The 72,089-nt window shown below is 35.1% G+C and overlaps 2 protein-coding genes and 1 non-coding gene across 7 annotated transcripts; 1 reads left to right on the top strand and 2 right to left on the bottom strand.

Annotated features, from left to right (window-relative positions):
• Window positions 1-18,896: 18,896 nt before the first annotated feature.
• On the bottom strand, window positions 18,897-40,310 carry LOC107494590 (transcription initiation factor TFIID subunit 2). 5 transcript variants are annotated; one of them, XM_052262563.1, is made up of 11 exons: window positions 38,636-40,310; window positions 38,388-38,540; window positions 38,154-38,237; window positions 37,952-38,042; window positions 37,711-37,764; window positions 37,172-37,240; window positions 36,936-37,033; window positions 36,697-36,780; window positions 34,940-35,165; window positions 27,909-27,982; window positions 18,897-19,153 (listed from the first exon to the last, which is right to left on the bottom strand). In XM_052262563.1, the coding sequence occupies exons 4-11, from the start codon at window positions 38,039-38,041 to the stop codon at window positions 18,913-18,915; spliced, it is 936 nt and encodes a 311-aa protein (XP_052118523.1). In that variant the 5' UTR covers window position 38,042; window positions 38,154-38,237; window positions 38,388-38,540; window positions 38,636-40,310; the 3' UTR covers window positions 18,897-18,912. The 5 variants fall into 5 exon arrangements, 3 of the variants coding, with proteins under 3 accessions (XP_052118523.1, XP_052118525.1, XP_052118524.1); XR_008010260.1 differs by lacking the exon at window positions 18,897-19,153 and having other exon boundaries at window positions 27,914-27,982; window positions 34,940-35,030; window positions 35,119-35,165; XR_008010259.1 differs by lacking the exons at window positions 18,897-19,153; window positions 27,909-27,982 and adding an exon at window positions 34,743-34,861 and having other exon boundaries at window positions 34,940-35,030; window positions 35,119-35,165.
• Window positions 39,597-39,669, bottom strand: TRNAF-GAA (transfer RNA phenylalanine (anticodon GAA)). Its single transcript has one exon. It is a non-coding gene; the product is annotated as a tRNA-Phe (tRNA).
• A 23,583-nt stretch (window positions 40,311-63,893) lies between the features above and the next one.
• Window positions 63,894-66,495, top strand: LOC107494620 (syntaxin-22). The gene is made up of 7 exons (XM_016115662.3): window positions 63,894-64,400; window positions 64,472-64,568; window positions 64,872-65,014; window positions 65,187-65,255; window positions 65,415-65,572; window positions 65,668-65,768; window positions 66,102-66,495. Exons 1-7 carry the CDS (start codon window positions 64,228-64,230, stop codon window positions 66,165-66,167), a joined length of 807 nt encoding a protein of 268 aa, XP_015971148.1. The 5' UTR covers window positions 63,894-64,227; the 3' UTR covers window positions 66,168-66,495.
• Window positions 66,496-72,089: the final 5,594 nt, after the last annotated feature.

A 72,089-nucleotide genomic window follows, 5' to 3' on the forward strand; every position in this document is an offset into this window, starting at 1 on the left:
AAAAATTATATAATTTTTTAAGAACTAATTTTACTATTTATTCGTCATATATTCGTTGATTGCATTTTTCATATTGGGAGTTATTTGAAACCATCCAAAAAATTATGCGAGTTGTTGACCTGGAAGGGGATCTTTATCGTTTTGGTTCTATTAATTGCTTAAAATTCAAAGAGATATACATTTGGCAAAATTATAGACAAAGTGAGATCAAGATTGTCAAATTGGGATAGAAATTTGCCCTCTACAAACGATGGGTAAATTTTAGTTTATAGATTGCATTTGTATTCTCTTTATACCATGGTATTTGAAGTGATGACTATTTAAGCCAAATATAGTGATGACATTTTTTATAAAGGATAAATATAAAGGGTAACTTGTATATTTAAAGGTAATTTATTTTAATAAAATGATTGGCAACTAAAATTATACTATTATTCTGATTTTAGTTTGGTTACACTTCTATTTTATTTATTTATTTATTTATTTTTGTGACTACGCCAATTTTATTTTAATCTACATAAATCAATTAATTAAATTAAATTTATAAATGCACACATAAATCGAATTTACTCAAGTTATTGACAAATTAGAGTTTTATTTAATTTTGTTTAAATAGAAAATTAAAGAACTCTATTTAATTTTTTTATTAATATTTTTGCTCTTCTCAATTCTATGTGTATGTTAGTAAAAAATAATTGAATTCAAAGGGAAGGTTGTTCGAATTATTAAGTAAACATTTGGAAGAGAAGTTGGTGTTGAAGGAAGCGTATTTGGAGACATTGAGTAAGAGTTCAATTAGCTCAACAAATCGAGAAGTTACTTGAGTAATTAAGATCGAAGTTTTTTTGAAATCGAAGATTATTCTACAACTGTCACATGATTAGGCAAAAGAGTGGGAACAGTTACCCACATTTTCGCACATGAGGGAGTGTCATTTTAAATTGATCGGTTAAATAAATGATTATAAATACTAGAAGGTTCGAAGATACAAGAGTTGAAACTTTGCTTTAAGAATTACTCACGCACACTCATATTCCAGCGAATTTCTGAGCCTACTTCGAGTCAATTTTCTGTAGGATTCCTTTCAATTGTTTTTACTTTTTATGTATATTTTCTGCAAACTTTACTTTTCTCACAAATTTATCTTTCAAGTAACATTTAATTTTCTTGTTCAATTTTACATTTTCGTATTGTTATTTTCAAAGCGCAAAGTCCTTTGATATAATCGAAGGCGTTTTATTACTTTATTTAAATTTAATGCAAACCATTTCGATTCTAGTCATTCTTATTTTCAAAATTTTTATTTATTTGTTGTCTTTTCAGTCTTTTCCTCTAATTTTGTCTACTTCGAGGATATTTGATGTACTTCTAGAAAATTGGTACTCGCAAAAGAGGAGTTGGTTTCGCTCCCAAACCATTAAAATGGAACCACCATCAATTTGCTAAAAATTGACAAAACAGGTTCGTTATTGTGTTTTCGGAGAATCATTTGGGAATGGAATTCCCAGCTAGAGGCCTTCTAAAATTTAATTGTCTGAATTTCCGGACGATTACTCCAAAAGTTTAAGTTTCTTTTGGATTTTCACTACAATATTTTTTGGTTAAGGTAATCTTTATTCAAAGCAACGTTTAACAAAAGTTGTCTTAGATAGGCAAAGATAATATTTTTAACAAGTTGTATTTGAGTATGGTAAAGATAACAAAATTTTTGACTACCTATAAAAATAGTTGTCTTTAATATCTAAAATAACATTTACTAAATGTTGCAATATAAAAATTTTAAGACAACACTTCTAAATAAAAATACAACATTTTATAAGAATTGTCAAAAATTTTAATAAATAACATTTATAAAAGATTACCTAAAATTGTTTATAATTAATAATTTTAGAAAGAAATTTTTAATCATATTCCTTCCAATTATTTTCCCAATCAAATAACTTAAAAAAAAAACATTTATTTCACAGTTCATTTGAAATTGAAAGAGCCTTAAGCCCTAAACTACCAAGCTACTGAAGCCAATAATACACCCACGCACAAATCTTTTCTCTCCGTTCTCCACTACCAGCTCCAATAATTGACGATGCTAACGGCGACAACAACTCAACACACGGTCCGAGTCAATTTTTATTCATATTTTTGTCAGAAATTAAAGCTTGTTAAGTTTTTTAAATAAATTACTAAATTGATGATAAATAAAATTTTAAATAAATACATGTTCAATTTTTATGATGCTAGTAGGAAAATGTAAAGAATTTTCTTATTTTGCATTTACTGTTTTATGATGCTTTTGCATATTTACTTTGATTCGGAATTTTGTAGGGTTGGTATTTTTGATACAAAGACTTTTAGGACTTTAGGTTAATAGGTTATTTGTTGTTTGGTCACTACTGGTAAGTATGGTTGGACTGCAAATCTGGAGAGGATTATGAAAGCTTGGGCCTTGAGAGACAACGGCATGACTGGTTACATGTCTAACAAGAAGAATATAGAAATCAATCCTAACAATGGCATTATGAAAGAATTGACGAAGAAAACGGAAGTTGATGAAATTGGGCATTTACTTTTTTTTTTTTTTGTGTCAAAGTTCATGAAAAATTATGTTTTTTTGTTGTTGTTTAATTATGTGTGTTTTTATTTGAATTGCCAACTGTATATGTATTTAAAATTTATTTAGTTGAATTTGAAACAACTTTTTAATTTAATATATATGCAATATATTAGCTTATTAGCTTATTTTTTTTCTATCTATTAAATTTAGTTTAAATAGTTAAATTTTATTAAAGTGTGCTATATATCCTTTCAAAAAGACAATCTTAAATAAATTTAGATTAGTGTTGCTATAGATATCTAAAAAGGCAACACAGAAAAATAATCAGAAAAATTTATACAAGTGTTGCTTTAGGTATATGAAAAAGTCAGTTAAAAAATTTATACAAGTGTTGCTTTATATATTAGAAAATACAATTCATAAAAAGTGTTGCAATAAAGTAGTTTTTTATGTGTTGTGTTTGGGTCCTCTAAGACAATTCTTATATAAAGTTGTCTTTTTTTAGTAGAAAAGGCAACGTTTTTTAAATGTTACCACGAAAACGATTCTCTTTGATGCAAAAAAACGTTGCCTTAGACCAAAGATAACGGCCGTATAGCCAACCCCCAAAAAGCATTGCGTTTTGTCAAAAAGTGTTATTTTTGATCAAAGACATCTCTTTTTCTTATTATAGACAACGTTTTTAAAGAGTTGCCTCAAACCGAATTTGTTGTAGTGTTATTTTTTTAGGTACGACAATATAAAATTAATTTTTATTTATTTATAATGTTAAAAGTATTTTTTAAAATAAAAAAGATCTTTTAAAGTTTATTCTTCAGTTTCAAGATCTCATCTCATTCTTTGTTAAAAATTTTTGTTGAGAATTTTTTATGATCAATAAGTGTCAAAATAAATAATATTTTTGACGATTAATAAGTATCACAAAAAATATATTCTCAAATTTTTCTAACAAATTATTTTTGACGGCCAATATTTATCAAAATAAGATTTAAACTTTTTTTACAATTACTTATATGTCAAAAATACTATTTTTGACAAAACTTTTATTAACATATTTTAACAGTTAAAATAGTGTTAAAATTTGTTTTTTTTTTTTGACGAATTTTAATTTTTTTGACACATAATAATCCTAAAAAATAGTCTATATTGTTGTAGTGATTTTTTTAATATTTTATTTTTACTAGTAAAATTTTGTCAAATATATTAAAAAATAAAATAATTTTTTCTTAACAACTTAATAACACCCCAATAAACTCATAAATTTAATAATATAACAAAGTAACATCCATAGAATTAAGAAGCGAAAAATTATTAATAAAAAAAAATCTTTAATTTGTTATTTAAACAATAAATAAATAGAGCTCTTCAATTTGCCAATAGGTTGCACGCGTATTAGTGTATGGTGTGTGACTTAAACAAAAGCCTATCTTTTTCCCATCTCACTCGACCTAAGTAAATTCAAAGAAAGTAAATTCAATTTTCTTTTCTCTCTCAATCGTATTAAATCGAACTAAGTAAATTCGATCTATTTACTTCGATAATTTACAAGTAAATTAAAACAGTGATTCGCTTTATATGTAAATTTACATATTAAACTTAATTAATTTAATTTATATAGATTAAAATAGAACAAGCATGTAATCAAATTAAAATTAGAACAATGGTGTAATTTTAGTTGCCAACTATTTTATTGAAATAAATTATTCTATATTAAATTTATTTTGTTGAAAATATTTAAAATTTAATTATTTTGTTAATCCCTATAGTTTTGCGAAATTTTTAATTAGGTCTTTATACTTTTTTTTTCCTTTTAATTGAGTTCTTGCACTAAATTTTATTTTTAATTGGGTTCCTATATTTTTTTCTTTTTATTTGGGTCTCTACACCAAATTTTATTTTTTTAATTGGGTCCTTATATAATTAAACCAATTACTGTTAAGAGGGACCTAATTGAAAAAAAAATTTGTGCATGGACCCAATTAAAAAGACAAAAAGTATAAGAACTTAATTGAAAATTTTGTGAAACTATAAAAACCAACACAGTAATTAAACCAATATTTAAATAATTATTCAAAAACCCAAAAAAATTAGGATAAAATTTGACTTCTAGATATATATGTTTTAGAATTTTCAGCTATTTGTTTTTGAAAAAGAATCGCATAATAAAATATTTGTTATAAAATTTTTAAATTTAAAAGATGAAAAATTTCTTTTGTTACGAAAATAAGGATTAGGGTTTGAGAGAAGGAGAAGAGAGAATAGAGAGAATGATAGGTAATTCTATTATTGAAAGTATACATTAGAGAATATAAGAGGGGCTATTTATAGCCAAGAATCCAACTCTTAGCTAATGGCCCAACTCTTAGCCAAGGGTCTAACGTCTCGCTAGGACATCCACAATAAATATATTTATAACACTCTTCTTTGGATGTCCCTAATAATAATAGTAGACTAGTGCCTCGTTTAAAAAAAACTTACTAAATAAAATATAGTGAAGGAAAAAGAGTACATTGTCTTGTAATACGTTAGGTAGCTGACTCGTTAAAAACCTTACTAGGAATAACTCAAAGTGGGATAAAAATCATGGTTAAGGAAAAGAGTACAGCCCGTATTACTCTCCCGATAATTATATCACTTGATATCTCTTAGTCGATGCATTCCTATCTTGTATACTAGCTTCTCAAATGTTGAAGTAGGTAGTGCTTTAGTGAAAATATCTGTTAAATTATCATTAGAACGGATTTGTTGAACGTCTATATCACCACTTTGTTAAAGATCATGAGAGTAGAAGAGCTTTGGTGAAATGCACTTTATTCTATCTCCTTTGATGTATCCTTCTTTTAGTTAATGTATGCAAGCAGAGTTATCTTCGTGTATGACTGTTGGCATTTTTTTCACAGGTAAGTCACATATATTTTGGACATATTGGGTGATTGACCTAAGCCAAACACATTCTTAAATTGCTTCATGAATTGCTAATATTTCTACATGATTTGAGGATGTTGCAGTTAGTTTGCTTTGTTGAGTGCCAAGATATAGCTGTGCCTTCACATGTGAATAGATAACCTGTTTATGATCTGCCTTTATGTAAATAAAAAAAAACCTGCATCTGCATATCCAACTAATTGAGATATTGATTCGTTGGAGTAAAATAAACCCTTATCAACAGATCCTTAGAAATATCTCAATATATGTTTAACACCATTCTAATGTCTTCTAGTTGGATAGGAGCTAAATCTTGATAACAATTTTACTGAAAAAGCTATATCTGGTCTTGTACTGTTAGTGAGATACATTAGTGCGCCAATAGCACTAAGATAGGGTATTTCAGGACCAAGGAGCTCCTCGTTATTTTCATATGGTCAAAATGGGTCTATATTCATATCTAGTAATCTCACCACCATTACAGTACTCAATGGGTGTGTTTTGTCTATGTAAAATTTTTTCAAAAGTTTCTCAGTATAAGTTGACTGATGAATGAATATACCGTCTTTCAAGTGTTCAATTTGTAAACCAAGACAAAATTTTGTTTTACCAAGATCTTTTATTTCAAATTCTCTTTTTAAATAATCCATAGTTTTTGGAATCTCTTCAGATGATCTAATGATATTTAAATCATGAACATATACTGCAATCATAACAAATTTAGATTTAGATTTTTTTTATGAACACACATGGGCATATACGGTCATTTTTATATCCATCTTTTAAAAGTACTCACTGAGACGTTTATACCACATAATCCTCGATTGTTTTAATCCGTACAAGAATTTTTGAAGTTTTACTGAACAAAACTCTGGAGAATTATTGTATGCTTCAGACACTTTGAGTCCTTCAAGGATTTTCATATAAATTTTTTTATCAATTAAGCCGTATAAATAGGCTGTAACAACATCCATTAGGCGCATGTCAAGTTTTTCATGCACATTCAGACTAATCAGATATCTTAATGTTATTAAATCCACTACAGGATAATATGTTTCCACATAGTCAATACTGGATTTTTGTGAGAACCCTTATACTACTAATCGTGTTTTGTATCTTTTTAGTTCATTTTTCTCATTTCGTTTGCGCACAAAAATTCACTTGTATCCCTCTGGTTCTATACTTTCAGGAGTTTTGACTATAGGACTAAAAACTTCATGTTTTCTAAGTGAAGTTAATTCAGTGTGAACTACGTCTTTCTATTTTGGCCAATTATCTCTCTGTCTGTATTTTTTGAGAGATTTTGATTCATGATCCTCATTTTGCTTTACTATTTCTACAGCGATATTATAAGCAAAAATATTGTTAACAACAGTATTCTTTCGCCCCCATATTTTTTCAATAGTGACATAACTTATCGAGATCTCTTCATTTTCAGGTACTTGAATCTCTTCAGAGGTATCATCGATAGTTATGTCTTCGGATCCCCTTTGAGTATTTTCCTCCATATTGTGACTATCATAATTGATTATCTCTCTCCTTTTACGAAAATTTTTATCCTTAGAACCGATTGGTCTTCTATGCTTTAGGCATGGATTGCTTTCATTTGTACTAACAATTTGACCTTCCAAAATACTTGTTTTTATTAGTGTATTTGCAACTAGAATGTGAGATTTTGTTACTCTCTTTAGGTCAGTAAATACGTCTGGCAATTGGTTTGCAATATTTTTCATATGAATTAATCTTTGTACTTCTATTTTACATTGTCTAGTGTGAGGATCTAAATGTAATAACGACAATGTAATCCAAGTAATTTCCTTTTTCAACTACTTATTTTATCTCCCTAATTTTGAAAATTTTATTTCATCAAAGTGGCAATCAAAAAATCTTGCCTTATACCAATCGTAGTTTCAAGATATTTTATAATTGATAGGGATTTATAACCAACATATATCCCCAATCTTCTTTGGAGTTTCATCTTTGTGTGTTGTGGTGGAGTAATTAAGACAAACCGCACATCCAAATATCCTAAGATTCAAAATGTTTGGCTTCTGACCGCAAGCCAGTTGTAAAGGAGAGGATTTTAGGTAACTTGTTGGTCTTAAGCGTATGTATGCTCCCATGCTGAAATGGGTAGTTTAGTTCTCATAAGTAATGGTCTAGCTATTAACTGAAGGCATTTAATCAATAATTCTGCTAGACCATTCTGAGTGTGTACATGAGCAATAGGCTCTTCTATAGTAATTTCAATTGACACACAATAATCATTAAATGATTGTGACCTAAATTTACCAGCATTATCAAGGCATATTGCCTTTATAACATAGTCTGGAAAATGAGTTTTAATTTAATTATTTGAGCTAACAATCTCGCAAACGCCATCGTGAGGATGCATCTGTTAAAACCATGAAATATTTAAATGTAGAAGAAATAGTGATTTGATCCCAATTTTTTCTTATGATGGTCTTGTAATTAACTTTCCTTGAGAACATGCAGCATATGAGAATTCATTAAATTGGAGGATTTTATGTTCTTTTAGAGGATGACCAGATGAATTCTTGATGATTCTTTTCATCATAATTGAACTCGGATGACCTAACTAGTTATGCCAAATTGTAAATATATTTGTATTTGTAAACTTCTGATTTACTATAGCATGTAATTCCACATTGCTAATAGTGGTGTAGTACAAACCTGAAGAAAGAGCAAGTAGTTTTTCCAACACGTATTTTCTCATGATCTCATAGTTGTAATATAAAGATATTCATTGTTTTCTTCTCTTGTAGTTTCTACATGGTATCCATTTTGGCGGATATCTTTAAAACATAGCAAGTTTCTATGAGACATACTTGATAGTAGTGCATTATTTATGAAGAACTTAGTTCCTTTAGGTAATACTATAGTAGCTCTTTCGGAGCCTTCAATCATTTTTGCACTACCTGCAATCGTACTTACATTTGCTTCCTTTGTAACAAGAGAGACAAAATGTCTTTTGTCTCTAAGTATTGTATGTGTTAAAGCACTGTCAGCGAGACATACTTCTTCATTGTTGAATTTGAGCAAAGCATGAGAAATATTGGTAGCACAAATCCCCACACTTTCGTACTGTTGTACCAGAAAGTACACTGGGTCGTCCAAGTAATAGCTGAGCAAGTCAGGGTCGATCCCACGAGGATTGTGGTTTGAAGCAAGCTATGGTTATCCTGCAAGTCTTAGTCAGGCAGATTAGAAGGATTAGAATTTAACGTGTTTTAATATTGTATAAATTATTTTTTATATCAAATATTTGGATGTTAAGCAAGAATAAGGAATTAAATGGAACAAAGAAAAAAAGAGTAATTAAAACTCAGAAGTTGTGTAAACTGTGAAAAGAGCGATAGGAATATAGTTGAGGATTGGAGTTGCTTTGTCTTTCTGAATTAACTCTGCTATTATTGCTTCCGTTGCTTGTGAGTGATTTCTTCAATGACAGGCTGTATGCGATTAACACTGGTTTGAGCAACTGCCAATACTTCTCTAGATCTGAACCCCAGGTTTAGTGCGGATCCATTCTGATTGAGGGTGAAGTTCCTGCAGGCTATTCTCCTTAATGATCCTACTCAAAATGACACAGACAAGGTCGAATCTTCTGGATCAAAGAATGCTACTTATATAGATTCTAGCCTCTACCATAGAGACCCAAATCTCCCTGTACTTCAGCTAAACTGGTGTCTCGAGAAGTCCCTAATAAAGTCATGGATTAGCTGTCTGAGAGACGTATATTCAAGCTGGTAGTTCATCATTGTCTGATGAAAGATGCACTCTGAACCCATGTAAAATGTGATAACCTTATGCCAGTTCAACACATTCATATTAATGAAGAACGAATGTACATCTTAGAATTAATCGAACACGGATCGAAGAGAAACAGTGATACTTTTATTAATTTATAGGACTCAGCAGGGCTCCGCCCCTCAACCTAGGATGTTTAGAAACTCATACTGAAAGTAAAATACAACGATGAAAATGAAAATAAGGCTGAAGATCCTTAACAAATAGTGATCTTCTACTTTAAATACTAAACTAATGACTAGTAAGGGTAAAACCATCTATTTAGTGCTAAAATCTACTTCTGGGGCTCACTTGGTGAGTGTTTGGGTTGAGATAAGATGAAATCCACGTGCTTAGGCTTCTTTGGGCATTGAACTCTAATACTGGAACCTTTTTGGGCGTTGGACTCTAGCCTGAATTCCCTTTTTGGTGCTGGACGCCAGAACTGGTCAGATGGCGGGTGTTGAATGTCAGTTTTGGGCCTTCTAATCCGAAGTAAAGTATGGACTTTTATACATTGTTGGAAAGCTCTGAAAGTCAGCTTTCCATAGCCATTGAGAACGCTCCATTTAAAATTTTGTAGCTCCAAAAAAGCTCTCCCGAATGCAGGTCGGTCAGATCTGGATAATATCTGCAGTGCTTTCTTTGTCTCTGAATCAGACTGCTGCTCCAACTCCTCAATTTCAGCCAAAAAATACCTGAAATTACCAAAAAACACAAAAATTCATAGTAGAATCCAAAAATGTAAATTTAACACTAAAACCTATAAAAACTTAATAAAAACTAAATAAAAACTACTAAAAACTATATGAAAATGATGTCAAAAAGTGTATAAAATATTCGCTCATCAAATATCCATATCTTCATTTCAAAAAATAAAATATTATCATTAATGAAAAAAATCCAAAAAATATTTAAAAAGAAACTTGATATTACATTCAAAGGGAGAAAGACAATAAAAAAATTAACTAAAAATGATCTAAAATGAAAGATTTTTTTTTATTAATGTTCTTCTAAAAAGAAAATTACATCATCAAAAGAAATATCATTGCTTGGGCCACCAAAATCAAAGGTTAAGGAAATTATCAAGGTCTGCATAGATATCATTGGTGGATTTCAGATTCGTTTCAACACCATTTGCTTCAACTTCATCTCTTTGAATAGTCAAATTAGTCTCTTATTTTTGTCTTTTTTTCTTGATAGAATCTTGATATAGGTTGACAAAATGCTCAGGGGTACAACATGTACGCGACCAATGACCTTTAATCTGCATCGATAGCACAAAATTTTCACATTTTGTGAATTGTTGCTCGGAGCATGCTTTTCATGTTTATTCCATTTTTGATTGTGGGTAGGAACACTATTGTTCCATTTGTCACGCTCACGTCCATGTCCACGCCACGGTTTCGACCAATATTTTGATCGTGATTTCTTTTATGTTCACAAAATGTCGCATTCAGGAAAAGCAGTTGAGCCAGTAGGACGGATTTCATGGTTTTTCATTAATAGTTCATTATTTTGTTCTGCTAATAAGAGACAACCTATTAGATCAGAATACCTTTTGAAACCCTTTTCACGGTACTGTTGTTGCAAGAACACGTTGGAAGCGTGGAATGTGGAATAAGTTTTTTTCATTAAGTTCTCATCTGTGATATTTTGGCCACACAATTTCAGTTGAGAACTTATTTTGAAAGTGCATAATATCACAGACTGTTTTAAAATCTTGTAGCCTTAAGTGTATCCACTCATAACGAGCTTTAGACAACAGGTTTTTGGTGTTCATATCTCTCTTTTAAATTTTTTCATAGTTCTTGTGGATCTTTAACAGTCAAGTATTCTACTTTCAACCCCTCATGGAGATGATGCCGTAGAAAAAATTAGTACCTTAGCCTTATCTTTACTTGACGATTGTACCTCTTTCTTTATGGTATCTCCAAGTGGGTTTTAGCATTAAGCGCCCATTCTAAATAATTTTTGCCGGTTAAATTAAGAGCGAAAAATTCAAACTTTTACAAATTTAAAATGATGGCTCTATAAATAAAAGTAAGTAAATAATTAAGAATCATAATGTTAATAATTCACATAAAAGAAAGAATAATAACTAAAATGATAAATAAATAAATAAATCAGTCAATTTGCTTCAGGAAATTAATAAAATATATTATTTTTTTTAAGATAGTAAAAATAATTTAAATAAACTATTAAAGTGATATAGTCATTGCTGAGAATGTAAATAAAATTATGATACTAGCACTATGGTGTTATATCTTCACTTAAAGGAATAATTATGTTTATCATTTATTTCAGAGAATGATTATGTTTATAATTAATTATTATTCACTTCGGAGAATAATTTTATATATGATTAATTATCATTCACTTAAGTATAAACATGAATATATATATAAAAAAATTGACAATTATGTTTAAGAAAAAGGTAGAAAATAAAGTGAGCAGTAAAGAAAAGATAATTACTAAGCCGCAAAATAGAGCTTGTGTTGATAACGTATTATGAAAATAAGAATTAGGGTTTGAGGAAAGGAGGAGAGAGAATATAGAGAATGATAAGTAATTCTATTATTAATTATGTACATTAGAGAATATGAGAGGGGCTATTTATATAGTCAAAGATCCAACTCTTAGTCAATGGCCCAACGCCTTGCTAGGACATCCACAATAAATGTATTTATAACATCTTTTATTTATTTATGTATTTATTTATTTTCAAATATGCTTACAAACAGTTACATCAACGGATCTCTCAAGTTCTTGGGAATTTAAGAAATTAATTTTGGGAGTTTAAGATATTATTTTTCTTTTAATTATATTAGATAACCAATTAAGATATTAACTAATTACAGTCAACAATGCGAACGAGTTATTACTCAAATTACATAATTTTTCCATTCTCATCTAAAAGTTTCAAGTTCAAGTCTTACTTTTAACTTTGAAAAAAAACTACAAAAAAAAAAAGATACATTCAAAAACTAAAAAAAAGATACATCTAAAATTATTAAAAAGAATTATCCAAAATCTAAAAAGAATAAACATCCAAAACATAAGAAAAATAAACATCGAAAACCAACTTATAAAAAAGACACATTTAAAAGTTAGAAAAAAAATATTCAAACTATTAAAAAGAATCATTCAAAACATAAAAAAAGAAACACCCAACACTATTAAAAAGAATCATTCAAAACTAAATAAGAAAAAATATCTAAAATTATTGAAAAAAATCAGAAGGGAGGAATGGAGCTTTTGAATGCGGAAGGGGATGGTACAAAACATTGCAACTTCTGCGTTTTTCAAAGGAGGTGAAGGGGAATAGGAGTGGCGCATTGATTCGGATTAAATTTTGTGAAATATATTAAGTAGAAGAAAGATTAGAAGAGATTAAGGATAAATAAACTTGTGAGAAAAAATATTTTTATTAATAGCAAATAAGTAACACAAGAACTAAAGATGAGAAATGAAAGTGAAGAACAAGTGTAGAGACCTTCCCTGATGTTATAGGAGGGTGAATGAGTTTTTTAAAGTGGACAAAGATTCGCTGTCGGGTGTTCTAATAGAACACCTGAATGCTAGTTTTATGAATTCTATGAACAAAGTGAAGAACAATAAGAAGAATTAGAGCAAAGGATGGATATGTGATCTCTTAAGATTCAGAAAAAAAAATTCCTAAACAAATAAGTTGAGATCTTTTTATAGTGTCAAACTATTTTGAGAAAAATTATATTGTCTAATGGTTACAATATGATATTTAGCATATCCCTTTTTATCCCAAGATTTGTTATTAAATAGGTAATTGACAAAAATGTTTTTGGATGTTCCCATCTTTCAAGTCTTTTTAACTAAAAATGAGTGTAAAGAGAAAGTTGATTCCCACAATTTAAGTTAAAGTTCTGACACTCCGGACGTCTGTGGTAAGGAGGTGTGCTCATAACATGTGACATTAGTAATACAACATCTAGTTTGATTTATTTCTAACTAGATGTCACTTTTTACACTTCAAATCCAACCAATCTTCTTCTACCAATTTAGTTCCCACTAAAAAATAAATTTAACTCCTCGTGATGTTCGTTTTGGGATTTCACCCTTTTGACCCAACACCTCTAAAAAAACTTTACTCTTTTTTTTTTACCATATTTTGAACCATCTTAAAATTATTTTTACACAACAAATTTATATTTTTAATGTACAATCACATATATTTTTTGATATTTTAAATTTGAGTTTGTTTTATAAAATTGAGTGCATATAAAGTCCTTATATTTTTCCTTTTTCTTTCTTTCTAAGGTCATTAAGTAGAATAGACGAACACTGAAATTTTAGGGTGGGTTTAAAATTATGGTTTGTGTTGTAATAAGGATGAAAGATGAGGTGGATGACCATCATTAATATGGGCGTTTGATTTCAATACTGAATGGCTTAACTTCTCAAGACAAACCAAATTAATGAAGTTGAAAAATGTAAAACTTTCTTGCCTATAAATAGAGAAGCATCTTTGGAATACTAATATAATATTAGTAAGTACATATATGAATTATTGTTATTGAGTTAATTATATAAATACTATAGTCTTCTATTTATACATCTTTATATTTAGTATATCTTTTATTTATTTTATAACACGTTATCAGCACGAGACTCTGATCAAACTTTTAGGAAGACTCAAGTAACAAATTTTCATTATGTCGAAGCTCTCTCATCTTGAATTTAATGATCTTGATATATCTGAAAACAATTATTTATTATGGATATTAGATGCTGAAATCCATCTTGATTCAATAGATCTTGGAGATACCATTAAGGTTGAAAATAAAGCATCCCAAAAGGATAAAGCCAAAGCCATGATTTTTCTTCGTCGTCGTCTTGAGGAAGGATTGAAAAATGAATATCTCATATTAAAAGATCATACTGATCTTTGGAAAGACCTTGAAGAAAGGTATAATCATAAAAAAACGGTGATACTTCCTCAAACCCGATATGAATGGACGCACTTGCGTCTATAGGATTTTAAATCCATAAATGAATATAATTCTGCAATGTTTTGAATCACCTCACGAATGAAATTATGTGGGAAAAAGATAATTGATCAAGATGACTGATCATGATATGTTGGAGAAAACTTTTCAACCTTCCATGCCTCAAATGTGTTCCTGCAGTAGTAGTATCAAGAAAAAGGGTTTAAAAAATATTCTGAGTTAATTTCTTGCCTTCTTGTTGCTGAACGCAATAATGAATTGCTTTTAAAGAATTATGAAGTGCGCCCAACTGGCGCCGCCCCATTTCTTGAAGTAAATGCGGCAAATTATCTCAGAAGAGGTAAATGGCAAGGTTTTAGTAACAAGAAAAATTATGGAAGGAAAAGGAATTATGTTCAAAAGAGAGGATCTCACCAGAAGTGGGATAAAGAAAGAAATATTAGGCAAAATAAATCAACAGAGGATAAGTGTTTCCGTTGTGGTGGAAAGGGCCATTGGTCACGTACCTGTCGTACCTCAAGGCACCTAGTCAATCTTTACCAAGCATCTTTGAAGAAGGATGATAAAGATTTATCAATCATCTTTGAAAAAAGACAGCAAAGGAAAAGAAACAAATTTTGTTTCAAATGATGCTGAAAATTCCACCACTCATTATGATGTATCTAATTTTTTTGAGAATTTTGAAAGAAATATTGGCTATTTGATCAATGATGGAATAGTTTAATATGTGTGTTTGTTAAGTATTCATGTGAATAATTTTACTGTGCATGTACTTCTACTCATTTTATTATTATTATCATTTGTCTTTGAAGAAAAATGGAAGGACATATTCTGAAGATATTTGCCTTGCGGATAGTGCGAGTTCGCACACCATTCTTAAAAGTAATATATATTTTACCCATCTTGTACCAAAAGAAGAGTATGTTAATATTATTATTAGTTCAGGCAATGTGATTGAAGGCTCCAGAAGAGCTATAATTTTGTTTCTCAGAGGAACAAAATTCATAATAAATAATGCAATATTGTCTACCAAGTCTCTAAGAAACTTGTTGAGCTTTAAAGATATTCGCCGAAATGGATATCATATTGAGACTATGAATGAGGGAAATCATGAGTACTCATGTATCACAACTCATGATTCAAATAAAAAAGTTATATTAGAAAAATTACCCTTACTTTCATCTGGGTTGTATTATACCAAGATTAGTGCAATTAAATCACATACCATTGTAAACCAGAAGTTTACTAGCCCAAATAAATTCATAACTTGGCACGACCGATTGGGTCATCCGGGAACAACCATGATGAAGAGAATTATTGAAAACTCTCATGGACATTCACTAAAGAACCAGAAGATTCTTAAATCTAGTGAATTTTGTTGTGCTGCATGTTCTCAGGGGAAGTTAATTTTAAGGCTATCACCAGTAAAGATTGGATTTGAGTCTCCTGAATTCCTAGAAAGGATTCAAGGTGATATATGTGGATCTATTCATCTACCATGTTGATCTTTTAGATATTTTATGGTCCTAATAGACGCATCTTCGAGATGGTAACATGTGTGCTTATTGTCTTCTCACAACCTGGCGTTTGCGAGATTGCTGGCTCAAATTATTCGATTAAAAGCACAACTTTCAGAAAATCCAATCAAAGTAATTCGTCTTGATAATGCTGGTGAATTTACTTCCCAAGTCTTTGATGCTTATTGTATGGCTAATGGAATAAGTGTTGAACATCCAGTAGCTTATGTTCACACACAAAATGGGTTAGCAGAATCACTTATTAAACGACTCCAATTAATTGCTAGACCCTTACTTATGAGAACAAATCTCCCAACTTCGGCTTGGGGGCATGCTATTTTACATGCCACAACACAAATTCGTTTAAGGCCAACGAGTTACTATCAGTTCTCTCCTATGCAATTAGCTTTTGGCCAGCAGCCAAATGCTTCCTATTTAAGAATATTTGGGTGTGCGATATATGTTCCTATTACACCACCTAATCGCACCAAAATGGAACTCCAAAGAAAATTGGGGATATATGTTGGATATGATTCTCCCTCTATAGTAAGGTATCTTGAGATACAAACGGGAGATGTATTTAAAGCCCGATTTGCGAATTGTCATTTTGATGAATCAAAATTTTCAACATTAGGGGGAGAGAATAAGCTTCCTGAAAAGGAACTTAATTGGAATGCATCATCCTTGATGCATTTAGATCCTCGATCAGGCCAATATGAACTAGAAGTTCAAAAGATTATACATTTGCAAAGAATACCAAATGAATTGCTTGATGCATTTTTCGATACAAAGAGGATAACCTAGTCGTATATACCAGTGGAAAAATGCCCCAATTCGAATTGATGTCCCAGTTGGACAAATTGCCACCGAAGCAAATACACGCCAGAAGCGTGGCAGGCCTGTCGGTTCCAAAGACAAAAATCTTCGAAAGCGAAAAGAGGTAAATACTATTCCTATTGGAAAAGACATAGTAGAGACACCTGAAATTGTCCAAAATTCTGATATAGTTTTAACGTCAGAAGACGTTCAGGTACCTAAAAATTGTGAAAATGACGAGATCTCGATAAATTATGTCTTTACAGGAGAGAAATGTGACCGAAATAAGACAATTGTCAATAAAATATTTGCATATAATGGAAAATTAAATATCATGCATTAAAGTGAGGATCTTGAGCCAAGATCAGTCAAAAAATGTCGACAAAGGAATGATTGGCCAAAATGGAAAGAAGCCATGAAGGCTGAATTAAACTCACTTGCAAAACGTAAAGTCTTCGGACCTGTAGTCTGTGCACCAGAAGATGTAAAACATGTTGGATACAGATAGGTATTTGTGAGAAAACGAAATGAGAAACATGAAGTTGTGCGCTATAAAGCCCGACTTGTGGCACAAGATTTTTCACAAAGGCCCAGTATAGATTATAACGAAATGTATTCCCCTGTAGTGGATGCGATAACATTGCGTTATTTGGTCAGTTTCTCTGCATATCATTAACTGCATATGCATTTAATGGATGTGGTAACAACCTACTTATACGGCCCATTAGATCGGGATATCTATATGAAAGTCCCGGAAGGACTAAAGATATCTAAACCATCCAATGAATATTCGCAACGGTTATACTCAGTCAAATTGCAAAGATCTTTATATGGTCTAAAGCAATCTGGACGAATGTTGTATAATCATCTTACTGAGCATCTGGCCAAAAATGGATTCAAAAATGATGATATTTGTCCATGTGTTTTCATAAGGAAATCTACATCTGGGTTTGTTATAATTGCTATGTACGTTGATGATTTAAATATCATTGAAACTCCTGCAACAATTATAAAAACTCTAAAAGAAAAGTTTGAGATGAAAGATCTTGGAAAGACTAAATTTTGTCTCGACCTGCAGATCGAGCATATAAAAAATGGGATCTTTATTCATCAAACAACATACACAGAGAAGATCTTGAAAATATTTTATATGGATAAGTCACATCTTTTGAGTACCCAATGATCGTAATATCATTGGATGTGGAAAAGGATCAATTCCGTCCTAAAGAAGAAAATGAAGATATTCTTGGTCCTGAAATACCATATCTTAGTGCCATTGGAGTGCTAATGTATCTTGCTAATAATACGTGACCTGACATATCATTCTCGGTGAATTTACTAGCAAGGTATAGTTCCTCTTCAATCAGAAGACATTGGAGTGGAATCAAGCAAATCTTTCGATATCTTCAGTTCATATGGTTTTATCCCTATGGATCCAAGTCACAACTAGTTGGCTATGCAGATGCTAGATACTTGTCTGATCCACATAAAGGGAGATCTCAAATAGGATATCTATTCACATATGGTGGTATAGCTATATCATGGAGGTCCACAAAATAGACGATAGCAGCAACCTCCTCTAATCATGCTGAAATACTCGCGATACATGAAGTTAGTCACGAATGTTTTTGGCTCAGGAGTTTGATCCAATATATTCTGTCATCATGTGGACTAATTGACCATAAGATAGCTCCAACTGTCTTGTTTGAAGATAATACAGCATGTATTGCTCAACTTAAAGGCGGATATATCAAAGGAGATAGAACAAAGCATATTTCTCCCAAATTCTTCTTCACTCATGATCTTCAAAATCAAGGGACAATTGATGTTCAATAGATCCGCTCAAGTGACAATCTGGCAGATTTATTTACAAAGTCACTCCCAAAATTCTCATTTGAAAGATTGGTACCTGAGATTGAGATGCGATGATTTCGAGACATTAAATGATATCGATAAGAGGGGGAGACTGTACTCTTTTTTCCTTGGTCAGATTTTTTTTCCATTGGATTTTTCTTGACAAGGTTTTTAATGAGGCAATCCCCATCACAAAGGATTTTATACTCTTTTTCCTTCGCTAAAGTTTTTTTTCCATTGGGTTTTTCTTTAGTAAGGTTTTAACGAGGTATAATCCTAAATGGTCATCTAACGGGGAGTGTTGTGATAAGGATAAAAGATGAGGTGGATGACTATCATTAACATAGGTGTTTGATTTCAATACTGAATGGCTTAACTTTTCAAGGCAATCTTTTCAGAATTAAAGCATTTAAGGGAAAACTAAACTAGACATAGGATTCTCACTAATAAAGGATCATGCAACAGACAACGCAAAATAGCAAAAAACCAGAAAATAACATAGAAAAAGAGAGGAGGAAAAAAATATAAGGAACTCAACCACCTTAGTTATCCTAGCGGTCGCTTTATTCTTCAGGTTGTGCTCTTCCGTGAAGATGATTCGCCTCCCTTTTGGTGCAATAGGAATAAACAGAAAAGCTTTAAGCGAAGCGTCAACACCAAACTTAAATGTTTGCTTGTCCTCAAGCAAAGAAAATCTGAAAACAAAAACAAATAATAAGATGAAAGAAGAATAAAAGGATAAAGGAACAAGAGAGAATTAGGATTGGGAGAGAGAGAAAGAAAATTAAAACTGGGCGGCAAACTAGTATAATTGTGCGGCGCAGGCGACGCGTACACGTGCAGCACGCGTACGCGTGGGGTGCAAAATTTTCTTAATGACGCGTAAGCGTCAGGCACGCGTCCGCGTGCCCTCGGTTTTGTGCGATTTGCGTGAAGCCAGCCACGTGCACGCACAACTCTCTGTTCGCGTGGCTTGGGCACCAATATTTCATACGACGCGTGCGCATCATGCACGCGCACGCGTGGATGGCCATCTATGCAAATGACACGCACGCGTCAGGGACACGTCCGCGTGGTCAAATTTGTGCGTCTAGCATACTTCCAGCCCAAAACCAGTACAAGTTTCTGCCCAAACACATATTTACGTCAAATTTCAAGGTCACGTGTACGCGTCACTGACGCGCATGCGTGGAAGGTGAAAAGTGCAAACGACGTGCACGCGTGGGTTACGCGTACGCATGATGCGGCTTGTGCTGCCAGCATGCTTCCAGCGCTACTCCCGCTCAACTCTCTATCAGATTTTATTTTTCACGCACATGCATATGACGCGTACGCGTCAGCGACGCTTGCGCGTCATGTGCTCTCTTTTTTTTTCCGGTTCCTGTTCTAAAATAGCTACATGATCAGAAAATTAGTAAGAACTCAATAAAAATCAAATAACTAAGAAAACTACTACTACAAAAAACAACTAAGAATGAAAAGGAATGATCATACCATAGTGGGTTATCTCCCACCAAGCACTTTTAGTTAAAGTCCTTAAGTTGGACATGTGGTGAGCTCCTTGTCATGGTGGCTTGTGCTTGTACTGATCTAGGAATCTCCACCAATGTTTGCAATTCCAATGGCCACCGGGATTCCAAACTAGGTGCATAACGCCTTCGAGCAAGTTGAAGCAAGTGACAAGGCCCCAAGAGTGTTGATTGTGGGAACGAATTCCAGGGTCCCAAACCTTGCTTTTACATCCGTCTTCTTGTGGATCACCATTATTCCCACCGGGTGGCAAGCAATCTGAATTCTCACAGAGACATCCAAACAACCTTCTAGACCCATTCAACTGAGCTCTACACCAATCCTTGCACTTCAATTTGGAGCATGCAACTATATTGAACCTTGCTTGATAACTCTTGCCACTAAGCATCTTCCTCTTACTCTTAATGCCACAAAGAGCTCTAAGTTAACCATCCATCTCCAGTAGCCCGTATTCAAGTGGGAAAGTAAGGGGTTAAGGATAGGAATTTTACCCACTTGAATGTTGTATTGGATGGTGATGGCTTTGGAAAAGGTCTTGCAAGCTCCACTCCCTTGTGTTCTTCTTTGAATTTTTCCACTTCTTTGCAAGCTTCCTCAATTTCAACCTCTTCCTCTTGGTAGCTGTCTTCTAATTCAATCTCTTCTTCATTGCTTACCAAAGGCATGGGAGGTTGTGCATCTTCCTCCTTTGTGGGTGCATCTTCCTCCTTTGCTTTTGCATCTTCTTTTTCTTCCATGTGTGAGGATGGAAAGTTCTCTAGTTCACTGGAGTATAAACTCCTTTGATTGATTTCCTCACTTTCTTCCATAGGATCTTGCATTATATCTCTTGGGAAAGAATTTGTTTGCTCCTCTTCCTGTGACTTGATAATTGACTGCACATGTTTCTCTACATTTTTGACACTCGTCTTTATATCATGTAAGAATGCTTTCATGAGAAGCTCAAGATCTGATGGTATTTGAGATGAATAAGGAAATGATGGCTCTTGATATGAATAAGAAGGAGATGATGGCTCTTGATAAGTGTAAAAAGAGGATGGCTCTTGGTATGAATAGGGAGATGGTGGCTCTTGATATGGGTAGAAAGATGATAGTTCTTGATATGGATAGAGAGATAGTGGTTCTTGGTATGGATATGGAGATGGTGATTCTTGATAGTTGGAACATGGAGCACTGAAGTTTCTTTGATTTTGACTTTGCCAACCAAAATTTGGGTAGTTCCCCCATCCACAATAATATGAATCACTACTCGGGTGTGAGTAGTAACCCATGTGATCTCTCTCCATTATTTTTTCTCACCACAAAACACCAAAAAGGATTAAACACACCATGTGGTAAATAGGAAAGTAAAGAAGAAAGAATAGAATTCTAAGAATTAAAATAAGAAAAATCAAAATAAAACTAACTAGGAAACACCAAACTTAATTTCAGAAATTAAAAAAATATTGGTGCTATTTATTTATTAAAATTTTTTTTTCAAAAATTTTTTTTATAAATTTAAATAAAATTAAAACTAAAACGCCTAATCTAAGAAATCAAACAACTGATAGTTGTTAATCACAATCAATCCCCAGCAACGGCGTCAAAAACTTGGTGCGGTATTTTATAACCTACAAACTAACCGGCAAGTGCACCGGGTCATACCAAGTAATACCTTACGTGAGTAAGGGTCGATCCCACGAGGATTGATGGATCAAGCAACAATGATTGATTAATTGGCTTAGTTAGGCAAGCAGAAAAGGGTTTTGAGATATTCAAATGGTTTAAGTTCGAACTCAGAATATCAAAAGGAAAAATAAATAAGTTGGGAATAAAAAATTGAGAAAACAGTTAAGGCTTCAGAGTTATCTATTTTTCCGGATTTATTTTTCTTATTAACTATTTTAATCATGTAAGATTTAATTCATGGCAAACTATGTGTGACTAGACTCTAATTCCTTAGACCTTCCTAGTCTCCTCTAAAATTTATCAACTGCCAATTCCTTGGTCAATTAATTCCAATTAGAGGGTGATGATCAAGTTCCAGTTTATATGCCACAAGAATCCTAATTATCCAAAAATAAGGGGATTATATGTCACGTATCCCGTTAAATACAAAAAAAATTAGAAATTCAGGATAATATGTTTTCAAGCTGTTGTTCAAGTAAAGAGCTTTTCCAAGTTTTACAAGAACTCAAATAGAAAGAGGGTCATACTTCTGTTCCACCCAAATTCATAAAATAAAGAACGAAAACAATTATTGAAATATAAATCAAAACATGAATTAAATTAGAAAGATCAAATGAATCAATCCATACAAATAGACAGAGTTCCTAACCTTAACAATGGAGGATTAGTTGCTCATGGAATGTGGAATGTAAATTTGTATAGAATTCCCTAATGGAATCCCCCTGATGGAATCTCCTAATAGAAGAGAAGTCTCCCATTTTTATAACTAATCCTAATTAATTTAAAATCTAATTTTTAAAATTAAAATAATATCTTTTCCTATTTTAAAATCAAATTTGAATTTAAATCAGAATTAACTAACTACTCCGCGTCTTGTAACGTGGGGACTACTTGACTTCACTGGATCCCCGCCTAATTTGGGTGCTAAAATGGGGCCCAAAAATCACCCCCAGTGTTTTCTGCATGTGGCGCATGTCAGGCGTACGCGTCTGTCACGCGTACGCGTCACTGTGAAATTCTTCAAATCATGCATCTGCATCAGTCACGCGCACGCGTCTCCGTGGAAAGCTCCAAATCACGCATACGCGTCAGTCACGCGTACGCGTCAGTCACGCGTACGCGTCAGTCACGCGTACGCGTCGCTCCTCGCTGCCATCTCCTTTGATTCTTGTGCTGCAGAAACTCCATCAAATTCTGCCGAATACTACCTAAAATAAACAAAATTGTAAAAGACTCAAAGTAGCATCCATATTGGCTAAAAGATAGTTAACTCTTTATTATACTCAATAATTTAGATGCAAATTCACTAGGATAAGATAGGAAAGATGCTCACGCATCACAGCGCCTTTTGAGCTGAGGCGTCGAGGAAGCGGGAGAGGGTGGCTAGTCGTCCAGTCAACCTTTGGATGGTCCTGAGGTTCGCTGGGCTGTTCTTTTCGAAGATAGCTTGACATTTTTCTATGTTGAACTCCACTCCTCATTGTGTGATCATGAAGCCCAAGAATTTCTCCGCCTCCATCCCGAATGTGCACTTTGCCAGGTTGAGCCGCATCCGATGTTTCTCCAGAGTTCTAAGTTTGAGTCTAAGGTCGTCAATAAGCTCTTCACTCGTTTCTATTTTGGCTAGCATGTCGTCTATGTAGTCCTCCATCTTTGTTCCTAAAAGGTTTTTGAAGATATTTGTGTCTAGTCTTTGGTATGTGGCACCCATGTTCTTTGGTCCGAACAGTATGACTGTATAACGGTATGTTCCCTCGGGGGTTGTGAATGTCATTTTTTCCTCATCTGGCTTGTGCATGGGTATTTGGTTGTACTCTAAGTATGCATCCATTAAACTGAGGCTCTGGTGTTCAGAGGCGGCGTCCACCAGGCCATCGATGTTGGGTTGGGGAAAGGCGTCTTTTGGACAAGCTTTGTTCAAGTTTGTATAATTGATGCACAGTTGCAACTTTTCGTTTGCTTTTCTTAGCATCACGACTTTTTCCAGCCAGGTCGCGTAGGATAGTTCCCGGATGAAGCTAGCTTCGAGTAGGCTCTTGACTTGTTTTTTTTTTTAATTTCATTTGCTCGGTCCGAGGAGATTTTCCTTCTTCTTTGGGCTACCGGCTTAGCTTTGGGGTCTATGGCTAGTTTATGAGACATCAGGCCTAGATTTATTCCTGACATATCGGTAGGAGTAAAGGTGAACAAATCTCTATGCTCCTTTAGTAATTCCATAAGTTCCCCTATTAGGTCGGAGGGAAGATTCTTGTTTATGAAGGTGAACTCATCCTTGGTTGTCCTATTTGTAGTTTATCCATGTCTCCTTCTGGCTTTGGTCGGGGTTGATCGTCTTATCAAGCATCTAGGTCAGCTAGGAAAATTCATGCCGCGTCACGAGCTCATTTCTAGAGAGCTAGGCTTGTGTTGTTGCACTCTACTGCGACCTCCCTGTCGCCATGTATGATTTCTAGGATGCCATCATCTTTTTGAAACTTCATGATAAAGAATTTGGTGAATATGGTGGCAGAGTGGTTGTTTATTGTCTTCCTCCTAAGCATGATATTATAAGTCGTAGAGTCCTTTAGAACCATAAACTCGGAGAGTATGATTTTTTCTGGATGTCGGTTCGATAGTGATTGGTAACATTATGGAACTGTCTGGTTTGAGAAAATTGTCTTCGAGTTTGATTACTCTATTACGGTGACTTTGTAGGTTTTCATTTTGGAATCCTAACTTGTCAAAGGCTCCCCTGAAGAAGATGTTGGAGTCGACTCTTGTGTCCACCAATATGCACTTTACCAGTCTAGTCCTAACTCTAGCTGAAATGACGAAGCGGCGGCTTCCTTTGATGTGCAGTCATCGGAGGAGAACGTTATTATTAGTGAGACAGAAGAGGCCCTTTTTTCATCTTTTACAACTAGCACTTGGAGATCATTTTTTAATGCGGATTTGGATTTTTCAGATGCATCTTTCCTTATGATGACGTTTACTATTATGGTCGGGTCAACATCTGGGCTTTCGTAATGTACTGGCCTTTTCGTTCTGGTGACTTTTCCCTTTCAATACTCTTGGGTTATCAAATTATTTTAGCGAACTCGAGGAGTTTTTCGTCCCGAATGGCTTTTTCAACAACATCTTTAAGGTCAAAGCAATCTTGAGTTCTATTCCCGTATCCCCTATGATAGTCACATTATAGGCTTTTGTTGCCGCCTGTGTGCCTTTTCAGTTGTTTGGCCTTTGGAAGGATACCCTACTCAACTATCTAGTGGTGGATTTCGATGACCAGGGCCGACATAGGGGGTATAGTTCGTGAATTTTCCCACTCTAGGCGGCCGACTGGGGGCGGTGGTTTCAAGATGTTCTTTTGGGGCTTCTTTGGGCATCGGCTTATTCTGTGAGGCCGTGTGCCTGTGATGCCGTTTATTGGCTGTCACTACTTGGCTCACTTCTTCGTTGTTTATGTATTCTCTTGCTACATTTTGAATCTCCTACATAGTCCAATCCAATTTGGTTGTGAGGTGCTTCTGAAAATCTTCGTTCATTAGCCCGTTAGTCAGGCACGAATTGGCCACTGAGTTTGTTAGCCCGTCAACTTCCAAGAACTCATTATTGAACCTATCTAGGTATTTTCTTGTGGGTTTGTCCGGTAGTTGGGTGATTCTGAGCAAGTTGATTAGGTGTTTTGCCTTTGTGATCTGTGTGGTAAACTGTGCCATAAATTTTTTAAAGATATCGTCAAAACAGGATATTGAGCTGTTCGAAAGAGCATTAAATCACTTGACAGTTGGGCCAGCCAATGTCACTGAAAAGGCTCTGCACCGAACTGCATGGGCTGTTCCCGCTAGGTTCGTCCTGGCCTCGAAGGCCATTAAGTGCTCTTGAGGATCTTTAGTGCTATCGTACTTCATGTTAATTGGTTTGTCAAAACCTTTTAGCAGCTTGGCCATTAGGATTCTTTTCGGTGAATGGAGTAGTCCCCATTATCATGTGTTCACTTCTTTGGTGTCTCCTTTCATCACCACCACAGTGGCATTCAAATTTATGATATCTATTGCGGTTCCGGCGCCTAGCGTGATGTCGGTTTAGCTACCTCTCATTCCTTTGCTCTCGTCACAACATGGTCCAGGAGACCGCCTCGCTCGTGCGCTCCCATTGATACTATTCTTTAGAGGTGGCCTAGTCTTCTAGGGTCTGCATCTGATGATGGAGCTCCTGAATTATCCGGTTCGCATGTTCTCCCAAGCCATCGATTGTTTTTCCTTTGCGAGATCGGCGATCATCTCCTCACAGCTATTGACCGCTGTGGGTTGGCTGGGCATGGACGACACTGGTTACCTTCCCATGAGTTGAGGGATAGTTGTCCTTCCATGGTCCATGCGTTGGGGGTGGGAGAGTTGGTAGGTTTGGTTCGTGGTGGTGATTTAAAATGTCACTCTTCATGTTCATCCTTCATGCTACCAAGGTTTTGCAAGTCTCCACGGACGGTGCCAATGTATAAGACTTTGCTGGTACGGGTTGATAAAAGGATCGGGGACTCGCTGGTTATGGTGATGATGCGATTGGACCTTTGCAGCGGCGGGGGGTGGTATCTGCAAAGATACTTCACACTCAAGTTAAAATGGGTCTAAGAGGCAGGGATTTAGATATGTGTGTGTGTGTGTGTGTGTGTGTGTGTGTGTGTGTGTGTGTGTGTATGTGTGTGTGTGTGTGTGTGTGTGTAACATACCTGGGGGAGCTCTACCCTTCCCTTTATATAATTTATCTTGTTATCTTATCTTTACAGTTAGCTAAGATAAGAAGAATGCTTGAATTAGAATGTTGGTTAGTAATTCCTGGTTATCTAACTTAAAGTGCTCCCACACTCTTAGGATATAGTGCCCGCCACACTCTTGGGATATAGTGCCCGACACACTCATGGGATATAGTATTTGGCACACTTTACAACACAGAAAAATGATGCAACAAAACAAAGAAGAACATACAGTCACATTTCACATTCATAATCATTGTCTTCATAATCACTTTCAATCATTCTTCTTCCTTATTTCGTACCCAGAGCAAGTGGACAACGCCACTGCATCTTGCCCGGTCTCATATATCTCAATCGATCTCATCATATCTCATTCAAAGTTCATAATTAACTCAGTTCTCTTTATTCTTCTTTCTCATAGCCAACCTCATCATCAAACACCTCTCAACTCAACCGCATTTCATTACTATTATAATTATCTTCATTATTTACTTCTTATTCAACATTACCATCGCCTTATTAATTCAGATAACACTTTACAAAACCCTCCCAAGTATCTCCTCAAATTATTTAACAGACTCATCACCGTTCTAATACTTAAAGACTCACTAACGGACTTTAAACAAGTGTAAAAGAGGTTTCGAAAGATAGAGGACTAACAAAACATTCAAAACCTCATTTTTGCTTAAACAATGGGGGCTCGCGTCATGTGCGTACTCTCACATACGCGAGTTTTCAAAATTGGATTCCGCGTACACAGGCCTTGTCCCGCGTATGCGAGATTACAAAACAATGAGCATAGCTCGCGTCGTACGTGCAAGTCGTGTATTTTCTTTACAAAACTTTGATTTTTACAAACTTTAAACGATTTTGAAGCTCTTGAGATTATCTTTAATTTGAAATAAATTTCATTCAAATCCAAAACTTGAGAGTCAAGTTATGATCCGTCGAAATTTGTTAAAAATCTATTTTTACCAAAAGAGTTCAAAACCTCTATTTTTTAAACTCTCAATTTCAAAACCAAAGTTTACACCTTAAAACAACTTCAAATACACTCAAATAAATTACCTAACCATTTCATTCCTTCCACAATCTCTCAATACTCAATTTTATCAATTTTTCCCATAATTAATAGCCAACAACAACATAGTTCATTAATAATTCATAGCACCACATCTCCACATTCATTGCTCAAACTCATAATTCTCATCATTAAACACATTCTGTATCACAACCTCACCAACCATCATCAAGACTCATATCACATCATTATTATCAACAATTTTTCGTATAATTCACACACACACACACACACATACATATATATACATTAACTCCATCATACATATCATGCATCAACTTTATATATACACTTTACCTACACAACTCATCACACTCATAGGTACATACATATAATCCATCAAGTTCAACAACTCAACACATTCAAGCTTATCCTATAGTCATTTAACCAAAATTTTCACGCAACATTATATATTAACTATGAGAAACTAAAACCATACCTTGGCCGATTCCTCCACAATGTGGAAGCACCTAACATCAAGCTTCCAAGACTCCGAATCAATTCCAATAAGCTCTAATTTGCCAATTCAACACCAAATTCAACACAATTCAATCTATTTTCATGAAATTCACCAAATTAATAACTAGGGTTCACATAATTGAATAACTGCAAGTGTTTAGAGTTTTCTTATCTTACCCAGAGATTAATTAGACAACACCTTATACTTATCTACCGCTAAAGTACTCTTAGACCATCAAAATTATAAAATCTCTCAATACCAAAGACTCAAATCACAAAACTGAAAAGGGAGAACTGGCCACAAAATTAGAATTTTCTTACCAAATTGTTGGGTCTGTTTTATAGAGAATTCCGAGACGAATACGTGACTGTTGACGGATCCTCAATTGGAGGGCCATAAGGATGATTTGGACATGGAAATTGGGTGATGGTTAGTGTTCATACCCTGGGTTGAGCTAGACAATCCAGGTCAAACGAAAATAGGAAACGGCCGACCTCTTATAAGGTTGGTTGTCACCGACCTCTTTCTAAAGAGCTCGGCCAAAATCACCATAGAGGCCCAAACAAATAAGGCGAGCCGAGCTGGAGAAAGACTAAACGACCGACCTCTTCAGGTTGGGTCGCCACCGACCTCTTCTCAAAGAGTTTGGCCAAATCACAGAGGAGCCCAAAGCAGGCCCAAACAAAGCAACACAACCCAAATCTAAAGGCAGCCAAAGTCTAGAAAGATAAGGGCGGTTCTCCTTAAAGATAAGATGACTTCACTCAAAGATAAGATAAGATAACTAACTTATCTCGAAAGAAATGTCACTTCTCACTACTATAAATACATTGGAACACCCAGGTATGACTCACTCTCTGATTCTACACAAAATCCTACCTAAAGCATGTGCTAACTTAAGCATCGGAGTCTCCTGCAGGTACCACCACCCTCTGGTGACGAAGGATCAGCAACACCGCCAAATCCAACAAGTCGAACACGACAGCTCCGACCACCAGATCCAACAAATCGGATGCAACAGCTCTGGCCGCCACCGCAAATCTCGTCTGAGATCGACCTATAATTTCAGGTAACCCTCGGAACATTAGCACCGTTGCCGTGGAACCTGGAAGTCATCCCATGATCACGGCGGACAACCTTGACAATGACCACGATTCTGATTTGGAAAACAGGATGCCACATAAGAACACGGACATCACACCGAAAGATACATCTCAACCAAACGGAGACACACATTCTCCAAATACAGAAATTTTAGATGCCCTCCGAGAACAGCAAGACCGTCTCAAACAGCTCGAACAAGAAGTCGAACACCAGTGCAAAGCCGAAAGAGACCTTCAGAGGGAAACAAGACGATGCCGAGAGCTAGAGGACAAGCTCCTAAAGCTCGAGGCCGATCTCAAATCCAAAACCATTTGATCCAATCAGGAAGATAGCTCGCACAAGGACCGATATCTATTCACCAAAGAGATCATGAAAACAAAAGTCCCAAAGGACTTCAAAGCTCCTGACATGACCCCCTACGACGGTACATCCGATCCAACCCATCATCTCAGCAATTTCAGAAGTAGGATGTATCTTACTGATGCCTCAGACGCCATTTGATGCAAAGCATTCCCAACTACTCTGACCAAAACGACAATAAAGTGGTTCGACAGTCTGTCGCCAAGATCAATAGCAAGCTTTGATGATCTCGCCAAAAAGTTCCTAGCCAGATTCTCCATCCAAAAAGACAAAGACAAACACTCCCCGAGCCTATTAGGGATCAAGCAAGGAGATCAAAAAAGGCTCCGCAACTACATGGATAAATTCAACAAGACATGTCTGAGCATACAAAGTCTGCCAACAGAAGCAGCCATCATGGGTCTCATCAATGGTCTACGAAAAGGACCCTTTAGCCACTCCATATCAAAAAAGCATCCAACAACTCTGAACGAGGTACAAGAACGGGCAAAGAAGTATATCAACATGGAGGAGAACTCTCGACTGGGAGAAAATTCAAAATCTGGATTCTCTTACCCTCCTCGGAACAAAGACAAAGAGTCCAGGAAAAAAGAAGATCAGCCTACTGAAAAACTTAGAAAATACCACAACTACACTCCGCTAAGAGTATCCCTTGTAGATGTATACAGGGAGATATGCAACACAGAGAAGATCCCGCCACCTCGCACAATCAAACACAAAAGAGGAGGGGAAAATCGGACGAAGTACTGTGAATACCACCGAATCTACGGACATTCTACCAATGAGTGCTTCGACCTTAAGAATGTCATAGAGAAATTGGCAAGAGAATGGCGACTAGATCGGTACCTAGCCAATAAAGCAGAGGAACCGAGAAAAAGAAGAAGAGATGAAGAGGTCGGACGAGTTGAACGCCCACCTCACACCCCCGAGAGACATGTTCATATGATAAACAGAGGATTCGCAGGAGGAGGGATCTCTAAACCATCTCGCAAAAGACACCTTAAAGAGGTATATCATGTCGGAGAATGGGGTAGGTCACCCGACCTCCCCACTATTACCTTTACCCAAGAGGACGCAACATGCATCATTCCGGGGCATGACGATCCTATGGTCATCACCATCATACTGGCCAATGCAAATCTCCACCGAACATTGGTAGACCAAGGGAGCTCCGTAGACATCTTGTTCAAAAACGCCTTCGACAAGCTCGGTCTACAAGAGAAACAGCTCAAAGCGTACCCAAATAGCTTGTTCAGACTAGGGGACACCCCAATTCAACCACTAGGATACATCTCTCTGTATACAACTTTTGGAAAAGAAACCCGGTCAAGCACACTAAGCATAGACTACATTGTAGTCGACGTGAGCTCAGCTTATAACGCCCTTATAGGTCGGACAACATTGAACCAACTCGCCATGGTAGTCTCCACTCCACATCTATGCATGAAGTTCCCAACTCCAGAAGGGATCGCCACAGCAAAAGGAGATCAAAAGCTCGCATGACGCTGTTACAACGAAAGTATGAACCTTAAAGGAAACCCCAGCGGGAAAGAAATCAACACCATCGAACTAGGGGGAGTTCGAGCTCGCGAAGAATTTCGTCCACAACCCGAAGGTGAGACCGAATAAGTCCAGATCGAGGATACTCGGTATAAAACAACAAACGTAGGGGCAACTTTGAAAGGAGACTTAAAGGAGCTACTGGTACAATTCCTAAAGGATAATACCGACCTCTTCGCATGAAAGGCAGCAGACATGCCCGGCATAGATCCCGAGCTAATGTGCCATAAGCTGGCAGTATACCTCGGATCTCGGCCTGTGCAACAGAAACATCAAAAGTTCAGACCAGAAAGATCCCAAGCTGTGGAAGAGCAAGTGCAAGCTTTACTGGAGGCAGGGTTCATAAGAGAGATCAAATACCCATTATGGCTAGCCAACATTGTCTTGGTGAAGAAGTCAAATGGCAAGTGGAGAATGTACACTGACTACACCGACCTCAATAAGGCCTACCCAAAAGATCCCAACCCGCTCTCAAACATAGATACTCTATTGGATGCCTCTTCCGGATATAAGTACCTTTCCTTTATGGACGCCTACTCAGGATACAACCAAATCCCGATGTACCCACCTGATCAAGAGAATACCTCATTCCTAATCCCAAAGGCGAACTATTGCTATATAGTTATGCCCTTTGGACTAAAGAACGCAGGAGCTACCTACCAAAGACTGATGAACAAAGTATTTACTGACCATATCGGGAAACTCATGGAGATTTACGTAGATGACATTCTGGTAAAAACACAAAATGAGGAATTATTGTTGTTCGACCTCACCAAAGTGTTCGACACCATAAGAAAGCATGGTATGCGACTCAATCCCGCAAAGTGCACCTTCGAGGTAGAGGCTGGAAAATTCTTGGGCTTCATGCTCACACAAAGAGGAATCGAGGCGAACCCAGATAAATGTCGGGCTATACTCAACATGAAAAGTCCGAGCTGTGTCAAAGAGGTACAACAGCTCAACGGAAGACTGGCATCCCTGTCTAGGTTTCTAGCTGGGTCAGCCATAAGATCTCTCCCATTTTACGCAACATTAATGAAGAGAAAGAGGTTTGAATGGACATCAGAGTGCGAGCAAGCATTCCAAGATTTTAAAAAATTCTTGGGGCAACCATCCATTCTTACCCGACCACGGGAAAGAGAAGCACTCATATTATACCTCGCAGTGAGAAGTCGGGCAATAGCCTCAGCACTAGTCAGAGAAGACGAAAGTGGACAACAACCCATCTACTTCATCAGCAAAGCTCTATAAGGGGCCGAACTAAACTATCAAAAGATAGAAAAGTTCGCCTACGCTCTCATACTCACTTCCCGATGACTCCACCCATACTTTCAAGCTCACACTATCAAGGTTCGGACCAACCAACCCATAAAAGGCATTCTACAAAAGACAGACTTAGCTAGAAGAATCCTACAGTGGGCAGTTGAATTATCCGAATTTGATCTTCAATATGAAGCTCGGACAGCCATCAAATCACAGTATCTGGCCGACTTCATTACCGAGTACACTGATACCCCGGGAACTCCTACAAAATGGAATCTCTACGTGGACAACTCTTCAAACAAAACCGGGAGTGTCGCAGGTGTGATAATAGAAAGCGATCAGGGAACCCAAATCGAACTCTCACTAAAGTTTGAGTTTCCTGCTTCAAATAATCAGGCTGAATACGAGGCGTTACTAGCTGGTTTGAGGCTGGCTAAGGAGGTAGGAGTTCAACAGCTTACCATCTTCAGCGATTCACAAGTAGTTACCTCACAAATAGAAGGGAGCTACCAAACTAAGGACCTTACCATGAAGAAGTATCTGGACAAAACAAGAGAACAGCTCGGACAGATCGGAAAATATGAGGTCCAACATATACCTCGAGAACGGAATGCACGAGCAAATGCACTTTCAAAACTAGCCAGCACCAAACTAAGGGGCAACAACAAAAGCCTCATTTAAGAAACATTGCAAAATCCATCAATCTCAGAAGAAGAAAAGGTCCTAACCATATAAAGTCAAGATCAAGGATGGATGATTTCCATAATCAACAACCTCAAGTCTGAAACACTCCACCACAGAAGAGTCACCTTTCAAACTTACTTACGGAATTAAGGCAATGATCCCAATGGAGATAGAAGAAGGATTCCCCAGAATGATCCTCTACAATGAAGAGGCCAATTCCCAAATTCAAAGGGAGGAGCTCGACCTACTTCCAAACGTCCGAGAAAGAGCTCGGATTAGAGAGGAAGCGCTAAAGCGTCGAATGGTTTTAAGGTATAATCAGAAGGTAGTCCAGCGAAGTTTCGCCACCAATGATCTCATCCTAACCCGAAACAACATCGGAGCAGGTCGGTCAGGAGAAGGGAAGCTAGCGACTAATTGGAAAGGACCATACCAAGTTGTAGAAGTACTGGAAAAATGTTACTATAAGGTGTTCGACCTTGAAGGGCGAGAGCTACCAAGGTCATGGCATGCCTGTAACCTAAGAAGCGCCAGGCCGAGACCTAAAAAACTGCCCTACCTAGAAGGGTAAGCACTCACTTGATATACTCTTATATCTCTATCTCTTATTATTATTTTAAAAGTTCCTAGATTCCCTAAAAATTTTTCTACCAAAACGCATTAATCTAAGCTCACAAAACGCAAAAATTCATCATCCGATTACAAAGAGGTCGGCAAGGTGAAAACCAAATTCATCGTCCGATTACAAAGATGTCGGCAAGGTGAAAGCGTAGAACCATATTAATGCAAGAAATTATAAAAAGTAACCATAGAAAGCGACCTGACGAGGTCTGACTAAAAATGGATTACTAAAAATAACTTGAGAAGACCCGACAGAGAAGTCAGACCAGTGAAAAGATCACTAAAAAGGGGACAAAGACATTTTGCAAAGGCCAAAGAAAGGCCAGGAATGATTTGCTGAAAGGTACGAAGTCTTGAAAAAGACACTACTTAAAAAGCAAACGCACAAAGCCAAAACGGCGCTAAAAAGTCTTCCAAACAAACTATAAAGAAAAGGTTTCTCCTCAAAACACTACCTAAAAAGTTATTGGAATATGACTAAAAATCCCGGACAGTAAAGCCAGACAGGTCGACGTCAACTAAAGAAGAGGCGCAACCCAATGAAACAAGTACGACTTCGAGAAAAGAACAAGTCAAAAGCCAAAAAGGTTGAAAACAACTTAAGGCTCAAAAGTGCTTAGCTAAAAAGGGAACAACTCCGCTCAAAGAAGGCACGATCTCAAAACAGGGCTACAAATGTCGTTCGAAACTAATCCAGGGCCACAAAAGTCATTCGAAACTAAAAAAGTTCTATGTAAAGAACACTAAAAAGTTATCGGACAAGTCACTAAAAGCCCGGACACCAAGCCGCAAAGATAATTTTGCCAAAAGTAAAGGGTTGACAAGTAACAACTCAAAGCAAGGCATGATCCAAAAGGCAAAAGGAAAGTAAATGAGCCTTCAAAGTCCTCGCACATTCCCAAAAAAGCGCAAACGCGCGCTACAATTAAAAAAGAAAGAAAGAAACGCTTCCCATTCAAGCAGAAGCAATCCCAACAAGATTTATACAAGAGATCGACCAAAAAGCGAATGCTCGAACACGACTTCCCAAAAGGGTCGAAGTCTAAAAGGCACGACCTTAAGGGGAAGATCGAACTTGAGTAGGGGCACTGTTCACACCCTGGATCGAGTTAGACGATCCAGGTCGGACGAAGACAGGAAACGGCCGACCTCTTATAAGGTTGGTCGTCACCACCTCTTAAGGAAGGCTCCTCCTGAACGTATTTGATAAATAGAAGTAATGCTGCATCAATGCCTTTCAAGTGGAATTCAAGATCAAGGAGGGCTCTGCTGGCTTCAATGCGAACTTGCCACATTGCCTTCAAATCCTTAAAAGGCTTCACAATTTCATACACACGATCCTGTCGAAATTTCAAGTGTTAAATATTTTCAGTCCTCCTTTGGATAAAAAAAGTGAAGAGTAATAAGAAAACACTTACAAAAGGAATGAACCCTGACAGCTTTAGAGCAATCTGAGCCAATGTCCGGATACAACTGATAGTCAATATTCCATTGTAGCTAGGCATGAGGCTGGCACAAAATACTTTAAGAATGTAAAATATCCTTAAAAGTAACATGGATAAATCCAACCTACTCATAAAGAGATGTGGCATTCTACCACAGCCGGTCAATGCGTTTAAGAAGTGATGCCAATAGAAGGATACTCTGTTATCAAGAAGTCAGAAAAGAAGAAATTGTTAAAATTAACTAGCCTAATGTTTACAGATATTATTAGGAAAAAAAGTGAGAGCCATGAAAGATCAACAATAATGCACACACTAAGTCGATCAACCTATGCAATGATTATTAGTGTTCATTTGCGAATTCTGATTCCAACTATAAACTAAAAGCGAGGATTATTCTGGAAAAGAAACTAATTTGGGATAAACTATACTTGAATAAAGTGTTTGTTTGGGCACCATTATTTTGATAAAAAAAAATTTTTTCAATGAAAAAAATCTTTTTTTATTTTTTAGCATGTTTGGCAAATTTCGAATAGTAAAAGTAAAAGCACTAGAAAAATCAGAAAAATATTTTTTTTTGAAAAGTTGTAATTTACATCTTTTTTTAAAAGATATTTTTTCCTTAAAAAAAAGATGTTTTTCATGTAATGAATAAACAAAAAAGTACTTTTATATTGTTATATCCAAACATAATTGATAGATAAAAATTTTTTTTGTATAAGATATCCAAACATAAAATTACTTTTACTTTTCCATAAGATCTTTTAAAAAAAGATAACTTGAAAAAAAAATCTTTTCTTAGAAGCTCACCCAAACAAACCTAAAAAAAAAATAAAATGCTTCGATAAAAAGAAATAAATTATGGTCCAAAATTATAGTTTTAAGCTAAAAATAATACCTCTAATAATGGTAAGGAATTTTTTGAAAAATTTAATTATAAGCAAAAGCTAGTTATTTTAGAATTATGATATTTTTATTACCAAACTAAATAAGTATCAAATCTTATGAAATATAAACAAATAGTTTCTTTTCCTTTAATGTATTATGCAACTTTTTTCACACCCCACTACAAGATTACTTTAAACTTAATATTTTAAAACAATAATTGATTTTCACGCAAACAATAGAAGTGCTTAAGTTTATAGATAGTAAAAGTAACAAATGATACGATGTAAGCTCAACTAATCCAAACAGGTAATCATGGAAGTGCAAGAGTAACAGTCCATGAACCTGTTTCCCAAATTCCCAAGAATTAGAAGATTTGTCCCATTCCAATTAAAGATTTTTCCTTTTTATCTATTGTCTCTATAAAATAGAATAATTGAAAGACAGGATCTTGTAATAGATCAATGATGAGATGCACTTAGCAAGTGTGGATATTACAACATTTTTAACATAATCCCTTAGCTAAACCAGCAATACTTATCATTGTTGTTTAAGCCTAGTTTAATTAAAAAATATACATGATCGTATTGGATGAAATCCCATCATATGAAATATTAAAACTCCACAAACGGTTCAGACTAGGCTAGAGTAAAACCATGACAATAATAGAGCAGTAACAAATCTCAACTGTTCATAAATTAAATAACTTTGAAAAATAAATTGACATGGGCTTAATCCTTACCCACATCTGTACTGGTTGATTAAAATGAATCTCAGCAAGGTAAAGATGTCAGAAACTAAAAAACAAAATAAGAAATAAAAAATATAAAAAAGGGAACCCAAGATACCTGGAGCGTACATCCATGGAAGGTACATCACCATTATCATCAGAACCATCTAGTTTTAGACCTTTCTTAGGCTTCTGAAAACGTCTAGCAGCAAGTAAAATCTCATCAGAATATTCTTCCTTTTATTATAGGAAAATCTCATCCTTAGCAATAGCAAACAGTAACTCATCAGAATATGAATAAAGGAATCATAGCGAAAATGAAATATAAAAAGGAATAAGTGAATCATTATTTTATACCTTAAAATAGGGCATCCACATGAACCAACCCACCGAGGGAAGAAATCTTTAAGAAATGGTCGTTCAAGATTTCCAACCTTATTGGCAAAATGCCGAAACTGCATATCAAAACATACCAGTATACTAAATTCAACTGACCTAGAACTCATTATTTGTAAATGAAGTAATCTTTAAACACATCTAAATCTAGAAAAGGTTTTTAGAATTTCATGGTTTAATGTACCAGAAGCAATTACCTCCTTAGTACTAAGAGTCTTCACAGAACGTGTTTCATCTTGAGCACGAGAAACTACTGTTTGCAAAATCTGAAAATTTTTAAACAAACAGAAACAGTAATAGTAATCGTCAAACCTCTCATTCAATATTAAAAAATTAAAACAAAAGCTAAAAAAGATGCAGATTATGAATAATGGGAGGTGAGAAATGCAAGGAACTACAAGTAAAGATAAAAGGTCACCGTGGACACACAACCTATCCTAGCTTATATATAACTTCAGGACATATGCATACTGATTTCATCTGTTTCAGTATTTTACTACAAACATCCACACAAGCTCTTCTTTTGGGTGAAATCTTTTGAAAATGATCTATGTTGTGGGCAAGCAGGCCTTCAGCAAGATCCCATCCCCCCAGACTAGGAAGGCACATGGGTAGTGTTTATTGGGGAGAGCTGCTCCGGGCAACTATATCGGGTCAAGTACTATGGAATATGGTAAAACATAATGAGTAAAGCACTATTCAGAAGCACAAGTTGAGAAATGCCAAGGAATCTCACTCTACGGAAAGATTCAAGACCCATCTGCTTTTCCAGCATCTGAAGAATTGCCACCTGAACAAAATATGAAGCATGTGTTACAATACTAAACAATCAAACACAATGTTGTATTGGTGAAATGCTATATGATTAAACGGGATTAAAGTGTGTATTTTCATTAATTGTCTTGTCTCAGCTCAATATGCTAGGTAAATAAATTAGCCTTTGTACAGATCAGACTATCCCAAAAGTTAACACAAACCTTGTATCTACAATACCGCGCCTCATTATTACCCAAATATTTCTTAATAAAAAATCTGTCAAGAAACCAAAAAGCCCGTCCAAAAGCCATTCTGAAAATAAGCATTCAACCATAAGTTGGAGAAAACAGGTTTTCTACAAAATTGACAAAGAATCAAAAACTGAACAAGCAATAGGACAATATTTAGTAAGTACTAAGTTACCATCACTGGTCCCTCGGGAGTGATATATACACCAAACCATTGTCTTGCAAGAGCATATGCAAGTTTTATCCTTGTATCAATAGTCTGTCAGAACAAACACTAGTGCTGATCAATAAGCATGCAAAACAGCCAAACTTCATGCAGGAAATTCACGTGTGAAAGGAAAAACAGTTCACCATTCAAAAGAATCTGATTAAAAAAAAAGGAATAAAAGAAGTATAATAGTAAGCTAACCTGGTCGATAAGCTTTTCATAAAACAAAACTTGAGAACTAAATATATTCATAGATGCTCCTAAACTCATTGAAGAAACTGCCATGTCTGGCTCTATGAAAACTTGTTTATAAGAGTTAAATGGAAGTCTCCAGAAAGATAATCCTTATAGCAGCTGCTTGCCAATAAAATAAAAACATCCAATCATTATACAAATTAAAAAACTATATATATTTCAGGCAAGAAAATTGCAAGTATTGCAAGTTAAACCTGAAGGCGCTATGAAAATATTCCACTGTATTCCGCATCTTTGACAGATTAGGTAGCAAACACATGTGATATAAGACTGAATTGGTGATCAGGAAGAATTTCAAATGGGGCTACAGCCAAAGATATCCACCTTGCAGCAACTGGAACATCCAATTTATATACATATGTTTTCCGAGGAGGATTATCCTTGCTTAAAACCTGAACAAGAAAGGAGATTCAAACATACAAATTTAACAGTGCAACGCATACAAGATAGAGATAGTTTCTTCAAACAAAGGAAGACAATTTCGAGTGAAATCTAGGAAGAAGGGATCATCTAAAACATAAAAGGTCAGAGAACAGGGTATCATGTATAGTTATCTCATTGAATGAACTAGCAGTTTGTCTTTTCTTTTCCATTCTGTCTATTAATTGGAGAATTTTCGGATGCGATAGTTTTGGAGAAATGAAGAGAGAGAAAGTGTGTGTGATAGAGAGAGAGAGAGAGACTAAGTGAGAGAATCTGAATCTGTATTACGATTATTGTTACTTTGTCTTGTGCTCGGTTCACTCTATATATAAAAGTACAGCTCAGGGGCAGAGAAGTCATTCCAATCTTAAGTTAGTTTCACTTTCTCTAACTGATCTAATTCTGAACTGCCTACACCTTCTAGAACTAAGGCTCAGCTCACTCAATTATGATGTAAGGCTTTTTTACAATTTTAATCATTGTAGTTCTGGTCTAAGGTAGCATCAACCAAAGAAAAATATCAACAGAAATAACATTCTTTTCCATCAATTGTTGGAGAAAACGAAATCTCACTTTCCCCTTTTATTTGTGTGTCATGGAAGCTGTACACAGAGTGTTAAGCTGCTTCATAATATTGTGAAAGCTAAATGTGATCTTCAAAGGCAAGAGAAAAATCATGAAACTAAAAAAGGCATGCCCCATAGGAACCACAGTTTAATAAATCCTCAACCCTGCGGTGAGCATGGATTGAACATGCAACCTTCAGATCTTCAATCTGACGCTCTCCCAACTAAGCTATCACCGCAATTAAGGCACCACCAGCAGTGCAGGGTTGTATTCTGAGTGAAGGTAACCCATAAATCATACACCACCCAGAGTTATACCATGATGACGATTTGTTTAGAACATATTATCCCAAGAAAAAGGAAAACAAGAAAGAAGAAAGAATGAAGGTTGTACTCAATCCAATCCAAATAGGAAGAGGAGAAAAATGAAAATCTGTAGTCTCAATCCTCAGATTTTTTATATCAGGCAATCCACAATCCAACATATACGATTACATGCATCTGATGACAGATTATAGTTCCTTCTTAAAGCTGAAATTCCATCTTAAAGCTATTTCAAGAATCTAATAAACAAATATTGAAAGGTTGGAGAACCACAATTACAAAACAAAGTTCCAGCAGCATATTTCCCTGTCGTACCAGACACATCATAAAATTCAACGCAATTAGGTTGCGGAAAAGTGTCCCCACTCATCACCGTATGAATGGAAGAAACAATTCCAACACCTAATGATAACCAACTACTATCATATGTACTTAAGTTTATCCCATTTTACAAATCTTAGGTTCTTTCAATGAAGCCTACAACTATGGCAACAAAGCCTTTTTTCAACTAGGTAGGTACAGGTGACTACATAAACTAGATGACGTCTTTTGTGTCCTAGCACTGAAAGTCAACTTGATTAAAAACTGAACAGTCATGAATTTTTGTCCTTATACTCACATCTCTGCCAATGACTCAAAGTAATTGACTTTGCTGCATACTGTGTGGGTCTACACTCTCACAAAATTCACCAATGCATGTCCATTAAACATTCTTAATAATACTCCTCAGATGATGTTTATTCCTAGAATTTGTTTGATCATAGTCATATTCCTTTCCATTGTAACCATATTTCATATGCAGATAATAATACTGAGTTCTTGGAGGTTGAAACTGGCATCGTGAAAAGCTTTCAAGGACTCCATTTCCCTTGACCCAAATGAAACACTTGCAGATTGGATTGAAATCCACCCTCATTGCAACTGATCTAGCATTCAATGTGACCCTTCTTCAAGCCTTCAAGTTCTTGATACTTCAAATTCATTTACTGGTCATATTTCTTACCAGTTAAGTCATTGCACTCAACTCACTCAGCTTAGTCTCTTTGAGAATTCTCTCTCAAGTCCAATCCCTCCGGCGTTAGGAAACTTGAAAAGATTGCAGTATTTGGATTAGGAACTAACTTCTTGAATGGAACCCTTCCTGAGAGCATATTCAACATCATTTGAGTTGTATGAAAATCAAGTGAAATTCTTCCAGACACATTAATGTGCTTCATAATTTGAAATTTTTAATCTTGAACTACAACCATTACATGGATCCATCCCTACTAGCATTATCAATTGTACTATCCTGGTAAATGTAAGTTTATCTTTAAATTCATTCACTGACAAAATTTCTTAGTGCTTTTTTAGGATGGCTAATCTTACTTTCAAACCTGGCATTCAAAACAATATCAGTTGAGATAACGGATTCTATCTCATATCCTTATATGTTTTCATGATAACAAGCTTCATGGTTCATTCCAAGAAGCATTGGGAAGCTTAATAAGCTTGTGATGTTGGATCTCTCTCACAACCACCTCAGAGGATCAATTCCTAGTGATGTCATTCATTGCACACTTCAAACACAAGCAGATGTATCTCAAACTTTCTTACAACAACTTTGCTGGAAGTCTTTCAATTTTCAAAGGAGTTGGGCATGTTGGAAATGGTACAGGCCATTGATATTTCAAACAATTATCTTTGAGGTGTCAATCCCAAGAGAATTTCCAAGTGCAGATATCTGTTCAATCGATTTTTCCAGAAATAAGATTTCAGGTCTGATTTCGATAGAAGGTTTTAGTCACATGGACTTGCTTGAAAACTTGAACCTTTTAAGAAACCATATAGATGGTCAAATCCCTGAAGTCTTGGCACAACTTGTCAACTTGAGCATCTCGCATCCATAGATCTTTCTTAGAATAACTTGAAGGGAACACAATTCCTCATCGCTTTGCCAATCTCTCCAAGCAAATGTTAACTTGAAGGCCCTGAGGCTGAGCCAACGAATGGAACATTTTCACATATCAATGCATCTAATATGAAGGGAAATCAGAATCTTTGTGGAGCAAAATTCTTAAGGCCATGCAGAGAAGGTAATAATCATGTTCTATCCAAGAAGAGCATAGCTACTAGTGCTTGTGACTTTGATTCTCAATCGAGACAACAAACTTTGCAATTATAAGCAAAAGGAGAGTGGTGAGAATCAAGAATCAGATTGCATGTCAGTATTGGCTCTCAAAAGATTCAGTCACTGGCTTATTTAGAACGGACATCATCATTGGCGCTAATAGTTTGAGGACAGTTTACAAGGGCCAACTTGAACAAGGCCAGATTGTAGCTATCAAAAGATTGGATTTGCATCAATTCTATGCAAACACTAATAAGATCTTCAAAACAAAAGCCAACACCTTGAGCCAGCTAATTCAAAATGAAGGCTACCTTTGGATTTGTTTATTCAGATAATGGAAAATGCTTCATCATTGTTTCATTTTATAAGTATCTGCTGCATTGGTTTTCTAATATATTTTCTTATGGGAACTGAATGGACGAGATTCTGAGTCTCAAAAGTTCCATTTCCAACAGATCTGGGAACTTTAGTTTTGTACATGGTTTCTTGGCACCAACAAGGGGATGTACAAAAACACCTCAACTAGTCAAGCTTTTAATCATCAGTAGTCTATATAATTTTGCTTACCCAACCTAACCATTTTAGAATATAATAATATTTATTCCCGATTTCCATGTATGTTAGTATGTAACTTGTGTGCATTAGGAGTATAGAATGAGCACACTTAATACTGACCCTTCTCAAATAGCATTGAAGAGACATTTTCTCAATTTGCAACCATCCAAAAATGAAGCAAGCAAGACAACATTCTATTATTTTCATGATTGGCCTTTTATTATGTTAGCATATTTTCCGTCTCATACTCATGACTTCTCTCTCAGTGTCTTCCACTTAATAATTAAATACACATCACTCTCTAAAGATTGTCTACACCAAAACCAATTCCTCCTATTCTTCTATACTGCAAACTGCAGTATTCCATTCCAACCATATATTTGCATAAAAAGAAATCCCTGAACCGTTATTGTGACACCCTTAATATGCTTTTCATGTTCACTCCCCATAAATTTTGGATCAAGTATGTCATGCTACCTTTTCAATTCATAAAAGCAATGTATACAATTCTTTACTTCAAATTGGGTCAAAAATGTAATTTCAAAATTTTCAGATCATAAAAGCTATCTTTAAGATCAAATTGGGTCAAGTACATCATATCACCTTCTTATATCATAAAAGCAACCTATACCATCCTTATTTTAAATTGGGTCTAAGTATTATATATCAATCTTTAACTATGATTACCATCATTAATCCTTCTCTTTTATCCTTCTCTTTTTCAAGGAGTAAAACATTTTTATTTAATATGTTCAGCAGATGAACAATGCAAAAAATCATGACCAAAGCATATTAATCAAACCATATTTTTCTACAGTCAAGCTGTTAAAAAAAATCATGGGACAAAATCAAACACTGCACCAACTTCAAGATACCTTTAGTATTGGGTCTTCAAGAAGCTAAATTGGATAGACAGCATGCATCAATCTCTAAAGATTGTCTACACCACAGGAATTCCTCCTACTCCTCTATACTGCAGTTTGAAGTATTCCATTCACAATCATAGATTTGCATCAAAAACAGCCCTTAAACCCCGTGTCATTGTAACACCCTAACATGCTTCCCATATTCAAGCCCACATAATCAGTTCCCAGCGCCAGCATAAATTCAGTATATCATATCATAACATTATATCACAATCCTCTCGATCAAAAGAAACTAACACCATTTATTTCAGATTCTAAGGTCAACGTATTTCCATCTTTTCCAATTATAAAAGCCACACGTGTCATCCAACGGACAATTTCAATTTTTGGGTCAAGTAGATCATGTCCCCTTTTTTCTCATGTCATAAAAGCAGACCATATCATCCCTTTATTTTAAATTGGGTCCAAGTATGTTGTATCTCGATCTTTTCAAGATCATAAAAGCCATGATTACCATCATTCATCATAAAAGCGACCGTATTTCACCCCTTTTTTTCAAATTGAGTTCAAGTATGTCATATCTTGATCTTTTCAAGATCATAAAAGCCATGCAAACGTATATCACCTTTTTTTCAAATCGGGTCCAAGTATGTCATATCTCGATCTTTTCAAGATCATAAAAGCCATGTTTACCATCATTCATCATAAAAGCAAACGTATATCACTCTTTTTCCGAATTGGGTCCAATTATATCATATCTCGATCTTTCCAAGATCATAAAAGCCACGTTGTACCATCATTCATCCTCCTCTTTTATCCGGGCTTGGAACCGGCTATGTAAAAATTTTTGCAACAAAGTTTTACATAGGCAGAGTTATGAATGCCATGCATACCAGGTTTCATAACATTCCAAACATTTGGGTGTATTAACATTTCTTTCAACACGTTCAAAAGAGTCATGCATATAATTGCAGAGTTCTACCATGCCATCAGATCAACTAATTTGTTTATCCCACGAATGACTTTAGTCACATTGATATCCAACATTTTTTTAATAGTTACATACTCACCCCACAATTCTTTTCAAATTCCAATGTTAAAACAAATTTTTTTCGAATGAAAAGTACAAGAACTTTTTAAAGATATGCAGAGGAATTGTTTTATGTAGTTAGAAGATATGCTTATGAAGTGATCATCAAAAGAATAGCTTACCCATAATTCTTAGCGAAGACTGAAATCACAGTTGCTGGAAGCTGTGCTTTGATCACCAACCTTAAAATACAAATGCCAAGAAGTAACATGTTGCAGTAGTAGTGATAAAACTATACCAAATATGATTACAACAGTGCTTAGCCCAACATATGTAAACAAGTTCAACAAATGATGCACAATAATGTTTCCATTTTGCAAGGCCCTAATTATAAATCAGTAAATTCACATTGCAACTACAGTATTTTAAAAATATAAACAGTTCAAGATTTTTTCATGAGAGAGTTTGGCAATCAATAATACCAAAAATACTTTTTGCATTGTTTGCCTAATAGCACAAGAGTAGTAGGTTCCACTTCCTCCTGTTCATGGATAGCATGTCAGACAAAAAAGATGAAAGAAAATTAGCATCTTAACAATCAGTAATCCACTTAATACTTAGTGCAATGAAAAACATGTCAACAACACAACTAACGAACTACTTTACCACCTGAGAGTCACCAAGAGTAAATTGATGATATCGACTCTACTAAAATTGACAATGGAGGTGTAAGGCTTGACCACCCCCAAGGCCCAACTTCCATTCAGTACACAAGAGTTCTTTAACACGATGCAAAATTAAAGAGACCCTCCTATTTTTTTTTCTTTTGTATCTAAATTTTAAAACATTTATAATAATACTATTGCTTAATTTCAAAACACCAAAGCTTCAATTTGTCTTGTAACAATAAAAAAGCAAAACCGAAGAAACTCTAAAATAGAAACTTGTTGATTCTTGAAGAATTGCCATTAACTGACTAATAATGCAGCGGAAAAGTTTCGTTTTTTTTTTTTCCAAAAAAATTTCATTATAACGTGCAAGAAAAAGAAAAAGAACAAAAGAAAGATACCCTCTTCATCCTCCTTCTCGTTGATGATAAGTCTTGCCTTCTTCATAGATGAGAAGTCTTGTAGGTAAAAATATAACCATCGACGCATCGATGGGGACTCATCAACAGCATTATTCTACTTCTGAAACACACCAACATTTTTGTTTCCAAAACAGTTATGAACTTGTACAATTGTGAAAGGAAACAAAATAGAAAAGGGAGAGAAAGATAGAGAGATGAATGAAGAGTAATTCACCTTGAAATCCTTGATTCTTGAGGCATTGCCATTAACTAACTAATAATGCAGCGAAAAAGTTTTTTTTTTTTTTTCAAGAAAATCCATTATAACGTGCAAGGAAAAGAAAAAGAACAAAAGAAAGATACCCTCTTCATGATACTTCATCCTTCTTCTCGTTGATGATAAGACTTGGCTTCTTCGAAAAATGAGAGGCTTGTAGGTAAAAATATAACCGTCGACGCATCGATGGGGATCCATCAACAGCAGCAGCTTCTTTCCCACCATTATTCTGCTTCTGAAAATACACCAACATCTTTTGTTTCCAAAACAGTTACGAACTGTTACAATTGTGAAAGTAAAACAAGACAGAAAAGGGAAAGGAAGATAGAGTGATGAATGAAGAATAAAGAATAATTCGCCTCGAAATCCTTGAAGAAGCGAGAGAACCGATGCATCGCGAAAGATCAAGAACCAATGGCATCACGAAATGTAAAGAGAGAAAAAAGAACCCTAATGGCAATGCTCTTGTTCCTTCACTTGCAATATAATGCAACTACGCTATGCTGTTATGTAAATGCATAAATCAAAGTGAAAATGATAATGAAAACAGAAGAAAATATTATGCAATGCCAATTTACGCTAGAGATTAGAGAAGAGTGTTTTTCGTTTTTTGGGTCATGGAAGACGGTTGATTGTTGAAAAGAAAACGTATAATGAAGGATATTTAATTATTTATAGGTCTAGTAGCATTGACGCTAAGTCGCTATCCCAAGTTGGTGGCTAACTTGTAATTAACACTACTTCAGGACAACAAAAATAAACTTCTTCGGCCCAACATGACCCATTCTACAATCCAAAACAAAAAGCTAAAAGTGTGTTTGGTTTTCATTTTTTTTTTTTTTTTATTATTTTTTATTTTAAAAGTGAAAATAAAAGGTAAGAATAGAAAATAAAATTTTATTATTTTTATTTTTTATAAAATTCTTAAATATAAAATATTAAAAATAAAAGTAGACAATATGAAAATGTAAATCAAATACATCATAAACTAATTGTCCACGACAATAATAAATTAATAATGGATTAATTTTTTATTTTTGAGTTGTCCATTTTAGTTTTAGATTTGATTGTTAGAATTTAATTTTTGATATCGTATAAAGTAGTTTTATACGTACATCCAATTATGTAATGTTATATCAATAAAAATAATTTTTTTATATTAACTACATAAATAATCATATAAAAGAACAGATACAATTATTTTACACGGTCAGTGCAATCAAAATTAATTTTTTTATTCTTATACATAAAAAATTTTGATTTAGGTACAAATATATTTCAGTAGGCATATATTCTTAAGTTGTTCCCTTATTTTGTTTGGTTTTTGGTCTATAAAAAATTATTATGTTTGTTTTAAGATTTTATAAAAATTTGTAAAGGACTTGTATTGATCTCATTTAAAAGTTCTATATCATAGAGGATTATATTTATCTTTTTCAATCAAAAAATTTGATTAAAAGAACTCACTTCATCAATGATATAACAAAAAAAAATATTTTCGTTGGTTTTTTTTAAATTAATATCTTTCTAAATATTTTCTTATACGTTTTTTTGAAAAGGAAAAGAAATTTCCAAACTTTTTTTTCTAAATTTCCAAAAACTTTGAATGGGCTATATATTGGACTGGGATCTCACATTAGTGTTTGTTGTTTGGGCCTGACTTCGATATTTGGGCGAGAGAATTTTTTTATTATCTTCTAATGAAAATGTGATATAATGTTCATCCGTCGTCCCGCCGCCGTCCTCTGATTCCCTCGCCGGTGTCATCTGCTTCTGCGCCACCGTCGTCTGCAACACCAAGCGGTATTTTAAGTTCTGTTAAATTTCAATGTTAAATTGATAAATTTCGTTGCTAATTGTTGCAAAATTCTGTTGACTTGTTAAGCGTTAAATTGTATTTTTCCGCACCATGTTGAGTTTTTTTGAGTTTCAGGGAATGGAGTTCGTTAATACAATAGTTGAAAGTGCAAGGAAAGCTTCGAATAACAACACACGGTGATCAATGTTTGTCTCGCTGCTTCCTTCGTAGTGCTGACTGGTAGATCTTTCAATTAGGAAAAAATAATTGAGGCTCTGGAGACTGAGAAAGCTAATCTTGTAAAATCGAATAAGGATATTAAAAAGACGCTTTGGAATTGGAAGCAGCAGCTTTACGCTGAAGCCACCAACGAAGACGCCATCGTCCCATTGCAGAAGCTCAAGGCCATCTACCATGAAATCCCGCATTCTACACTCGGTGATTTACTTCCTAGTTCCTACCCCTAATTTTGAAGAGTTTAATTTTGATATATTAGTGTAAATTTATAAAGTTATGCAATTACATCTATTATTTTGGACAACCATTTAATGTGAAATAAGTTATTTTTGGTGTTACTTAATTTGGATGCATGCGAAGAACTGTTTGCATAAAAATTAAATTTATTTTTTTAAAGCAATTAGATTTGAAATTAGTTTGTATACTCACGTTATACAAATGTTTTAACTAAAACAAACATCCAATCATGTATCGATATGATTAGGTAATTAGTTTCAATTAAATTACTTGAATAGTGATTTGATTTACACTCTGTATCTATTTATACTTTGATGAAGTTAAATAAAGAAGTACATATCCCATTGACACTTGGGTAAGCGGTTATCAGCATAAAAGCCTCATAAATTTTGGAATTTTGTTAGCTCTGTAGATGTTTAGAATTCAATCAATCTGTCAAAGATGTCAATTCAAATTTTCAATTCAATCTGGTTAAAGATGAGAAAAGACAATAAAAAAATAAGAATTCAAAGATAAGAAAAGGAGAAAGGAGAGAAGAAAGAAGACTAGGATGAATGGAAGAGAAAAGACATAGAGAAAGGAGAAAAAAAAAGGAAGATAAGAAGGAGAAGGAGGAAGAGCTGATAGAAAAAAGTGAAAAACAAAAGACATGAGATGACTTTTATTACATTTCTCTCTTTTTTTTGACATTATCATGAAATTTACCCATTATTTGTAGAAGTAAATCTACCATGCATATCTGCAATTTCTTTTTGTTCATCATCTCCATGCCTTATTCGTCAAGACATGTACAAACGATGATCATTCAATGTCTCTTATTTTTGTATACTTTTCTTTTTCTTATCCTTCAATTATTCAATTTGTCTAGCATTTTCAGCAAGTTGAGCCAAGTCATGATATTGTTGATTTACAAGATTCTTTCTAATCCATTTGTAGCCATTTTGACTTCAAAATCTGGAATTGGAGTAAAGCATCTATTTCTCGTGCAAGTGAATCAAAATTAAACTCATTTGATTTTCATAATGTCAATGTTGTGGTAGCTTGCTGAATAGGTTCTTACAATTGTTATCTTGTTTTTTATGTGATTTTTTGTGGTGTTGTGAATTTTGTGACATGGGAGCCACTGTTATACATATATCGTTTTTTCTACTGTAGATTTAAAAATTTTCGAGAGTAAAAAAGGGCTTATTTCACAAAGCAATTGTGTTGGTATGCCCGATGATAATAAGTTTCTTACTCTTGCTATTTGATTATGAGGCAGTTGAGTGAATGTTAGTTGTTTTTTATGTCATTTTGATAAGAAAATCATTTGTTTTAAGAACTTATTATCGGTTTCTAGTTTCCGTAATAGAAATTTCCAGTCAGATAGAAACAATGATATGGTATAAACAGATCGAGAATGATAGCAGGACAAGGAGGCAATAACATTAGTTCAGTGAACTGTTAAAGTTAAAATTGTAAAAAAAAAATTAAGGAGAAATATTGATACACAAATTTCATTCGTTAATCATTTAAATTTCAAATCAGAATATGTTCATCTCTAAAATACTTTATATTTTAATTTGGTTCTTCCCCTAACAATATTATTGCCAGTTTCAAGGCTGCCTCAGTTTTATAATTCTGGTTTGATGCCTAAAATATCATAAAGGATTGCAAAAGCTTGATGTTGGTCATCCAAGTTTGGATTTATAGTGTGAAAGCCAGATTTTCTTTCTGTAATGCAAATCTGGCTACATCATGATTTTTTATTCTTCTTGTACTACTTTATGGTTTCTCCAAGAGATGCTGTAAATGAAGACGCAAATTCATCTAGTCTCAGCAAGTTTATTGTCAGAAATCAACAAAATTGTTAGCAACTGTGAAAGTTTTGACACTGAAACTCCAGAAGAGTGTTAGTAAAATAATTTCTAACGGAACAAAAACATATGATTCTGTGATACTATGTTGTTTTAGTTAGCATGCAAATTTAGAACCTGAAAAGTGGTGAAACTTTCATCAATGGAAGGACAAAATCACATTTTTCTTATGGTTATATGTTTGATCTATGTAACAATGGAGTATGCTTATAAAAGCAGAAAGATTTTTTTTTGGTGACTTAATAAAAAAGCAGAAAGATTTCATGTTGCACAATGAGTGATAAAAATCGTTGCTCAACATCATCTATTTTTCATTGTCTTAATTCCTTTCCCTTGTTTATTGCTTATTCCAAATCGAAGTGATTGCTACTCTATTGTGTCTACTCTATTGTCTATTATATAAAATAAATATTTCAAAGAGTTAAAAGGTTAATTATATCATTTAAAACAATCAAATAAACACCATTAAACAACAAAATTATAAATTATTACCAACAAAAAAGGTTTTTTTAAACTAGTTTGAAAACATTTACAAATAAAAAATATTTACATATTCAACATTTTATACCCGATAAATAATCTAAATCCTATAATTATATTATATGTGGACAACCTAACTTAATCTAGGTATTAATAGATTGAATAATAATATTCTTATACATAAACCATAATACAACATTAAAATTGTTCTAATAAAATAACAAAATTAAATGAAAAAATTACTAATCTCACTCTAATATTTTAATAATGTGTCATCTCTTATTTAATTTGTTGATATCCACTAAAAACACCGTTAAAGAGTTCTATTACAAAGAATAATCTTTAAAAAAATTCCAAATTTTCTCAAACTTAAGCATTTTTTTCTTTTTTCGGTTTTAATCTAGTTTGCAGTTTATATATAAATGCATTTTTTAGATCGGTTTGGATAAACAACTTAATTAAGTTCATTTTCAAAAAATAGTTTAAACAATAAATACTTATATTAAAAGTAGTTTATAAATAAGTTATTTTGTATTTGATTTTTTAATTTTAAAAGTGTTTATTTTAAAAAATATATGATAAAAAAAATTTATTGTGAGAGAAGTCATTTTTTAATTTTTTCATAAACACTTAAATAGTTTCTTAGAAAGCTACAATTTAATTTTAAAAATTGCACTAGATATTAATACTAATATTTTTCATAAATCAAAATTTCAAAAAAAAAAGTAACTTTTAAAACTTTTTAAACGAATCCAAATCTACGTACTCCGTACTCTGTACAATTTTGAAAATCGAGGATGAGCGGTAGAGTGAGCGGGGAAGAGACTTTGAGGGTGAAACACAGCGAGGCAATCGATAATGTCGCCGGAAGAGATGAGGGGGAGAGCGGGGGAGGGCTTGCAACAGTGGAAAAGGAGGATCATATTTCGGGAGGGATTTCTAAGTCTTTGAAGGTTTCTTTCAGGGATAAAGTTGTGGGTTCTAAGATTGCTAAAACTTTTTCACTCGTTGAAACTTTGTCGGGAGATAACATTGCGGTAGTTTCTGGGAAGCAAGGAGATCTCTTGCCACCGAGTGTCACATTTACCCAAGAAACTAAGAATTGTTTGCCATAACCTTATAAGGATGCTATAGTGATTAAGGTACTAGGTAAACATTATAGCTACACTGCATTATCTCATAAACTCTGAATGGTATGGCGGATTAAGGGAGGTTTTGATTTATCGGACTTTTTGGGGTTTGACTACTTTCTTGTGAAGTTTGATGTGGTTGAGGAGCGAGAAAAGGTTCTCTTAGGAGGTCCATGGATAATTGAGGAAAATTATGTGGCAATGAAGCCTTGGGATCAAGAGTTTAGATCAAGTGAAAACTATTTTGGAGCAACTTTAGTGTGGATTAGAATTTTCAGATTACCAATTTGGTGCTACCAAGAAGATGCAATGCTCCGTGTTGCGGCTGCAGTTGGCATTCCCGTCAAGGTTGATTTGGCAACAAAATTAGCTGAAAGAGGACGATATGCTCAAGCCTGTGTTTAGATAGATTTAGGATTTCCAGTGAATAAGAAGATTCTTATTGAAGGTGTTGAATATGAGGTTAAATATAAAAGTCTTCACCTTATTTGTGACTCCTGTCTCAAGTTTGGTCATGATATGAGGTGTGCAAGACTGACAGCAATGCGGAAGGAGGAGGAACTAATGCCAAGGTGGTTGGCGATGTAGCAAAGCAGCCAGAAAATTCAAATTCAAAAAAATCCAGTGCATGTGGAAAAGGCAAGTTTTAATTTTGGCAAGAATATTGGAGATGAGACTGTAAATGTTGCTGTCCCGGATTTGGTGGAGAGTGATTTGAATGCTGTTCATGTAGACCATGCACAACATGAGGATTTGGAAGGCTAGACTCAAGTGATTAGGAAAGAAAAGTATAAAATGGGTCAAAAGCCTTCTCCTAGCACCCATCAGGTCCAACCAAAAGCAAGAAGACTCCTAACAAGGCTACCAATACTTGGACAAGGCCTAATCACCAACGTACAACACATGCTACTGGATCCAAAGTAAAATTAAGCAGAGGCATCAATATTGGAAAACCGGTTTGTGTGACTTCTTCGAGGACCCGGCACAATGTTCATCATCAGCAGCAAGGTGAGACAACAAATGTCATTGTGCGAAAGCGTCCTCGCCCAAACTCTTTGCAGAATTCACCAGTAGATAAGGATGGAGCATCGATGGCGGGTGTGGCGCAAGTTTTGACGGAGAAATTTGTGCTGCAACTTGAGAGTCCATTAAAGGCAGGATCGTCAAAGACAAGGACGTCATGTTGAGTCTCGGGTTTGTTATTGGAGCTCCCTTTTTGCTGGTTTTTATGGATAGTTTCAATATCATGGCCTAGAATGTGAGGGGTGCGTCTAACAAGATGGCCCGTGTACATTGAAAAATTTTGGTGAGAATATATAAACCATCTTTCTTCTTTCTCTTTGAGACTCATACCATGTTTAATAATTTGAAGAATTTTTGGGATAAGTTGGGTTTTCATTGTGTTGGTATTGAGGAAGCAGTAGGACACAGGGGTGGCATTTGGTTTCTATCTTCTATTGCTAATGCTTCTTATGTGGTTATTAACCAATGTATCACAATGAAGTGAGTGTGGGTAACTTAGTTTGGCTTTGTAGTACAATGTATGGGAGTCCTCAATTCAAAAAAAGAAGTATGCTTTGGGATCATTTGTTCTATTAATTCAGGCCATAATGGATCGTGGATAGCCGTTGGTGATTTTAATGAGATTGTGGCGCCAGACGAGAGTACAAGTGCTTATTTTTCTTCTCACATATGACTGTGAGCTCTTTGATCTTAAAGTGACTGGTAGGAGATATATTTGGTATAGAGCAGTTCATGCTGGCAGGGACTTGGCTGAAAAGTTGGATAGAGCTCTAGTTAATGAAGCATGGATGACAATGTTTCCTGAGGGTTATTCTGAAATTCTTAGCAGGCTTCATTTTGATCATTGTCCTATTTTAGTTCATTGTCATGGTGGCCCTAGAGTGAAAGGTTCTCGTCCTTTTAGGTTCCAAGCTGCATGGGCAACACATCCTTCTTATAAACATGTTATTAGTAAGGCTTGGAATTAAGAGTTTGGAGGCGTTACTGAAAGGCTTAAGATAGTTCAACAAGCTTCTTTGGACTTTAACTCAAAGATTTTTGGAAATATTTTTGTGCGAAAAAGTAAGCTGGAATATCAGATTGATTAGATTCAACGGTGTTTGGAGGTTACCGATGTGTTATCTCTGAGAATTAAAGAAGCTGAACTGAGGGAAGATTACAATAGGCTTTTATTGCAAGAGGAACATTTTTGGTACCAGAAATCTAGAGAGAAGTGGGTAAAGTATGGGGATAGAAATACTAAATTCTTTCATCTTCAGACTTTGGTGCGTAGAAACCATAATAGAGTACATGGATTATATGTTAGAGATGGGTCTTGGTCCACTGATCCAGATATTTTCCAGGAAGAAGCCCTCTCTTTCAATCTCTTTGCATGCTTGTACTTGTCAGTATATTGAGTGAAGTATTTACCAAATTTTTTTGTCTAAACAGCAAAAATGAAGAAGACAATGGTAACAAAGAAGAAAAAGCCACGCTATAACGTAAACATATGTACACATTAAATATATTTATCGCCTTTCATTCGAATAAACTCTATTTTGTATTATAAATATATCATGACATTTTATTTCAAAACTTTGCAGAAAACTCATGATTGTAGATGCCAGACAAAGTTAATAGCAACGGTGTTCAAGGCAATGAGTCAAGAAAAGAAAGATATTGTTGAAGAAATGGGATTCGGTGTGCTGGCACATGTCCTGGAAATGAACGTCTCTCACATCCTCTTAAGAGAATTGATTGATTGCTATGATGACTATAATGGATGCCTGAACACTCTCCATAGAAAAATATACATAACACCTGATAAGGTAGCAGTTGCACTGGCCATAAATCACAGCGGTAATACACTTTCCACCTTGCACTTATATTGATTCATTGCTTGCTTTATTTTTGTTTCATTTGTGTACAGAAAATAAAACTGAGCCTATTTGACTGGTTAAAATATTGTAGGGGATTATTTTCCTGAAAAAGTTGAGTACGACAGTCTGAATGAGGTAGACAAGCAGACAATTGATGGCTTTAAATGTGTTACATTGGCATCTTTGACAAAATCTGTCCTCGATATAAGTGTTGAAGGAGAGGAGAACCGGCAGATATTTCGGAGGACTTTTGTCGTCTTCATCCAGAAATGCTTCTTGCTGCCAACGACGGTAAGCACGGCCTCCCTGATCCATAAGTTGCCTGCCCTTCGTGTGGACAACATCCAACAGTGGGATTGGGCAAATCATGTTCTGAGCTTCTTGAGGAAGGGGATTGAAAACAGGAGAAAGGGAAAAAATAGTCTATAGACGGCAATGTGTTTGCTTTGATGCTGATTTATTTCCATGAATCCAAGTTCCCTCGCTTGGATGTAGCTGATACTCCCGGGCCACTGTGGGTGGCCCACTGAACACAGAAGATGATGCTCGACCGGATTTCTCAGGAAGCAACCAATACAATGGTAAATTAAACAAAAATTTCCCCTAAAATTTTGGTTCAGATGCTTCTAAAATACTCTGCTAACTAAATAAGTTTGTGTTTTAGAGACTTCTGTACAGAGCACAATTAAGGGGGGAAAAGACAAAAGAAAAGAAGGTAGAAAAGAAAACAATTTTTCTGAAGGAGGAAGAGAAAGGAAAGCGGAAGAAAGAAAAAAAGAAGATTATTGTTATGGATTCTTCTTCGGAAGAAGACAATTTTTCCGAATCTGAATCCGAATCTGAATCCGTGAAAACAACACCAGCCAAAAGAATAAGACAACAGAGGCTGGTGAAAAAACAAAAGATTGTTCCGGCAGATTCGGAAACAACAAGTGAATCTGAAAGCAGTCCCACGAATTTAGAAAGCACAAGTGAACCCAAAAACCAAAAAGTTTGATGTTCATTTAGTTTCGTTTTGCTTGTATTTGGTTAAAATTGTTCTTATGCGCTTGTTCTTATGTATTGTAGAAAAGAAGAAGAAATTGAAAAAACAAGGACAAAGAAATGAAAACAACCACAGAAAGTGATTAAAAAAGAAAGCAAAAAAAGGAAGTATGTGCCGACGGATTCGGAGAGCACAAGTGAATCTAAAAAATAGTAAGTTTGGGAATTGATAATTCTCGGTTCATTTATGTGATTGTATAATGTTCATCTGGTTTAGTTTGGCTTTTCTTTACTGAAAATTGTTTGTGTGTGCTTGTTAAGTAAATTAGAGCTGTGATATTGCTCTCTAGTATAAATTTGATGTGTTTGTATGTGTTGTAGAGAAAAAAATAAAAAAAAAACTCCGACAGTGAAAAGAAAACAACTAGAGAGGGGTGCAAAAAAAGAAAGCAAATCAAGCAAGCTTATTCTAACAAATTGAGAAAGCAAAACTGAATCTGAAAGGGAGTAAGTTTCTGAAATCATATCTTGGGTTAATTGATACTTTTATTTTAGCTTCATTGATATTTATTTTATGAATTTTCAGAAGTGAACGAGTTAAGGGTCAGCGCTACCAAAAGAAGGAGAGAGGTGTTGCAGCTATTAAAAGAAAAGAGAGCAAAGAGAAGAAATGATGGAGCTCACACAACAAACATTGCTCCGAATCACCTTGACTCGACAGAGGCGCGAAATGATTTATCCAAGACGTAAGATTTGGTTTCTTATATCGAGTTCTTTTTCTTTGTTTGCTAACTTTTTCTAAAACCTCTTCTAATTCCTCTGAATTCACTGAGTAATATTTATTTATTTTGCTTAGATTGCTGACTGTAAATCTGGGCAGTGAACCTCTCTTACAAACTCAAACAAGCTCCACACCATCAAATTCGTTCATTGCATGCTTTAAATTCAGTTCATTGGATTCCAAAAATAAATTTCAAGTGTTTCTAGACCTCTGCTTTTAATCTTGGTTGCTGATTTTAATTTGATATCTTTTTTGAAGGTTGTGGTAGGCTTAGAGAAGGGGGGTTGAATCTATGCCTTCCTTTTAATTTGCTGTTTTGACCCTTTTTAAGCAAAGCTTCAAGACACTTAATCAACCTAAAGAAATCTGAAAATAACTCTAGGCTTTTCTCTAAAGTGTATCTCTCAGCCTTTTTCAACTCTTGGCTTTTTCTCAAGCTTTCTCACAATGCCTTTTCTCTCAAGAAATTACAGAAAGATAAGCTTAGAAAAGTACATTACAATCAGAAAAACATGAAGGAGATTGACTTCAACAACAGCCTCTGTGCTATGCGAAAAACCAGATTAGCAAGCCTCTGATTCAGTTCTTCATACTGGCGGAATGCACCTTTGATTTAGGTTACACTGTCCAGTTAATTGAACTTCTTCAAAGAGCTCTTCTCAGAACAAAACTTTCAAACTCTGGTTTTCTCTCCTTCTTTTCTGAATGAACAGAAAAACTTCTTTTAACTCCTTGCATGTTGCTGGGTCTTTCTTCCAAGGTTAACATCTTGAGCCTTGAGCTTCACCAACTCACAAGCTCACTTTTTCTTCTCAATCATCAAAGTGGAACCTTTTCTTCTGACTTTTCCAACTTGACCGAAAGCCATGAATATGTAACTGAACTTGTTTTCCAATGGTCAACCAAATCTGAACCCTTGAATACCAACTTGGTCCCCAAGTCTTGAGTAAGACCGTAGATACACAGCAGAATAGGGCATAGTGCAACTTTCCCTTCACAGCCTTTTTCGGATAGAGCAGAGAGTAGGGAAGAAAGGATGAAGATCTGATTCATGCAAGATGATATGGTTTACCTTTCTTAAGCTTGATTTAGCTTGGGATTTCTGTTTTAGCTTCTGTGCTTCAAGCTTCAACTCTCTCTCTCTTGCTTCTTTGGTTAATGGCTTATGGAAGAAGCTTTTCTTCTCTTTCTCTTTCTTGCTTTTTCTGAAATCTTGATGTGACTTGATTAGAAGGAAGAAGAACGTTGCTTTTAGTTAAGCAGGAGAGAGGGAATTTCAATTCTGAAACCAGTTCGGGCTTGGATCATGTAACCCGTTTGGCCCATCTGATTTCTTTGGCTTTTATCCTTTGCTTTTGTTTGGACTTTACCCATTAGCCTTGCTGCATTGTCCTTATACCTTTTGGGCTATTAACATTTGGCCTGCAACAATAAACAATTAGTTAATAAGTAGATATAATTAATCAACACTAATTATTTATTTTGCTCAAAAATAATGTTTGTCATCATTAATTAATTTAGTTAATTCTTAACTCAACATTTTTTATCAGGAAAAATACCTGGGAAATCCCGGTAAAAATTTTTAGAAGAAAGAAAATCCATCAAAAACAGAGTTTACAAACTCCACCTGTGTAAGTTGAAAATACTTATGTTGGTCTTTTAGATTTAGGTAAGAATTTTTGTTTAATTAATCACACAGAATTGGTGTTTAAATGTCAATAGCACTACACCTGATCCTGAACTACAAATCATTGAGGTTCAAGAAGAAATTCGTTCTCAACCTCTGGATATGTGAGTTTTTCAATGTGTAGATTTCGGTTTCTCGGTATCTATTCTAATCATTCAACATTGACTTCTTCCTTGTTTACATTCCTTAGATTTTCTATTGCGGTGTCTCTTCCGAGTTCTCTTAAGGAAGAGCTAATAAAATATCACTTTACCTATGTCCCTTCCGAAAGTCAAACACAAGAAACTTCTGTTAATGAGTAAGTTGCACATAAAATTCTTTTTATTAGTTTTAATGGTAAAGGATAATAATTTGGGGTCATTATTGAACTATTTTCTGTTTAATGCAGCAGCCCTCTGAAACCACAATAGTAGCCATGCAAAGAAGCACTGGTAAAGCAATTAGAACAAGAAGCACATGTCAATGTGTAAGTTTTACTGCTTGTTCAAAACTGGGTAGTTTCGGTTCATTTTATGCTTTACTTGTGGATCATTTGAATCCAGAAATCAATTCCATGCATTCTTATATTAGACTCTCTTCTGTTTGTTACAACTGCCCTCCAGAACCTGAAAATCAAGTTGGCGAGGAATCTTCCCCGACAGAGATGGAGCCAGAACCACCATTGAATGTGTAAGTTTTAATTAATATCATTTTTTATAATCTTTCGTGTTATATGATATTGCTTTTTCATTGTTCCTTTGAGTTGTAATTAGAATTCGTTTTCTTAGTTTGATGGTACAGTATAATAATTCTGGGTCGTTATTGAACTCTTTTCTGTTTAATGCAATAGCCCTCCTGAAGAACAACAGCAATCGTGCCAAGAAGCTCCAGTGGCACAGCAATTGGAAGAAGAAACACAGTCTGATTTGTAAGTTTGCTGCTTGTTCAAATCTGGATAATTTCGATTCATTACATGGTTTAATTGTGGTTCAATTGAATCCAGAAATCAATTACTCTCTTCTATTTGTTACAGCTAGCCTCCATAACCCGAAAAGCAGGCCGGTGAGGGATCTTCATCGAGGAAAATGGAGCCAGAATCTCTGTTAAATGTGTAAGTTTTAATTAATATTATTTTTTTTATTAACTTTCGTGTTATATGATATTGCTTTTACATTATTGCCTAAAATTTTACTATGTCGTCTTGCAGTGCTGCTCGTCCTTCCTTGTGGGAACATGATGCACCTTCATTCGACCATGGCATAAGTCTTCCTACATCTCAACCAATTCCCCCGACCTCTCAGCCGACGGTGACACAGCTTGAAATCATAGCATAGGCGGTGATAGATGCGGGGGTGGCGGCGGCATTGAAATTTGCTGACGCAACAAGTGCTGAGTCGAGCTTCACAGCCGTTGAAGTGTATAAAACTCCAGAGAAAGAGAAAGAAATCACGGAGGAGTTGATGGAGAAGTGTTATCATTGGATAACACATGTGAAAGAAACCAAAGATAGTACCAACGAATATGATGCCATATTCGTCTTGAACCATGAAGCGAATTTCGAGGGGCTTAGACATCATTTCTTGTCTTTAATGCCTGAACAACATGTGGAAAGCACGGTAAATTCTTTGCCTATTGCGTTAACATTAATGATTTTTCTAAAGACTCTTATACCCTATATCTCATAAATTTTCTTTCTGTAGGTGGTCAATGCACATTGCATGATTCTCAACGACATAAAATGTCCCCGGTTTCAGGAAGAAATATAATGTATGCCGACGGATATTGTGGTAAGCCAAATTTTTTATTCCCTGAGTAATTTACTGATTCTAAAAAATAATTCGGTTCATTTGTGATTTGACTGAGATTCACTTTGCAGATGTTTATGTTGGAAAACCATGGCGAGAATTACATTGATCCAAAGACTAATAAGGCCTACCGGATGGATGTCGATAAGTATGCCAACTACCGCCGTTTTCTTAACAAAAGAAAACTCGCATCACATCCATTTGTAAGTTGTGATTTCTCAACACTCTTGGGGCCTTGTTACTTGCTTTAACTTACTTGAAGGCTTTCTGCGCTTAGTTTGGGACCCCGGAGGATGCTGGCACTCCAAGCACTGGTGGAGATTTCAGGATGAGTTCAAGCACAAGCCACCATGACAAGGAGCTCACCAAATGTCCAACTTAAGGACTTTAACTAAAAGTGCTGGGTGGGAGACAACCCACCATGGTATGATTGTTCTCTTTTTAGTTTTAATTTTTGTTTGTTTTTGAATTTTTACTGAACTTAGAATCATGCATAGCATTCATATTAAGCATTGCACTCTGCATACTGCATAATAATAAAAAAATTTTTACGCACGCGACGCGGCAGCGTTGCTGATGCGTCCGCGTCACCAATTCGTTATGAAGAAAAGAAAGTTGAACAGAGAGTCACGCGAAAACGTGGCTGGAGGCGTGCCCTTGGCACAGTTTGCCCACGCGACCGCGTCACTAACGCGTCCGCGTCCTATGAAAAATAAGCCTCCCACGCGTCCGTGTCACCAACGCGACCGCGTGGCCCTATAAATCGACGTAAAAAGGGCGTATGGCCGAAAGTTGAGCTGGAAATGGGCTGGATTCGTGCTAGAAGCCCAAGCCTTCCCACGCGAACGCGTGCCCAACTCGTCCGCGTCATTTTTTAAATTGGCCATTCACGCGATCGCGTCAACCACGCGACTGCGTCACCCAGATTTTTGGCAAAATGCATTGAAACAGAGAGTTGCGCGAACGCGAGGCTGCACTCGCGCCAATCGCAAAAATCAGGCCACGCGATCGCGTGACCCACGCGTCCGCGTCACCTGACCTTATCGCGTATGGTGCACGAAATTGTGATCATCAATGGCGCCATCAACATGGTACGCTCAATTGCAATCTCAACTCTTTATCACAACTTCACACAACTAACCAGCAAGTGCACTGGGTCGTCCAAGTAATAAACCTTACACGAGTAAGGGTCGATCCCACAGAGATTGTTGGTATGAAACAAGCTATGGTCATCTTGTAAATCTCAGTCAGGCGGATTCAAATGGTTATGGTTAGTTGTGCGAAGTTGTGTTTATGCCATGGTATTGAACACCAAGTTTTTGGATTCATTACCGGGGATTATTTGATTTGTGAAAAGTATTGATCACAATTTCGCATACCAGGGACCCCAATGAAAATTGGGGATATATGTTGGATATGATTCTCTCTCTATAGTGAGGTATCTTGAGATACAAACGGGAGATATATTTAAAGTCCGGTTTGTGGATTGTCATTTTGATGAATCAAAATTTTCAGTATTAGGGGGAGAGAATAAGCTTCCTGAAAAGGAACTTAATTGGAATGCATCATTGTTGATGCATTTAGATCCTTGATCAGGGCAATGTGAACTAGAAGTTCAGAAGATTCTACATTTGCAAAGAATAGCAAATGAATTGCCTGATGCATTTTCCGATACAAAGACGAGAACTAAATCTTATATACCAGCGGAAAATGTCCCAATTCAAATTGATGTCCCAGTAGGACAAGTAGTCACTGAAGCAAATTCACGCCAGAAGCGTGGCAAGTCTGTTGGTTCCAAAGACAAAAATTCTCGAAAGAGAAAAGAGGTAAATACTATTCCTGTTGAAAAAGACATAGTAGAGACACCTATAGTTGTCCAAAATTCTGATATAACGCCAGAAGACGTTCAGGTACCTGAAAATTGTGAAAATAACAAGATCTCGATAAATTATGTCTTTACAGGAGAGAAATGGGACCAAAATAAGACAATTGTCAATGAAATATTTGCATATAATGTGGCATTAAATATCATGCATGAAAATAAGGATCTTGAGCCAAAATCAATTGAAGAATGTCGACAAAGGAATGATTGGCCAAAATGGAAAGAAGCCATGAAGGTTGAATTAGACTCACTTGCAAAACGTGAAGTCTTTGGACCTGTAGTTCGTACACCTAAAGATGTAAAACCTGTTGGATACCGATGGGTATTTGTGAGAAAACGAAATGAGAAAAATGAAGTTGTGCGCTACAAAGCCCGACTTGTGGCAACCGGTTTTTCACAAAGGCCCGGTATAGATTATGAAGAAACATATTTGATATTCCCCTGTAGTGGATGTGATAACATTGCGTTATTTGGCCAGTTTATCTGCATATCATAAACTGCATATGCATTTAATGGATGTGGTAACAGCCTATTTATACGGCTCATTAGATCGGGATATCTATATGAAAGTCCCTGAAGGACTAAAGATATCTAAACCATCCAATGAATATTCGCAAGGGTTATACTCAGTCAAATTGCAAAGATCTTTATACGGTCTAAAGCAATCTGGAAGAATATGGTATAATCGTCTTACTGAGTATCTGGCCAAAAATGGATTCAAGAATGATGATATCTGTCCATGTGTTTTCATAAAGAAATCTGCATCTGGATTCATTATAATTTCTGTGTACGTTGATGATTTAAATATCATTGGGACTCCTGAAGAGATTCCAACAATTATAAAAACTCTAAAAGAAGAGTTTGAGATGAAAGATCTTGGAAGGACTAAATTTTGTCTTGGCCTGCAGATCGAGCATATAAAAAAATGGGATCTTTATTCATCAAATAACATACACAGAGAAGATCTTGAAGAGATTTTATATGGATAAGTCACATCCATTAAGTACTCCAATGATCGTAAGATCTTTGGAAGTGAAAAAGGATCAATTTTGTCCTAAAGAAGAGAATGAAGATATCCTTGGTCCTGAAGTACCATATCTTAGTGCCATTGGAGCACTAATGTATCTTGCTAATAATACACGACCCGATATATCATTCGCGGTAAATTTACTAGCAAGGTATAGTTCCTCTCCAACCAGAAGACATTGGAGTGGAATCAAGCAAATCTTCCGATATCTTCAGGGAACGGTTGATATGGGGTTGTTTTATCCATATGGACCCAAGTCACAACTAGTTGGCTATGCAGATGCCGGATACTTGTCTGATCCACACAAAGGGAGATATCAAACAGGATACTTGTTCACATATGGTTGGACAGCTATATCATGTTGGTCCATGAAACAGACGATTGCTGCAACATCCTCTAATCATGCTGAAATACTAGCAATTCATGAAGCAAGTCGCGAGTGTTTTTGGCTGAGGAGTTTGATCCAATATATTCTGTCATCATGTGGACTAATTGATCATAAGATAGCTCCAACTGTTCTGTTTGAAGATAATACAGCATGCATTGCTCAGCTTAAAGGCGTATACATCAAAGGTGATAGAACAAAGCATATTTCTCCCAAATTCTTCTTCACTCATGATCTTCAAAATCAATGGACAATTAATATTCAACAGATCCGCTCAAGTGATAATCTAGCAGATTTATTCACAAAGTCACTCCCAAAATCTTCCTTTGAAAGATTGGTACATGAGATTGGGATGCGTCGATTTTGAGACATTAAATGATGTCGGCAAGAGGGGAAGACTGTACTCTTTTTCCCTTGGTCAACTTTTTTTTCCCATTGGGTTTTTTTTGACAAGGTTTTTAATGAGGCAATCTCCATCACGAAGGATATTGTACTCTTTTTCCTTCACTAAAGTTTTTTCCCATTGGATTTTTCTTTAGTAAGGTTTTAACGAGGCAATAATCCTAAATGGTCATCCAAAGAGAATGTTGTGATAAGCTTAGTTACGTAGATACCCATTTATGATGGGCGGTTCAGTTTTTTCAAAAAAGTGAATATTTAATGAGAATTTGAAAAAGCTACCTCATGAATACTATAAATAGAGGCTTAAACCTCTGTAGGTAACATATAGCAATAATAAAACTATAATATTCCCCCCTCTCTCTTTCTCTTACTATAAAACACTTATTTACTTTTCTTTTCGTATACTATTAATATAATATTAATATATTATCTTTATAGAAGTATAATAGTATTGATAATAGTATTTTTCTATTTATACTTTATTTTATTACATCTTATTTATTTATTTATTTATTTTACAGCAGATCCATAATAAAAATGAGACGAAAACAAAGAATAATTTCCTAAAAAGGATTAGAGAGAAGAGGGGGCAGATCCATAAATAAATACCCATTGCTATCCCTACTAACAGGGGAAGCGCATGTTACGTAACGCTGAGAGCGGAGAAAAGGAAGAGGTTCCACGTAGGAGGGACTACAAGTCTACAACAACAGAATAACCATTTTCCCTCTGTCTCCCTAACTAACCACTACCACTTTTATTACACAACACAACATTTCCATCTCTTGGTTCCTTTTTAAATAACCCATTGACCAATGACAACGAAAGAACGGTGGGTAAGTGGGTCACTCCCTCTACACGATCTCCTCACTCTCGCTCTTCAGCTGCCACTTCCCATTTCCCAATTCGTCCAACTTCAAACTCATTCACAACTCAAACCTTCTAACTATTTTCATTTCCTTTTTCTTCTTTGCCTTCATCATCAGCCTCCTATTCTCTTTTTCTTCTTCAGCAATGAGTTTCCAAGATATCCAAGGCGGCCCTAACGCAGCCGTGCGAAGAAGCCAGTCTCCGTCGCAGGCCATCGCCGCCGGAATCTTCCAGATCAACACTTCCGTCGCCACTTTCCGCCGCCTCGTTGATTCTCTTGGAACCGTTAAAGACACTCCCGACCACCGCCAGAAGCTGTACGCTTACTTTTCCATTTTTTCATTGAGATGTGTTTTCTTGCAATGTAAATTTTATTTTTCTTTTGTAGGCACAACACGAGACAGAGGATATTGAAGCTGGTGAAGGATATTTCTGCTAAGCTCAAGTCGTTGAGTGAATCTGATCGCCATGCTTCTGGTGCTAATGTATAATTCACTTCTCTGATCTTCTTTACCTTTGATGTTATAATTTCGTTAATTTGTTGTTTATTGCATTTTTCTGCTTCATTTGGAACTTCCAATCGATTTTTTTTTTTAATTTGGAAATTTCAAAACGAAAATTCAAGCTTCCTTGAACTTGAATTTGAACCCTAGGAAGCTACTTAGTGCATGGCAAGTCGTTATTCTTTAACTATGTTGGAATTTAGAAGCTACTTAGTATGATGATCTTGGTTTTGGTTATTGGAAAAGGAATGTATGTTGAAACTTCTTCTCGCTTTGTGAAACCAGGCTAACAAGAAAATTGAAGATGCTAAGCTAGCAAGAGATTTCCAAACCACATTGCAGGAATTCCAGAAGGTGCAGCAGCTTGCATCCGAGCGCGAATCGACTTACACCCCTACTACTGCCCCTCCGCCCTCTTTTCCAACAAGGTTAACAATCTTTTCACAATAGTTGAAGCATAAATAAATTTTCAATAATACTTCAAAATGAAATTTTTACTTTCATAATCCGATTATACTCCTCATTTTTGTTTCCTTTTTCTTATCCGGCCAAATTGAAATGTTTTCAGCTCGCTTCTATCATGTTTGTGTTTGTAAACAGCTCTGGCTCTGGTGAAGAATCCGGTGAGAGAGACCAGGAAAGCCAACCTTTTATGAGGGAGCAAAGAAGGTAACTCTGCGAGATATTTATTAATCTTTCATCCTTTGATAAGGTGAACGACATGCATCTTTGTGATGCAGATGCATAGTTATTTATTAGCTTATTTCTTCAATTTTAGAATGCTTTGAAAAATTGCTTTCAAAAAAGTCAAATTGACAAAAATTGCAGGCAAGAGGTACTTCTCTTGGATAATGAAATCTCCTTCAATGAGGCCATGATTGAAGAAAGAGAACAGGGTATTAGAGAGGTAGAAGAACAAATCGGACAAGCAAATGACATATTCAAGGACCTGGCTGTCCTTGTTCATGACCAAGGGGTTGTTATTGGTAAATAAGATTATCCCTGTGAATAAATAAATTTTATATATCACTTCATTCTTGGTACTGTAACATTGATCATGTTGTTTGCCATATTCCCATAGATGACATTCAATCGAACATCGATAATTCCGCTGCTGCAACAACCCAAGCGAGAGTTCAGTTAGCAAAAGCTTCCAAAAGTGTGAAATCTAGAACCTCATGGGTGAGTCACAAAAACCTTGACATACTAATAAGCTCTAACACAACCATGGATTTAAGCATTATCCACATAATAAGAATATAATGACTTCAAAATCATGTTTGAAATGGGCAGTTTTTGTTCAGAATGGAATTATTTTTCGTTTTCCACATAGAAATGGCATTATTTGGTTTGCACACTACTCATACTGTCATGCATCATATTACTGATTTGAGGATTTCGTTGGCTATAAAAGAAAAAGTATGCAAAACACTAAAGAACCTGCAGTAGTGTGACATTATCAGTGTTATACCCATCATCCTCCCATAATATGACTTCTTTTTGGTTGCCTTGCAGTGTTGGTGGGCGCTTGTAATTTTTGTGGTGATTGTGGTGATCATACTTGTTGTACTGATTATTTAGGGTGCGAGTGAATACAAAAGTGGACAAATTTCTTTTATTTCCTCAATGTTACATTTCCGAGAATGATTTTGATAAATGTTTGAATCCATGAGTGCTTTGTAGTGTGAAGAATATTTTGACTAAAAGAAATATGTTGAGCGTATTGCTGCCCTCTGCAGTCGCCAGTTTATATCTTAGCAAAGAATTAGCAACTGGTTGAAACTTGGAGGAGTGATTGTTGGTAAGGCGATTTTAAGAAAGGCATTGCCTATATTTTGTAATTAGATTTGTATTATAGAATGTGCAGTTGATTTTGCTAGAAGATTGGTATCCTAATGCCAATTACCAAGTTCTTGTGCTGGTTTTTCTGGCTTAATTTAGCTCTTCTCCGAACCCTGAAATATCTAATTAGCATCTCAATTCCCAAATAGATTAAGGAATGTGAGATAACAACAAAGAGGGTAGTGTAATGTAAAACAGAGTAGTTAATTGCCTTCCAGACGTTCTCTTTTGCCTGAGGAAAGCTTGTATTTTTATTTTGTATTTTTATAAACGTGGCAAAATGTTCATACAAAAGAGAAAATAGTTTAGACAGATAATATAAAGAGGTTTATACATTTATCTAATAAAATTATGTTTTTTAAAAAATTTAGAATTTAATTTTTATATATTAATAATAAAAGTTATTGAATTATATCTATTTTTTTTAAATGACTATTTTACACATTCAATATAAGAAATAGTAATTTTTGTTAATGTAATCTAAATGTACGTGTAAAATTGCTTTAAGTATTAAAAAAAGAGGTAATGTCTAAATTGGTCTCTAAAATTTTTAACTCGCATCAAATAAGTTCTTTATTTTTTAAAATGACTAAATATATCTCCCACTCTTAGAAACGTGAATTTCTGTTAGTCTAAAAGTTAATCGACGTTAAAACGTTGTTGATATGTACAGTTAAATTTCTGTAGGTAGTTTGATGCATGCTGATGTGAACACACAATAATTTTAATTCAAATTGGTGTCTAAAATTTGGCTTAAACACCCAAATTGATCCATTCACACTTATAAAACTCTAAACTCAAATCTTTATCTTTCTCGTATATTTTTCTTCATCTCCACTCCTCTTCATTGTTGTTTATAGTATTTTCTCTTCAAACTCTAAAAATTCACTTTTTCGGTGAAATATGATAGACGGTGGTGATAGAAATAAAAAAAAATTCAAATAAAAACAACTCTAAAGTCACACAGAGCCACGAATATTATTATTAATTTTGTTTAAAGAACAACTCGTTATTTTGAGTTTGTGTTTTTCTTATTATTCAATCTTGTTTTTGTCACACAGAACCATAAATACCATTAACAAATAAAAAGATACATATATTCAAACAAAAATATTCCAAGAAGTGGCAAATACGCAAATCCTTGTGATAAATTTTTTCAAAAAACTAAATAATACGAAATATCAAAATGAGAAGCCTTACATTGTCATTTTCGTGCTACCAATACTATATATGCAAGAACACAATTTATAATATGCACCCATGGCAAAAGTAGTACTTATCACAAATTCTCCTAATTGAATGGAATCTCATCACGTATTAATTTCAGCCTCATCTTTATATGTATATGATTTGTCTTGTAAAATGACAACGAGTCCGCGTTGAAAAGAATCAGAGGAAAAATGGAATTATTCTTAACAATGAATATCTAGTATTATGTTGATTGGGTCATTTATTATCTAGCATAAATGGTTTTCTTTCCCTTCCAATTATCTAATATAGTAACTTGATTTATTTCCCTTCCAAACTAATATAGTAACTTGAAGTGTTTGAATATTATGTATAATCAAATATATAAAAAATTACCAACGCAAATTGGCACAGATGGATGAGAGTTTATGTCCTTTAACTATCTCTCTCGGGTTCGATACTCACTGGAGGATGGGAATGAAGCTTGCTTGCTTGGGAGGATCGCCCACTTTGCCTCTGCAGTATCCGAGGGATTAGTCATTGAGCTTCCCACTTTGTCTCTGCAGTACCCGAGGGATTAGTCATTGGGCTTCCGGCCTGATGGATACTCTGGTGCAAACAAAAAAAAAATTAATAATAAAATTCTTAAAATTAAACTAAACTAGAAAAGAAAGGATATTATAATTAATCCTATTTACAGAAAAAATTCATAAAAGAAATTAGGAATTTGATTTTAATTTGATTTAGTCAACATTTTTTCTCAAGCTGGCTTGAAGATATCTTTCATTGACAGTTTGTTTATTATATTATTAAAGATCTTCTTAGGTAATCCTTTAGTTAGAACATCTAATTATTCTGTGATCAGAACATATGAGATACAAATCTGTTTTCTCTCAATTTTTTTTATAAAATATTTGTCAACTTCAATATGTTTAGTTCTGTCATGCAGAACTAGGTTATGAGCAATAGAAATTGCATATTTGTTGTCATATTACAACCTTATTGGTGGAGAAATGAGAACCTTTAGTTCTTGTAGGATTTTCTCTATCCATAGTGCTTCACATATTCCATAAACCACTGCTCTAAACTCAGCTTCTACATTACTTTGTGCCACAATACTATTTTTTACTCCTCCAACTAACCAGGTTTCCTCCAACAAAAGTACAATACCCAAACGTTGACCTTCTATCCATGATATTTTCAACCAATCTGCATCTATATAGGCTTTTACTTGAAGATATCTATAGTTTTTGTGGAGTAACCCCTTTTCTAGGCAACCCTTTCAAGTATCCTAGGATTCTAAAGACAGCATCGCTATATCCAAGTGTGTATGAGATAAATAGATTAGCCTCCCCACCAACCACTATATCTTTCTTTGTCTATTACATTTTTTGGTTCAACTGGTTTCAATTTTAAGTTAGGCTCTATAGGTGTTTCAGCAACTTTACAACCAAGTAATTTCGTCTCTTTTAAAAGATCTAGAATGTACTTTTGTTGGTTCATAAAAATGTCTTCCTTAGACTTTACAAATTCAATTCCAAAGAAGTATTTTAATGAGACAAGTTCTTTGATTTTAAATGCTTTGATAAACTTTTTCTTTAAGTCTTTTAGCTTTAAGATATAATCATCTGTCAGAATAATGCCATCCACATATACAATTAAGATAATAATTTTGTTAGCTGCTAAATGTTTATAAAAAAAATATATGATCAGCTTGACTTTGAGTATAACCAAGTCCCTTCACCACCATTCCAAGTCATTCAAACCAAACTCTTGGGGATTGTTTCAATCCTAGAGAGACTTCTTTAGTTTGCACACTTTATTCTTTCTTGGTTCAGCCTCAAATTCAGGTGAAAATTTCATGAACACCTCTTCCTCTAGCTCCCTATTCAAGAAAGCATTATTTACATCCAATTGATGTAAAGGCCAATTGTAATTCGCAGTAAGAGATAAGAGAATCCGCACAGAATTAAGTTTAGCAACTGGAGCAAAGGTCTCTTGATAGTCTATTCCATAGGTTTGGGTAAATCCCTTAGCTATTAACCTAGCCTTATACCTCTCTATGCTTCTATAAGCCTGGAACTTGATGGTAAAAATCCACTTGCAGCCAACCAATATTTTGTCTTGTGACAGGTCTATAATCTCCCAAGTTTCATTCTTCTTGAGCGCATGCCTCTCTTCTAACACTGCTACTTTTTAGTTGGGATCATCTAGTGCTTCCTCTATGTTCATAGGCTCAAACAGATTTGTAATTTAGAATTAAAGGCTCGATAATTTTGAGAGAGATTTTGGTAAGAGACATAATTGAAAATAGGATGGTTGGTGCTGGTTTTGAGTACTTTTTTGTGTAGGTTCTGATTTTTTTTCCTAAGGGCTATTGGCAAGTTATTATTAGAAGTGACAATTTCAGATTTATCTGGAAGTTCTTGAAGTACTATAGTTAGGCCGTTTTTCGGATTTTCACATTAGGTTGGTATAGAGATAATAGTCTGGTCTCTAATCTTCTTAGGATATCTTCGAACATAACATTGAAGCTCCTTTTCTAATTGTGGTATTTCTTTTTTTGTTTAGGTTCCAACTAATTCTGGCATGATTTTAGAATTGGCTTTCACATCCTTTTTTACAATTGTTTCAGAATTTGCTTGATCAGTAAAAGTTGTGTCCTCAATATATAAGATAGGAGTATATAAAGGTTCATGTAAAAAAAAATTCACTTAGACTCTCCTTCTGAAGACAAATTTTTGGAAAAAAGATTTCATGTTCCAAAAAAGTAACATCCATACTTACATGAAATTTCTTTGTGTGTGGATTGAAACGTTTATAACCCTTTTGACTTGGGAAATAGCCAATAAAAATGTATTTTTCTGTCCTTAGATCAAGTTTATTTCGATATGAAGGTGTATGCAAAAACACAGTACAACCAAATACTTTTAAAGGTAACTCAGAATGCAACCTACATGCTAAAAACTTTTTTTTGAAAGTATTCAACGGTGTGCAGTAATTTAACACATGCATGGACATTCGATTTATGAGATACGCTGCTTAGCATCTCCCCATAAATATTTTGGAACATTACACTCAAATATAATGGCACGTGCTATTTCAAGAAAATATTTATTCTTTCTTTCAGCAATGCCATTTATTTGGGGTGTATTGGGGGTACGTAGATTGATGTTAAATACCTTTCTTTTGTAGAAATTCACCAAGATTTTTATTAAAGTATTCAGTGTCATTATAACTTTTTACTATTATAATTTTTGTGTCGATTTGTATTTTTATCATTGTTAAAAAATACCAAAAAACTTTTGATACCTTAGATTTTTCATGCATGACATAGATCCAACATAGTCGTGTGTGGTCATTGATAAAAGTTACAAACTATTTTTTTCAATTTGAGTTGTTATTTTCGATGAATCCCATATATCACTATGAATCAAGTGAAAACATTTAGATGCATGATAAGTTTGAGAGCAATAAAGAACTCTATGACTCTTTGCACGAATACAACTTTCACATTTAAGTAAGGAAGAATCAATATTCTTAAACAAACTTGAAAACAAATATTTGAGATATGAAAAATTAGGGTGTCCTAGTCTATTGTGCTAGAGAATTTTTTTGTCCTTTATATGCATAGAATTTATACCACTAAATCCTTGAGCTACTTTATCTTTCGAAATATTCTCAAAATGATAGAGTCTATCCATCATCTTAGCACTGCCAATCATCTTTTTCGAGGCCCGATCCTAAAAAATACCATGAGTGTTAAAGAATGTCACAGTACAATTGGAATTCTTATAGATTTTAGAGATAAGTATGATTTTGGTCCCTAACGTAGAGATCAAAAATTTATTTCGTCCCCGACCTTTTTTTCGCTACAAAATGGTCCCCAAGGTTTCAGTTTGTTTTAAAACCGTCCTTCGAACCAAAATGCCCATATCCCTTCTTCCCCAAAATCATGCAAAGCACCAGCAGAAACACAAGCATAAGCACCACTACCACCACCACCATACCCACCACCACCCACCACCTACCACCACCACCATCATCATCATCATGATCATCATCATCATCATGGAATCATAAGAACTCAGAACCAGAACCACCACCACCACCCCCACCCACTGCCACTCCATTACCATCTGCATCACACCAACCAAAACTCAAAAAATCAACATCATTATCGTCATCCTCATCAGAACCCAGAACTCAGATCCAGAACTCAAACTCAGACAAACAAAAACTCAACTCAGAAAATCATCATAATCATCAAGAACTCAGAATTAGCAACAACAATACTCCAAATTCAAATTTTAGCAACAACAATGTTCCACAACAAATTTCAAAAAAATCCAAAAATTTCACAAAAATCCAATTCACAGAATTCACAGAAGAAGAAGAAGAAATGGCAGGCGACGGTGAGGCGGTGGAGTCGGCACCCCCCTTTCTTTCTCTCCCCACCCCCGCTTCTCTGTA

Source organism: Arachis duranensis, chromosome 6, assembly GCF_000817695.3.
Source record: "Arachis duranensis cultivar V14167 chromosome 6, aradu.V14167.gnm2.J7QH, whole genome shotgun sequence".
Classification (NCBI taxonomy): Eukaryota; Viridiplantae; Streptophyta; class Magnoliopsida; order Fabales; family Fabaceae; genus Arachis; species Arachis duranensis.

Coding starts and splice junctions, on each gene's coding strand:
- LOC107494590 (XM_052262563.1), bottom strand. CDS start 38,041: ATGGCTTTTGGACGGGCTTTTTGGTTTCTTGACAGATTTTTTATTAAG. Junction 37,034..37,171: donor AGACTCTTAGTACTAAGGAG/GTAATTGCTTCT, acceptor TTTGATATGCAG/TTTCGGCATTTTGCCAATAA. Junction 27,983..34,939: donor TGTCAGGGTTCATTCCTTTT/GTAAGTGTTTTC, acceptor TTGGCAAATTAG/AGCTTATTGGAATTGATTCG.
- LOC107494620 (XM_016115662.3), top strand. CDS start 64,228: ATGAGTTTCCAAGATATCCAAGGCGGCCCTAACGCAGCCGTGCGAAGA. Junction 64,401..64,471: donor CCCGACCACCGCCAGAAGCT/GTACGCTTACTT, acceptor TTTCTTTTGTAG/GCACAACACGAGACAGAGGA. Junction 64,569..64,871: donor GCCATGCTTCTGGTGCTAAT/GTATAATTCACT, acceptor TTGTGAAACCAG/GCTAACAAGAAAATTGAAGA.